This window comes from Lolium perenne, chromosome 4, assembly GCF_019359855.2.
Source record: "Lolium perenne isolate Kyuss_39 chromosome 4, Kyuss_2.0, whole genome shotgun sequence".
NCBI classification, from domain to species: Eukaryota; Viridiplantae; Streptophyta; class Magnoliopsida; order Poales; family Poaceae; genus Lolium; species Lolium perenne.
This window is the reverse complement of record NC_067247.2, coordinates 50,733,818-50,805,756: the sequence shown is the minus strand read 5'-3', so window position 1 is coordinate 50,805,756 and position 71,939 is coordinate 50,733,818. Positions and strand designations below refer to the sequence as shown.

At 43.0% G+C, this 71,939-nt stretch overlaps 4 protein-coding genes and 1 pseudogene across 4 annotated transcripts; 1 reads left to right on the top strand and 4 right to left on the bottom strand.

The window, feature by feature from the left end:
- The first annotated feature begins 25,217 nt into the window (after positions 1 to 25,217).
- Positions 25,218 to 26,149, top strand: LOC127348364 (acidic endochitinase-like). The gene has a single exon (XM_051374413.1). The coding sequence runs from the start codon at positions 25,244 to 25,246 to the stop codon at positions 26,138 to 26,140; it is 897 nt and encodes a 298-aa protein (XP_051230373.1). The 5' UTR covers positions 25,218 to 25,243; the 3' UTR covers positions 26,141 to 26,149.
- Positions 26,150 to 32,925: 6,776 nt separating this feature from the next.
- Positions 32,926 to 38,140, bottom strand: LOC127292486 (uncharacterized). Its single transcript, XM_051321897.2, has 4 exons — positions 37,752 to 38,140; positions 36,852 to 37,114; positions 36,012 to 36,717; positions 32,926 to 35,021 (listed from the first exon to the last, which is right to left on the bottom strand). Exons 2-4 carry the CDS (start codon positions 37,074 to 37,076, stop codon positions 33,223 to 33,225), a joined length of 2,730 nt encoding a protein of 909 aa, XP_051177857.1. The 5' UTR covers positions 37,077 to 37,114; positions 37,752 to 38,140; the 3' UTR covers positions 32,926 to 33,222.
- A 10,828-nt stretch (positions 38,141 to 48,968) lies between these two features.
- LOC127346771 (uncharacterized) lies at positions 48,969 to 50,102 on the bottom strand (annotated as a pseudogene).
- A 202-nt stretch (positions 50,103 to 50,304) lies between these two features.
- On the bottom strand, positions 50,305 to 56,445 carry LOC127292485 (calcium-dependent protein kinase 11). The gene is made up of 8 exons (XM_051321896.1): positions 55,444 to 56,445; positions 53,865 to 54,008; positions 53,611 to 53,763; positions 53,390 to 53,505; positions 53,140 to 53,307; positions 52,059 to 52,283; positions 51,859 to 51,986; positions 50,305 to 50,895 (listed from the first exon to the last, which is right to left on the bottom strand). The coding sequence occupies exons 1-7, from the start codon at positions 56,261 to 56,263 to the stop codon at positions 51,864 to 51,866; spliced, it is 1,749 nt and encodes a 582-aa protein (XP_051177856.1). The 5' UTR covers positions 56,264 to 56,445; the 3' UTR covers positions 50,305 to 50,895; positions 51,859 to 51,863.
- Positions 56,446 to 67,689: 11,244 nt separating this feature from the next.
- On the bottom strand, positions 67,690 to 71,756 carry LOC127292484 (uncharacterized). The gene is made up of 6 exons (XM_051321894.2): positions 71,424 to 71,756; positions 70,825 to 70,908; positions 70,137 to 70,705; positions 68,935 to 69,888; positions 68,110 to 68,865; positions 67,690 to 68,002 (listed from the first exon to the last, which is right to left on the bottom strand). Exons 1-6 carry the CDS (start codon positions 71,524 to 71,526, stop codon positions 67,991 to 67,993), a joined length of 2,478 nt encoding a protein of 825 aa, XP_051177854.1. The 5' UTR covers positions 71,527 to 71,756; the 3' UTR covers positions 67,690 to 67,990.
- Positions 71,757 to 71,939: the final 183 nt, after the last annotated feature.

Genomic DNA, 71,939 nt, shown 5'->3' with positions numbered 1-71,939 from the left:
AATATGTATGGTTAAGCGTGCGGACTCGCTGGTAAAAATAACGGCGATGGCAGGAATCGAACCTCGAACCTCCAGATCGAGCACACGTAGCGTGTGGTGACCCGGCATACCACTGCATGGTGTAGTATGCAAGTCTGATATAACACCAATGAAACACCGTTCCACTAGTATTATATCGCTCAGAGTGGTACAACAGAAACATATGCGGGTCCAAGGCATGTCTATAGAATTACAACATTGACTCTGTTACATAAGATCATCACAGCCTCCTACTTTACAATGAGGTAAAACTGCAGATAATTCCAGAAGAACGACTCGTAGTCTAATCCTATCACGAACTCTATTTGTAGAGTATTTAACTAGCTATAGAGGCTAAGAATAGATTCTAGCTAAATAGGAGCTAGGTTTAGGAAGCTAGTTCCCTCCTATGGCTAAACTAGGTTTTCTCCTTGTTGGATGTGGTATCTGACTCCTCTGATAGGGTCCTGTCTCTTGAAGTAGTTGTTGACTCCTCGGCAGTTGAGTTGCACTGTAGATCCTCATTCGCTGCCTCCATACCTAAGCAGGGGATTTAAGAGTGGGATGAGTACGAGCGTACTCAACAAGTTCATTATAGGAAAGAGGTGTTTAATGCACTAGCTACAGCATTAGACCAGAAAGTCTAATACCAATGCAAGTTTTCATAATCATTTCTTCAAAAGGTTGCTTTTATTCAGAAGAACTATGTCCGTCAGCCTTCACCAGTTTACTAGAACTTCATGGAGCTCCTTTCCGGCCGCGTTCGCAGTTCCATATCCCGGAACAGGGAGTGACAGGTCACAGTTCTTTACACTCTGCAGAGGGGTGTTGCTTTACCCATAAGAGATCTTAACCTTGGTGCCAACCGGGCAGCTTTCCCGTCCACACTTCCTTCGGTGTGAGGCCCGGTATAAGGTCTAGCCAATCATGTTCCTCCGCTACCTCGAACACCCACCCTTTGTTGCATGCCCCGACCCTGGATCCTCGCCGGTCCCATTATTCCCATATATTTCAGGGTGGACCCCGACCACGACGACAGTCTGGGATCGAACCAAACTCCTTCGCCGGTAGCTGCAACCCATCATAGACCGCAATACCGTGGGGACTTAGGACTCCCCAGCCTCACCATCTTGCTCCTTCGGGCGACAAGTGTACTACGGACTATGCCGTGGGGACTTAGGACTCCCCAGCCTCACCAGCTTGCCCCCTTGGATTACAAGTGTACTACGGTAAAGCGCATCCGTTGATGAACGAGAGGTGGAAACACTTTTGACTACTCCGTCCCACTCCGGATCTTATGGTTAACACGGGTATTACGGCACAAGAATCACTGGCGACATTTGTTGTTTAATCCTAGATGGATATAAACCCGTGCAATGGAACCTCCACCATATCAACACATTCCATGGTTCCATTGCCCACCACATAGTCATATTCATAGTTATGAAAGTAGTGGTTTTGATTTTTATGCAATAGTGATAACCATAATACTTTGCAAGTAATTTGATAGAAATACTCAAATGACATGAGCAAGTGATGAACTTGCCTTTCTTGACTGCAAGATTATGCAGACAAGGTCTTCGTTACGCAATAACTCCAAATTCTGAAATAGCATCATCGTCCGGTAAGGACGATGTTAAAAAGATTGGCAAGGATGCAATAGTGCATAAGTATGAGATGCAATCGCTCTAAGCGTGGCCTAACCCCGATGATTTAGGATTAGTGAGTTGTAATGATTAGTTCAGGGTGTGTTGCACTTTTAGAGTGATTCACAACAAGGTTCTTATTCAGGGTTGTTTTGTTTTCGTATCATAAACAGGTGATGTAAGAAATCATAATAATAACACAAATAGCACATAACAATATCATTTGGTATAATCCTAACATTTAATGAATATTGGTTGGTTTTAGCACTATATGGCATGTTTAATGATTAATTATCATATACTTCAAAAGAATAACTTTTGAAGAACATGTTCTTTGATAAAGAACAAGTATGATAATTAGGGTTGTGGAGTTCTATGGCTTTCTATGGTTTTAATTGGTTTCTGGAGTAAGTAGTAGATGGATCACAACAATGTTGGATTCATCAATACCTAGGGCTGGTAAGGCTGAGTTAAGCCTAGGCATCTTAAGCAAGTATTTATACATGGTTGCTATCAAGGTTGATTCATCTGGCTGGTGATTGCTAGCTAGGGTTTATAGGTTCTTATAAGCAGGGTTGGTGATGATTCCTTATTTCTTCAAAGGAATAACTTTTGAAGAACATACTTCTTAGGTAATAAGAAGTATATCAATTAGGTTGAGGTTGTTTAGGTTTGCTATTTATTTCCCTAAGTAAAATAGTTGGTTTCTAAATAGGATGGTTCATAAGTATCCAACACTAGTAGGGTTTAGTGAAACAAGGGTATGTAGTGCAAAATAATAGGTATGGTTACTATTAGGGTTCATTACCATGGTGTGATGTTAAGCATGGATAATGAAGGATGATGGTTTTGACAGTAGAGGCTAGGGTTTAAACTTGGTTGATCCTACTTGATCAACTAGATTTAGTGATATGCATACATGGAATACTAAATTGCTAGTGATAGGGTTCTACATTTTATGTGGACATATGTATGTCTTTTAGTTGCTAATGATGGCTCTATGATTTGAAATAAAGTACCATGATCACCTGTTCTAACCTTGGGTTTAGGTTAGAGGCAAACTAGGGTTCACATGTAATAATGGAATTAGGTTCTAAATGAATTCAGGGTTTAGGGTTTCACATGAAATGATAAGGTTGTATTATCATTCCATGTGGAATTTAGGGTTTGCTATTTATCATTTAATTCTATGATTAATAACTTCATGTTAAAGATGAAGTTATGAATAGCTTGGAAAATAAAATAATATGGAATTTGGTATTTTATTATTTTTTTATTTTAGGACAATTAATAATTAAGACAATTAGGGTTTAAATCCTTTTAATAAGGATTTAATAAAATAACAATTAAAGAAAATTATTTTTAATGTTTTCTTTATTTATTTACTGGTTTTTATTTAATTTGGATAATTCTCCTAATTATAGAATTTTAATTGAATTTAGAATTATAATTAAAGGCTTAAATAACAAGTATTAAATAATTGAATTTTTATTAAAAATAAAAATTTTGTTTTAGATTTTTATTGGATAGAGTTTTCCTTTCTAAGAATTTTAATATCTCATTTATATTTTTCTGACTTAATTTGGATTTTCTATAATTATTCGAAGTTGCAGTAATTATCCAATTTAAATTTAAAACTAAATCTACTAAATGTACCCGGTACAGACCTAGCTATAGTGACTGACTAATGGGACCAGGTTCCACGTCAGTGGCCACGCGGGCGTGGACCAAGTCCAAATCGAAGAAGTGGCTCAGGGCTCACTGCCGGCGGGAATCCACGACGGCGCCGCCGTTCCCGGGCTCGCGCGGCCTAACTAAGCACTCTAATCGAATCAGCACATCATCGTGAGCATCTAGGTACCAGCGCCGCCCGCTAATGACCACCGGAGTGTGGCCGGCGACGAGGTAACGCGGCGGCGGACAGAGGCCAAGGTTCTACAGCTCGATCCGGGGCTCAATAGATGGCTCATGAGATGCGGAATCTCACCCTGATGATGATGGGCTTGAAGGGGAGGTCGATGGAGCTCGGACGGCGAAGAATTCATCCATGGACATGGCGGCAGTGGTCGGAGAAAATGGCGGAATTCGCCAGTCCAGGGGCTTCCCAGCTTGCACGCTTCGAGGAGAAGAACGAGGAGAGGATGGTGGTGCTGGGAGTATCCTCGGCGAGGCTTAGGGATGTCTTAATCGCCGGTGATGAACGGGGCCGGCGAGTTAGGGTTTCGTCGTTGGGGAGGAATAGAGCAGAGAGAGGGAAAATGGAGGGCGTCTGGGCGTTTTATATCTTCTCCGCCGTGCGCTGGCGGTCAATATCGGCGGCGGGGACGCGGGACGTGGCGACGTCGGCTCGGTGGCGAGCTCCTGTGCGCCCAGAGGAGAAGACGAAGACGACGACCCCCCACCTCGTCTTTATCCACAACGAAGGGGTACGGGCTGGTGTTGGGCTGTGTTTTGAGCTGGGCCAGGCTGCTTACTGGGCTGTGTCGTTGGGCTTAAGCTGGGCTGCCGAGGTGGGCTGTGGCGGCCAGGTAAGGTTCAGGTGGTTTTTCTTCTCTCTTCTTTTCTTCTTTATTTTCTGTTTTGTATTTCTACTTTGAATTTACATCTGAATTAATTTTTCTATCTTGCAGGTATTGCAAATTAATTCATACAAGGGTTACTCCAGGGTACTATAATGTCTTGAGGGGTGTATTTGTAATTTTAATATGGCACCATAACATTGATTTAATTATTATTATTGGTATTTGAATTTCAATACCCCTATGGACATGAATTTGAATATTATCTTTGGGAATATTCAAATTGTTTTCCAATTGGTAGTTTTCTTACTTAATGATATATCTTGTTTTATTTGGTATTGCTTTGCAAGAAACAAGTTACTAAGTTTTGTTTGTTTGTGGAGTTCTATTAAATAAGGGACTTAATGACATGATCTCATGTGCATAAGTCTTTCTAAGTATTTAATCTCTTTTCTGAGGATTTGATCCCTTGCATAATATTTTATGTGAGCAACTTTTTGTTAAGGTCTTGTAAGCATTATTATAATCTTATTTCAAAGTTAGCACTAGTGTTATATTTTAATAACACCATGAAGTACCTAAGGTAGATACTACTCTTATTATGGGTTGGTATTAATTATAAAGCTAAGTGGTTGACCACCACCATGGTTTTAATCATATGATTTAGATAGTGAGAAATTCTAGGTTTCTAATTATATTCACCTAATGGCAATTGGTTTGAATCTCAATTATGGCCTGGTTTATATTATGATCACCATGGTGATACATAAACTAGGGTTGAGGTTTAATTCTAGGTTATAGAGATGAAATGACACCATATTGCATGTGCTAGGGTTAATCTCCCCTATCCATGATAAGCTGGTGGCTTAATTAACATTTTATGTTCTCCTTTAGTTTCTAAGATATTGAGAATTAGTTTTATCTTCTACCAATTAACTTCTATTATTATCCTCAATTTATCATTAAAGTAACTACATTGGTTATAGTTCTTTTTATAGTTAACTTTGGTCATATGGATGTATGGTTTCTCACCATATTAAGTATGTGGTTTTACTCTAAGGTTTTCTTATGTTTCTTAGGTGAAGAATAAGTGGAATGTAGAGGTGGTAGGGTTCTACTTATGATCACAAAGTGGTTCACAAGTTAAGGTTAGGATATAAGCCTGGATTTAATTACTAGTGATCTCCCTATAGTCTCATATGGGAATGAGATCTACTTCTCCTAGTAGGGTTTAACTTATCCTCACATACCTCAAGAGCATGATCATGGATTAGGCATGATCAACTTGTTCTTAACATCTCTACCTCAAGTTCTTAGGGTTAGGATCATCACTCAATTTATAATGATTCAGGTTTGGCTTCCTTAGGTATCTCTCATTAACTAAGTTTCTCACTTCCATGATCAAGTGTTGTCTTGATCAACTAAATATAGACTTTCTTTTATAGTTTCTTGAATGGGCATGGTTATGGTTGTCTCAATTATCTTGAGTATAACACCATAGGTTAAGCTTTCTCATTTAGGAATGGTTATTCTAGGGTTTATGGTGTACTCCTAATATCTCCTTAGGTATCTAGGCTAAGGTTTCATTTGTCTAATTTAATTGGGTTAGTCTCTTCCTCACCTTATCAATTCAGGGGTATGGTATTATTCCATGTGATATTAGGTTATCTCACCACTCCAAGGAAAATGGTTTTAACTCCCAATACTTTAGTTCAATGGTATCCTTGATTCTTAAGTAGGTAAGGCTAAAGTTAGTATGAATGGTCTCTCTCATTTGGGGAAGGGATTCAATGATAACCTAAGGTTAGGCTCCCTAGAGGTTGATGTGATCATCAATATCTAGGTTTAAATATAAATGGTTTATCTCTCTAGGAATTGTCTTGGATAATATCCTAGGGTTTCTCTTAGAGATGATGATTTGAATACTTGGATGTATATCCAAGGTTTAGCTCAAGGTTTGTTATTGCTTCTCTAATAATTATAACAGAACTCTCACATCTCTAGGTTGGATGCTTAATAATTTGGAATAGAGAAGAATATATATTTCTAGAGTTAATCCCCATGTCATGTTTCCAAGAATGAAGTGAATTAATTACCATGAGGTTCATGTTAGGATCAAGGATTAGTTTAAGACATGGAAAAGATAAGTTAGGAACAGTTACTCCAATTATTGTTACTGGATTTCCAATTAAATGGATGTTCATATGTTGTGGCAAGGATTACCATATTATAATCTTTTATAAGATCAAGCAATTGATCATTGAGTAAAGTGTTGTTGTGTTGATTATTAGTTCCATTTGATCTAAACCCTTAGATCAAATCATCTCTACCCAAAACAATGTTTTAACCAAAGTCACATTGAGGTTTATAGCGCTTGACTTGATGAGCTACTTCAATTCCACCAAGGTCAAGTGAAACTTCTGTTACTGTGACTGTTTTACTTTAAAGCGCAAAAATTCCCCAGATTTTCTATGCATGAATGCAATGCACACATCTGATTCCTCTATTTTTGTAACCCCATTACCTGGGATATTACAGTCTCTACCCCTTAAACTAAACTTCGTCCTCGAAGTTTTGATCTCTCTCACGTTTCCGGAGTGTGGTTCTGACTTGTGCAGACTTAAACTTTTCTCGAACTCCGTATTGATCCTGTTGGATATATTTGAATATATCCCTTGTCCAGATTCTTCCTGGAATCCATTAGGGTTTATCTCTGAACCATGGTTCTTACTTTGATTCTTTGATTTCTTCCAACTCTATAAGCTTGTTTCCTTTCTCATTGAAGAATCAATGATTGAGACTTCTTCTGATGCTGCTAGTCTTAACTGAAGACTAGTTTGATAACATACTCCTAATTGGTAAATAGGTCTTTGTTATCCCTTACTACCAAAACTGCAATAATGGTACTAAGTAAGGTACTCAACATGGAAATGATCATGATGGTTTATTCCTCTAAGAATAGATTAGGCTCATTTAGTTCATCCAATCCTGGTTTATGGTTGATACTTATAACTATTTTGGTTTCTTTAGGTTCCATGAAAGGAATCATTCTATTAGTCTTTGGTATTGGTATATTCAATCTTCTTCGGTATTTGGCCTTTTTGAGCTGTATTTTGTCTATGGTATTTCCTTCGTCCAACTTCTTTATGCTTGACTTACTTGAGCTTTCGTACTTCTGAGTAAATACTACTCACTTTCTAAAGTTATAGTCCACTTCTTACTTCCTCGAGGTATAAACCTCGGCTTCTGGTCTGACATCCTTCTGAAAGTAGTGTTCCACAATCTTATGAAAATAAGATCGAACTTCCTCTCAGTTCAGACTTTCTGCTTCTATCTAGCTTAAAGTATTGAGTTATTGTACATCCAACTCAATCTTTACTCTACCCCTTAGAGTTTTCTTATGGTCTTCAACTCCTTTTCTTCCAACCATTGGACTTATGGTTAGAATATGGGTTTTGGTGTAGCTTATGGTTTATATTCTTCAAAGGTCTTGTGAAGAATCCTTGTGGTGTATCCACTCAATTGTGGACATCCAATGTGAATCCTTCACTGAATGATTATAAGTTATTGTTATTTGGCTGGCAAAATTTTATTTATTTACAACTTCTTGGTACAAATAATCCAATGGTGGACTACTTGATATCAATTGTAGCTATTTGTTATCTAAAAATGGATTCTATTATAGGTTCTGATTAACTAGACGAGACATCTACTACTTTATCTCGCAGTATTGATACTATACCAATTGTGGTCTTCTGATATCAACTATGGTCTTCTTATATCTGCTATGGTTTCATAGGTCATCTTCCTTTCTTCAGGGTTTATTTTGCAGAAAAACCACTAGTTGATACTATGATTATAGTATCCTAAGTGATTTCCCATGCATTCCCTCTTTTATGTTGACTATGGATCTGCTTCAGCTTTACCATAATCATCATATTTCTCACCTTCATGCCTCTTATGTACTAAAGTACTCCTCTATTGAGGTAAAGCATGAGTTTTGATTGGTACTACCTTCTGAATATTGTGGTTACTTCCCACAACTTTGCTTCCTTTCTCTGATGAACCTTCATCTTGTCTTCGGAATCTTCCAGAATTCGTCGCTTCCTCACACGTTTACCATTACCATCTAGATCTATAGCATCAAGTAAGAACTTGATATTGCAACATGCATTTGCATATCAAAGTCAAACTTCATGTATGGATCTAGTCAAACAATGAAAATCCAATAAAATTCAAGAAGATTCAGCTTTGTGCTTATAATACACATCATCATAAGCCTGAATAAGATTATTGAGTAAGACATCTCTAAACATCAGGCTCTGATGTATAGTATATAACACCACATAAGATAGGTTTATATCGTGATACTTAGCACGAATATGGGGATTTCTACTATTTATCTCAACATTTACCGTAATTGCACATTTGCAATGTGATAAACTTGAAACAAAGTGGTTTGGGATGGTTAAGGTTAACCTAATTTTCTTTGGAAGTACTAACTTAGCTTCCATTATGTTGAGGACTACTTCATATGGTATATCTAGATTCTAACATCACTACTCTAAATACATAACTATTGCAATATAGCTCCTATACTTCCAAGTGTTTGTACTTATCATGAGACTATGGTCATGATGTGCTTGGCACACCTCCCATGGTTTTGGGAACACAATTCTTGCACTTTTGTTGAACACCTGACTTCTTATGGTACTTCTTCTAAGTATTTATGAAGTTCTAGTCCATCACATAACGATTCTCAGGTGAATCATATATGATTTCTATCTCTACCATGCAAGTATGCATATTTTATTCCTATCTTTCTTCCTTATTTCCCATGATTGACTTATCATGGTCTATACTACTTCATATAACTCATATTTATCACTTACTATCAGTTGTTTTATAAGTTTGAATAATTTACTTACCCATTACTTGTATCAGTTTACACCTTCTAATAGGATATCTTTCTTATACACATATCTTCATTACTTGATATTACTCTATTATGAGTTTGAATAACTCTTACTTAATCATAACATTTGTTGGTACACATCTTCCAATAGGATATCTACCTTATGGTTGTATCCTCTCTTTGGACTACCAAGTATTGTATACCAACTGTGATCTAATCATCTATTGTTTAGGAACTTAATTGTGCACTACATGTTTGGGATTAGCTGACTATCTTTACTTAAAAAAATAGATTGAAAAGGTTGACTCAAGTGTGTCAGGAGTATTCTCAAGTGAATATCCATCTCCAGTCATATGTAGTATTTGGTTTGACTAAGACAACTTCCTATAGACACTACCAATCCTATAGGTCTCATTTAAAGGGTTTTAATCCTAGGGTCAAAGCATTTGCTCTGATACCAACTGTGGTGACCCGGCATACCACTGCATGGTGTAGTATGCAAGTCTGATATAACACCAATGAAACACCGTTCCACTAGTATTATATCGCTCAGAGTGGTACAACAGAAACATATGCGGGTCCAAGGCATGTCTATAGAATTACAACATTGACTCTGTTACATAAGATCATCACAGCCTCCTACTTTACAATGAGGTAAAACTGCAGATAATTCCAGAAGAACGACTCGTAGTCTAATCCTATCACGAACTCTATTTGTAGAGTATTTAACTAGCTATAGAGGCTAAGAATAGATTCTAGCTAAATAGGAGCTAGGTTTAGGAAGCTAGTTCCCTCCTATGGCTAAACTAGGTTTTCTCCTTGTTGGATGTGGTATCTGACTCCTCTGATAGGGTCCTGTCTCTTGAAGTAGTTGTTGACTCCTCGGCAGTTGAGTTGCACTGTAGATCCTCATTCGCTGCCTCCATACCTAAGCAGGGGATTTAAGAGTGGGATGAGTACGAGCGTACTCAACAAGTTCATTATAGGAAAGAGGTGTTTAATGCACTAGCTACAGCATTAGACCAGAAAGTCTAATACCAATGCAAGTTTTCATAACCATTTCTTCAAAAGGTTGCTTTTATTCAGAAGAACTATGTCCGTCAGCCTTCACCGGTTTACTAGAACTTCATGGAGCTCCTTTCCGGCCGCGTTCGCAGTTCCATATCCCGAACGAGGAGTGACAGGTCACGCTTCTTTACACTCTGCAGAGGGGTGTTGCTTTACCCATAAGAGATCTTAACCTTGGTGCCAACCGGGCAGCTTTCCCGTCCACACTTCCTTCGGTGTGAGGCCCGGTATAAGGTCTAGCCAATCATGTTCCTCCGCTACCTCGAACACCCACCCTTTGTTGCATGCCCCGACCCTGGGTCCTCGCCGGTCCCATTATTCCCATATATTTCAGGGTGGACCCCGACCACGACGACAGTCTGGGATCGAACCAAACTCCTTCGCCGGTAGCTGCAACCCATCATAGACCGCAATACCGTGGGGACTTAGGACTCCCCAGCCTCACCATCTTGCTCCTTCGGGCGACAAGTGTACTACGGACTATGCCGTGGGGACTTAGGACTCCCCAGCCTCACCAGCTTGCCCCCTTGGATTACAAGTGTACTACGGTAAAGCGCATCCGTTGATGAACGAGAGGTGGAAACACTTTTGACTACTCCGTCCCACTCCGGATCTTATGGTTAACACGGGTATTACGGCACAAGAATCACTGGCGACATTTGTTGTTTAATCCTAGATGGATATAAACCCGTGCAATGGAACCTCCACCATATCAACACATTCCATGGTTCCATTGCCCACCACATAGTCATATTCATAGTTATGAAAGTAGTGGTTTTGATTTTTATGCAATAGTGATAACCATAATACTTTGCAAGTAATTTGATAGAAATACTCAAATGACATGAGCAAGTGATGAACTTGCCTTTCTTGACTGCAAGATTATGCAGACAAGGTCTTCGTTACGCAATAACTCCAAATTCTGAAATAGCATCATCGTCCGGTAAGGACGATGTTAAAAAGATTGGCAAGGATGCAATAATGCATAAGTATGAGATGCAATCGCTCTAAGCGTGGCCTAACCCCGATGATTTAGGATTAGTGAGTTGTAATGATTAGTTCAGGGTGTGTTGCACTTTTAGAGTGATTCACAACAAGGTTCTTATTCAGGGTTGTTTTGTTTTCGTATCATAAATAGGTGATGTAAGAAATCATAATAATAACACAAATAGCACATAACAATATCATTTGGTATAATCCTAACATTTAATGAATATTGGTTGGTTTTAGCACTATATGGCATGTTTAATGATTAATTATCATATACTTCAAAAGAATAACTTTTGAAGAACATGTTCTTTGATAAAGAACAAGTATGATAATTAGGGTTGTGGAGTTCTATGGCTTTCTATGGTTTTAATTGGTTTCTGGAGTAAGTAGTAGATGGATCACAACAATGTTGGATTCATCAATACCTAGGGCTGGTAAGGCTGAGTTAAGCCTAGGCATCTTAAGCAAGTATTTATACATGGTTGCTATCAAGGTTGATTCATCTGGCTGGTGATTGCTAGCTAGGGTTTATAGGTTCTTATAAGCAGGGTTGGTGATGATTCCTTATTTCTTCAAAGGAATAACTTTTGAAGAACATACTTCTTAGGTAATAAGAAGTATATCAATTAGGTTGAGGTTGTTTAGGTTTGCTATTTATTTCCCTAAGTAAAATAGTTGGTTTCTAAATAGGATGGTTCATAAGTATCCAACACTAGTAGGGTTTAGTGAAACAAGGGTATGTAGTGCAAAATAATAGGTATGGTTACTATTAGGGTTCATTACCATGGTGTGATGTTAAGCATGGATAATGAAGGATGATGGTTTTGACAGTAGAGGCTAGGGTTTAAACTTGGTTGATCCTACTTGATCAACTAGATTTAGTGATATGCATACATGGAATACTAAATTGCTAGTGATAGGGTTCTACATTTTATGTGGACATATGTATGTCTTTTAGTTGCTAATGATGGCTCTATGATTTGAAATAAAGTACCATGATCACCTGTTCTAACCTTGGGTTTAGGTTAGAGGCAAACTAGGGTTCACATGTAATAATGGAATTAGGTTCTAAATGAATTCAGGGTTTAGGGTTTCACATGAAATGATAAGGTTGTATTATCATTCCATGTGGAATTTAGGGTTTGCTATTTATCATTTAATTCTATGATTAATAACTTCATGTTAAAGATGAAGTTATGAATAGCTTGGAAAATAAAATAATATGGAATTTGGTATTTTATTATTTTTTTATTTTAGGACAATTAATAATTAAGACAATTAGGGTTTAAATCCTTTTAATAAGGATTTAATAAAATAACAATTAAAGAAAATTATTTTTAATGTTTTCTTTATTTATTTACTGGTTTTTATTTAATTTGGATAATTCTCTTAATTATAGAATTTTAATTGAATTTAGAATTATAATTAAAGGCTTAAATAACAAGTATTAAATAATTGAATTTTTATTAAAAATAAAAATTTCGTTTTAGATTTTTATTGGATAGAGTTTTCCTTTCTAAGAATTTTAATATCTCATTTATATTTTTCTGACTTAATTTGGATTTTCTATAATTATTCGAAGTTGCAGTAATTATCCAATTTAAATTTAAAACTAAATCTACTAAATGTACCCGGTACAGACCTAGCTATAGTGACTGACTAATGGGACCAGGTTCCACGTCAGTGGCCACGCGGGCGTGGACCAAGTCCAAATCGAAGAAGTGGCTCAGGGCTCACTGCCGGCGGGAATCCACGACGGCGCCGCCGTTCCCGGGCTCGCGCGGCCTAACTAAGCACTCTAATCGAATCAGCACATCATCGTGAGCATCTAGGTACCAGCGCCGTGATACGTCTCCGACGTATCGATAATTTCTTATGTTCCATGCCACATTATTGATGTTATCTACATGTTTTATGCACACTTTATGTCATATTCGTGCATTTTCTGGAACTAACCTATTAACAAGATGCCGAAGTGAGTTTTGCTGTTTTGTGCTGTTTTTGGTTTCAGAAATCCTAGTAACGAAATATTCTCGAATTGGACGAAATCAACGCCCAGGGTCCTATTTTGCCACGAAGCTTCCAGAAGTCCGAAGAGGAGACGAAGTGGGGCCACGAGGTGCCCAGACCCTAGGGCGGCGCGGCCCCCCCTTGGCCGCGCGACCCTGTGGTGTGGGGCCCTCGTGCCGCCTCCTGACCTGCCCTTCCGCCTACTTAAAGCCTCCGTTGCGAAACCCCCAGTACCGAGAGCCACGATACGGAAAACCTTCCAGAGACGCCGCCGCCGCCGATCCCATCTCGGGGGATCCAGGAGATCGCCTCCGGCACCCTGCCGGAGAGGGGAATCATCTCCCGGAGGACTCTACGCCGCCATGGTCGCCTCCGGAGTGATGTGTGAGTAGTCTACCCCTGGACTATGGGTCCATAGCAGTAGCTAGATGGTTGTCTTCTCCCCATTGTGCTTCATTGTCGGATCTTGTGAGCTGCCTAACATGATCAAGATCATCTATCTGTAATTCTATATGTTGCGTTTGTTGGGATCCGATGAATAGAGAATACTTGTTATGTTGATTATCAAAGTTATGTCTATGTGTTGTTTATGATCTTGCATGCTCTCCGTTACTAGTAGATGATCTGGCCAAGTAGATGCTTGTAACTCCAAGAGGGAGTATTTATGCTCGATAGTGGGTTCATGCCTGCATTGACACCTGGGACAGTGACAGAAAGTTCTAAGGTTGTGTTGTGCTGTTGCCACTAGGGATAAAACATTGATGCTATATCTAAGGATGTAGTTGTTGATTACATTACGCACCATACTTAATGCAATTGTCTGTTGCTTTGCAACTTAATACTGGAGGGGGTTCGGATGATAACCTGAAGGTGGACTTTTTAGGCATAGATGCAGTTGGATGGCGGTCTATGTACTTTGTCGTAATGCCCAATTAAATCTCACTATACTCATCATAATATGTATGTGCATGGTCATGCCCTCTTTATTTGTCAATTGCCCAACTGTAATTTGTTCACCCAACATGCTGTTTATCTTATGGGAGAGACACCTCTAGTGAACTATGGACCCCGGTCCAATTCTCTATACTGAAATACAATCTACGTAATCTCGTTCTCTTGTTTTTACGCAAACAATCATCTTCCACACAATACGGTTAATCCTTTGTTACAGCAAGCCGGTGAGATTGACAACCTCACTGTTTCGTTGGGGCAAAGTACTTTGGTTGTGTTGTGCAGGTTCCACGTTGGCGCCGGAATCTCTGGTGTTGCGCCGCACTACATCCCGCCGCCATCAACCTTCAACGTGCTTCTTGACTCCTACTGGTTCGATTAAACCTTGGTTTCTTACTGAGGGAAACTTGCCGCTGTGCGCATCACACCTTCCTCTTGGGGTTCCCAACGGACGTGTCAACCACACGCATCAAGCAAATTTCTGGTGCCGTTGCCGGGGACCTGAAGAAAAGCTACACCACAAAGATTTCTATCTCCCACGCCAACTTCACGCCAAAGAAATTTCGGCGCCGTTGCGGGGAGATCAAGACACGCTGCAAGGGGAGTCTCCACTTCTCAATCTCTTTACTTTGTTTTTGTCTTGCTTATTTTTATTTACTACTTTGTTTGCTGCACTAAATCAAAATACAAAAAAATTAGTTGCTAGTTTTACTTTATTTGCTATCTTGTTTGCTATATCAAAAACACAAAAAAAAAATTAGTTACTTGCATTTACCTTATTTGATTCATCATGTTTCCTTTTAATTTTACCACGAAAGATATACCGGTAGGACGTGGGTCTATAATTGGGAGAAATAATATAGAGGAATTTTTCAACCATGTCAGTACCGTTGACGATTTTGAGGATAGACACTTGGTAGACCTTGCCCCTACCTATGAAATTGCTGCTGCTGCTTTAGTTCGCATGTTGAAAACTAAATTTGTTAATCTCAATCCTATAATCCAACACATGTTTCTCACACTTGGTGATATGGAAGAAGGGGAAAAGAAAGATTTTGTTTTAGAAACCCTTCTTAGAGAATTTGGTGGTATAGCGAGAGAGGCTAGAAAGGTCTTTGCTAAATTTAATATGCTTGGTTCTTACACCAATTTTGTTAGTCTCTTTGAAAAGATGGATATGGATAGAATAAAGTACACTAATAATATTAATGATGGAGGGGAGATCAAAGCACCAATACCATGTAAACTCTTAGCTATGAATGATGCACTAAAAAATAACTATGCTTGGCTTGTTCCTGAAAATTTGTTTGATGAGAGTAGCACGCCTAAGACTAATGAAAAGGGAGATGCTAAAACTTATGTATCTAATATACTATGCCTGGTTGAGAAAACTCCACACCCCGCTGAGAATGCACCACCCTTTGATAATACTTGATACACACTTTCTGCGCCTAGCTGAAAGGCGTTAAAGAAAAGCGCTTATGGGAGACAACCCATGTTTTTACCTACAGTACTTTGTTTTTATTTTGTGTCTTGGAAGTTGTTTACTACTGTAGCAACCTCTCCTTATCTTAGTTTAGTGTTTTATTGTGCCAAGTAAAGTCGTTGATAGAAAAGTTCATACTAGATTTGGATTACTGCGCAGTTTCAGATTTCTTTGCTGTCACGAATCTGGGTCTACCTCCCTGTAGGTAACTCAGAAAATTAAGCCAATTTACGTGCATGATCCTCAGATATGTACGCAACTTTCATTCAATTTGAGCATTTTCATTTGAGCAAGTCTGGTGGCCTAATAAAATTCGTCAATACGAACTGTTCTGTTTTGACAGATTCTGCCTTTTATTTCGCATTGCCTCTTTTGCTATGTTGGATGAATTTCTTTGATCCATTAATGTCCAGTAGCTTTATGCAATGTCCAGAAGTGTTAAGAATGATTGTGTCACCTCTGAATATGTTAATTTTTATTGTCGCTAACCCTCTAATGAGTTGTTCTAAGTTTGGTGTGGAGGAAGTTTTCAAGGATCAAGAGAGGAGTATGATGCAACATGATCAAGGAGAGTGAAAGCTCTAAGCTTGGGGATGCCCCGGTGGTTCACCCCTGCATATTCTAAGAAGACTCAAGCGTCTAAGCTTGGGGATGCCCAAGGCATCCCCTTCTTCATTGACAACATTATCAGGTTCCTCCCCTGAAACTATATTTTTATTCCATCACATCTTATGTGCTTTGCTTGGAGCGTCGGTTTGTTTTTGTTTTTTGTTTTGTTTGAATAAAATGGATCCTAGCATTCACTTTATGGGAGAGAGACACGCTCCGCTGTAGCATATGGACAAGTATGTCCTTAGTTTCTACTCATAGTATTCATGGCGAAGTTTCTTCTTCGTTAAATTGTTATATGGTTGGAATTGGAAAATGATACATGTAGTAATTGCTATAATTTCTTGAGTAATGTGATACTTGGCAATTGTTGTGCTCATGTTTAAGCTCTTGCATCATATAATTTGCACCCATTAATGAAGAAATACATAGAGCATGCTAAAATTTGGTTTGCATATTTGGTTTCTCTAAGGTCTAGATAATTTCTAGTATTGAGTTTGAACAACAAGGAAGACGGTGTAGAGTCTTATAATGTTTTCAATATGTCTTTTATGTGAGTTTTGTTGCACCGGTTCATCCTTGTGTTTGTTTCAAATAAGCCTTACTAGCCTAAACCTTGTATCGACAGGGAATACTTCTCATGCATCCAAAATACTTGAGCCAACCACTATGCCATTTGTGTCCACCATACCTACCTACTACATGGTATTTTCCGCCATTCCAAAGTAAATTGCTTGAGTGCTACCTTTAAAATTCCATCATTCACCTTTGCAATATATAGCTCATGGGACAAATAGCTTAAAAACTATTGTGGTATTGAATATGTAATTATGCACTTTATCTCTTATTAAGTTGCTTGTTGTGCGATAACCATGTTTACTGGGGACGCCATCAACTATTCTTTGTTGAATTTCATGTGAGTTGCTATGCATGTTCGTCTTGTCTGAAGTAAGAGAGATCTACCACCCTATGGTTAAGCATGCATATTGTTAGAGAAGAACATTGGGCCGCTAACTAAAGCCATGATCCATGGTGGAAGTTTCAGTTTTGGACAAATATCCTCAATCTCATATGAGAAAATTATTAATTGTTGTTACATGCTTATGCATAAAAGAGGAGTCCATTATTTGTTGTCTATGTTGTCCCGGTATGGATGTCTAAGCTGAGAATAATCAATAGCGAGAAATCCAATGCGAGCTTTCTCCTTAGACCTTTGTACAGGCGGCATAGAGGTACCCCTTTGTGACACTTGGTTAAAACATGTGCATTGTGATGATCCGGTAGTCCAAGCTAATTAGGACAAGGTGCGGGCACTATTAGTACACTATGCATGAGGCTTGCAACTTGTAAGATATAATTTACATGATACATATGCTTTATTACTACCGTTGACAAAATTGTTTCATGTTTTCAAAATCAAAGCTCTAGCACAAATATAGCAATCGATGCTTTTCCTCTATGGAGGACCATTCTTTTACTTTCAATGTTGAGTCAGTTCACCTATTTCTCTCCACCTCAAGAAGCAAACACTTGTGTGAACTGTGCATTGATTCCTACATATTTGCTTATTGCACTTATTATATTACTCTATGTTGACAATATCCATGAGATATATATGTTACAAGTTGAAAGCAACCGCTGAAACTTAATCTTCCTTTGTGTTGCTTCAATGCTTTTACTTTGAATTATTGCTTTATGAGTTAACTCTTATGCAAGACTTATTGATGCTTGTCTTGAAGTGCTATTCATGAAAAGTCTTTGCTTTATGATTCACTTGTTTACTCATGTCATATACATTGTTTTGATCGCTGCATTCACTACATATGCTTTACAAATAGTATGATCAAGGTTATGATGGCATGTCACTCCAGAAATTATCTGTGTTATCGTTTTACCTCGCCGACGAGAAGAACTAAGCTTGGGGATGCTGATACGTCTCCGACGTATCGATAATTTCTTATGTTCCATGCCACATTATTGATGTTATCTACATGTTTTATGCACACTTAATGTCATAATCGTGCATTTTACGGAACTAACCTATTAACAAGATGCCGAAGTGCCGCTGTCTTGTTTTCTGCTGTTTTTGGTTTCAGAAATCCTAGTAACGAAATATTCTCGGAATTGGACGAAATCAATGCCCAGGGTCCTATTTTGCCACGAAGCTTCCAGAAGTCCGAAGAGGAGACGAAGTGGGGCCACGAGGTGCCCAGACCCTAGGGCGGCGCGGCCCCCCCCCCTTGGCCGCGCGGCCCGGTGGTGTGGGGCCCTCGTGCCGCCTCCTGACCTGCCCTTCCGCCTACTTAAAGCCTCCGTTGCGAAACCCCCAGTACCGAGAGCCACGATACGGAAAACCTTCCAGAGACACCGCCGCCGCCGATCCCATCTCGGGGGATCCAGGAGATCGCCTCCGGCACCCTGCCGGAGAGGGGAATCATCTCCCGGAGGACTCTACGCCGCCATGGTCGCCTCCGGAGTGATGTGTGAGTAGTCTACCCCTGGACTATGGGTCCATAGCAGTAGCTAGATGGTTGTCTTCTCCCCATTGTGCTTCATTGTCGGATCTTGTGAGCTGCCTAACATGATCAAGATCATCTATCTGTAATTCTATATGTTGCGTTTGTTGGGATCCGATGAATAGAGAATACTTGTTATGTTGATTATCAAAGTTATGTCTATGTGTTGTTTATGATCTTGCATGCTCTCCGTTACTAGTAGATGCTCTGGCCAAGTAGATGCTTGTAACTCCAAGAGGGAGTATTTATGCTCGATAGTGGGTTCATGCCTGCATTGACACCGGGACAAAGGATGAAAAGTTCTAAGGTTGTGTTGTGCTGTTGCCACTAGGGATAAAACATTGATGCTATGTCTAAGGATGTAGTTGTTGATTACATTACGCACCATACTTAATGCAATTGTCTGTTGCTTTGCAACTTAATACTGGAGGGGGTTCGGATGATAACCTGAAGGTGGACTTTTTAGGCATAGATGCAGTTGGATGGCGGTCTATGTACTTTGTCGTAATGCCCAATTAAATCTCACTATACTCATCATAATATGTATGTGCATGGTCATGCCCTCTTTATTTGTCAATTGCCCAACTGTAATTTGTTCACCCAACATGCTGTTTATCTTATGGGAGAGACACCTCTAGTGAACTGTGGACCCCGGTCCAATTCTCTATACTGAAATACAATCATCGCAATATCTTGTTCTACTGTTTTCTGCAAACAATCATCTTCCACACAATACGGTTAATCCTTTGTTACAGCAAGCCGGTGAGATTGACAACCTCACTGTTTCGTTGGGGCAAAGTACTTTGGTTGTGTTGTGCAGGTTCCACGTTGGCGCCGGAATCTCTGGTGTTGCGCCGCACTACATCCCGCCGCCATCAACCTTCAACGTGCTTCTTGACTCCTACTGGTTCGATTAAACCTTGGTTTCTTACTGAGGGAAACTTGCCGCTGTGCGCATCACACCTTCCTCTTGGGGTTCCCAACGGACGTGTCAACCACACGCATCACGCCGCCCGCTAATGACCACCGGAGTGTGGCCGGCGACGAGGTAACGCGGCGGCGGACAGAGGCCGACGGTGACAAGGTTCTACAGCTCGATCCGGGGCTCAATAGATGGCTCATGAGATGCGGAATCTCACCCTGATGATGATGGGCTTGAAGGGGAGGTCGATGGAGCTCGGACGGCGACGAATTCATCCATGGACCTGGCGGCAGTGGTCGGAGAAAATGGCGGAATTCGCCAGTCCAGGGGCTTCCCAGCTTGCACGCTTCGAGGAGAAGAACGAGGAGAGGATGGTGGTGCTGGGAGTATCCTCGGCGAGGCTTAGGGATGTCTTAATCGCCGGTGATGAACGGGGCCGGCGAGTTAGGGTTTCGTCGTTGGGGAGGAATAGAGCAGAGAGAGGGAAAATGGAGGGCGTCTGGGCGTTTTATATCTTCTCCGCCGTGCGCTGGCGGTCAATATCGGCGGCGGGGACGCGGGACGTGGCGACGTCGGCTCGGTGGCGAGCTCCTGTGCGCCCTGAGGAGAAGACGAAGACGACGACCCCCCCACCTCGTCTTTATCCACAACGAAGGGGTACGGGCTGGTGTTGGGCTGTGTTTTGAGCTGGGCCAGGCTGCTTACTGGGCTGTGTCGTTGGGCTTAAGCTGGGCTGCCGAGGTGGGCTGTGGCGGCCAGGTAAGGTTCAGGTGGTTTTTCTTCTCTCTTCTTTTTCTTCTTTATTTTCTGTTTTGTATTTCTACTTTGAATTTAGATCTGAATTAATTTTTCTATCTTGCAGGTATTGCAAATTAATTCATACAAGGGTTACTCCAGGGTACTATAATGTCTTGAGGGGTGTATTTGTAATTTTAATATGGCACCATAACATTGATTTAATTATTATTATTGGTATTTGAATTTCAATACCCCTATGGACATGAATTTGAATATTATCTTTGGGAATATTCAAATTGTTTTCCAATTGGTAGTTTTCTTACTTAATGATATATCTTGTTTTATTTGGTATTGCTTTGCAAGAAATAAGTTACTAAGTTTTGTTTGTTTGTGGAGTTCTATTAAATAAGGGACTTAATGACATGATCTCATGTGCATAAGTCTTTCTAAGTATTTAATCTCTTATCTGAGGATTTGATCCCTTGCATAATATTTTATGTGAGCAACTTTTTGTTAAGGTCTTGTAAGCATTATTATAATCTTATTTCAAAGTTAGCACTAGTGTTATATTTTAATAACACCATGAAATACCTAAGGTAGATACTACTCTTATTATGGGTTGGTATTAATTATAAAGCTAAGTGGTTGACCACCACCATGGTTTTAATCATATGATTTAGCTAGTGAGAAATTCTAGGTTTCTAATTATATTCACCTAATGGCAATTGGTTTGAATCTCAATTATGGCCTGGTTTATATTATGATCACCATGGTGATACATAAACTAGGGTTGAGGTTTAATTCTAGGTTATAGAGATGAAATGACACCATATTGCATGTGCTAGGGTTAATCTCCCCTATCCATGATAAGATGGTGGCTTAATTAACATTTTATGTTCTCCTTTAGTTTCTAAGATATTGAGAATTAGTTTTATCTTCTACCAATTAACTTCTATTATTATCCTCAATTTATCATTAAAGTAACTACATTGGTTATAGTTCTTTTTATAGTTAACTTTGGTCATATGGATGTATGGTTTCTCACCATATTAAGTATGTGGTTTTACTCTAAGGTTTTCTTATGTTTCTTAGGTGAAGAATAAGTGGAATGTAGAGGTGGTAGGGTTCTACTTATGATCACAAAGTGGTTCACAAGTTAAGGTTAGGATATAAGCCTGGATTTAATTACTAGTGATCTCCCTATAGTCTCATATGGGAATGAGATCTACTTCTCCTAGTAGGGTTTAACTTATCCTCACATACCTCAAGAGCATGATCATGGATTAGGCATGATCAACTTGTTCTTAACATCTCTACCTCAAGTTCTTAGGGTTTAGGATCATCACTCAATTTATAATGATTCAGGTTTGGCTTCCTTAGGTATCTCTCATTAACTAAGTTTCTCACTTCCATGATCAAGTGTTGTCTTGATCAACTAAATATAGACTTTCTTTTATAGTTTCTTGAATGGGCATGGTTATGGTTGTCTCAATTATCTTGAGTATAACACCATAGGTTAAGCTTTCTCATTTAGGAATGGTTATTCTAGGGTTTATGGTGTACTCCTAATATCTCCTTAGGTATCTAGGCTAAGGTTTCATTTGTCTAATTTAATTGGGTTAGTCTCTTCCTCACCTTATCAATTCAGGGGTATGGTATTATTCCATGTGATATTAGGTTATCTCACCACTCCAAGGAAAATGGTTTTAACTCCCAATACTTTAGTTCAATGGTATCCTTGATTCTTAAGTAGGTAAGGCTAAAGTTAGTATGAATGGTCTCTCTCATTTGGGGAAGGGATTCAATGATAACCTAAGGTTAGGCTCCCTAGAGGTTGATGTGATCATCAATATCTAGGTTTAAATATAAATGGTTTATCTCTCTAGGAATTGTCTTGGATAATATCCTAGGGTTTCTCTTAGAGATGATGATTTGAATACTTGGATGTATATCCAAGGTTTAGCTCAAGGTTTATTATTGCTTCTCTAATAATTATAACAGAACTCTCACATCTCTAGGTTGGATGCTTAATAATTTGGAATAGAGAAGAATATATATTTCTAGAGTTAATCCCCATGTCATGTTTCCAAGAATGAAGTGAATTAATTACCATAAGGTTCATGTTAGGATCAAGGATTAGTTTAAGACATGGAAAAGATAAGTTAGGAACAGTTACTCCAATTATTGTTACTGGATTTCCAATTAAATGGATGTTCATATGTTATGGCAAGGATTACCATATTATAATCTTTTATAAGATCAAGCAATTGATCATTGAGTAAAGTGTTGTTGTGTTGATTATTAGTTCCATTTGATCTAAACCCTTAGATCAAATCATCTCTACCCAAAACAATGTTTTAACCAAAGTCACATTGAGGTTTATAGCGCTTGACTTGATGAGCTACTTCAATTCCACCAAGGTCAAGTGAAACTTCTGTTACTGTGACTGTTTTACTTTAAAGCGCGAAAATTCCCCAGATTTTCTATGCATGAATGCAATGCACACATCTAATTCCTCTATTTTTGTAACCCCATTACCTGGGATATTACACAGCGCAGTCGAGAGTATGCCAGCTGAACTAGTAGTACTTCATGCTAAAGGAAAGAGACGCACTTATTTTGTACTATCAGATTCTACACGGTAGAGGTACAAAAAGGAAATTTGGCTGTACACTAAGACCAGCAAAAATACCGGACGAATAGTAGACCTCGAGCCTCCTAGTCCGGTTCTTAAACTACACTATTTAGTAATTTTTTTAGCTCATAATCTATCAACACTCTACCCGTTATCTATAAATTATCAACCCTCTACCCCATTATTTATGAATGGTAAGTGCTAGAATTTACCGACCCAAAAAGCCAAAATTTATTTTAAATGTTTTGGTAACAGTTTTAGCTCACAATTTATCAACGTATCTGCCCATTATTTATCAACGGTAAATGTGGAAAGTTATCGACCCATAAAGCTAACTTTATTTAGAATATTTTTGGGAACATTATTAGCTCACAAATTATCAAACCCTTTGCCCGTTATTTATCAATGCTAAATGTCAAAAGTTATCTATCCGAAAGCTAATTTTATTTAGAATTGGGAATATTTATAGGTTATAATTTATGAACCTCTCTGCCTATTATTTATCAACGGTAAATGTGAAAAATTATCGACCAAAAAGCTAATTTTATTTTAAATATTTTTGGGAACATTATAAGCTCACAAATTATCAACCCCTCCGCCCGTTATTTATCAATGGTAAATGTTAAAAGTTGTCGACCCGAAAACCTAATTTTATTTAGAATATTTGAAGACATATTTAGCTTATAGTTTATCAAACCCTCTGTTAGTTATTTATCAGCAGTAAATATAAAAATTTATCGACCCGAAAAGCTAGTTATATTTAGAATATTTTTTAACTCTCAAAGTTTATCAACCCCTTTGCCCGTTACTTATCAATGGTAAATGAAAAATATCGATTTAAAAAGTAGTAGTTTATTTAAGTTGCAAGTGGTAGTTTATTTAAGTTGCAAGTGGTTACCCCACCCGTTTTTTTCCCTAGAAAAGACCACTATCCCAAAAAGGGAATAAAAAAATTAGTCCAAAATAACATAATTTGTTGTACAGAAATAAGAACAAAAAAGAAAAGGAGGTAAAAAGGGAATTGAAAAAAGGAATTGATAAAAGAGAATTGAAAAAATAGGGCATCACGGAGAAAAATAGAGGGTAAAAAACGTAACAAAAAAGGGAACGGAAAATTGACCGGACGAAATTAGTTATATCACTTAAATGCGCGAAATTATCGGATCGGAATTAAAGCGCGCGGGATTAAAAGCGACCAAAGAAAGGAATAGAATTAGTCCAGCGAATTAAATGCGCGAAATTAACTGCCGTAATTAACTCGAACTAATGGGCAGTCTAACATAGTATAAATCACAGAAAAGGAAACTGGAATTGATTGCGCAGGATTAGTTGACCCGTAATTAAATGGCACGCGGTAACACAAAACGACAAAATAGGAAACCGAAACTGACCCGCGCTTCAGGCGGACTAACCGCGGGCGCGGTCGAACGCCAGCCAGTGATTTCGCCAAGTAGGCACATTTCGTTAGAGCTCAATACCACCTCCAGTACAGAGCTGGATACACTATTTTTTAATATTTTTATACTAGCGCCTTGCACGCTATTCTGTTCAAGTAGAACAAAATCAGGAACTCCCTCGCCGTTAATTCAAAGCTACAGAAGAATACATTCACATTTGCCCGTTCATCCATGTGCCCAACACGAAAAGTATATTTGGCTCCCGAGCTCCAGTGCTCTCGCCATTCTAAAAAAAATTAAAAATATTTATTAGTTACCAAAAAATCTGAAAAATAATTCTGTAGATTGTTAGTGATACATCTCACAATCATGGAAAATCTCAACCCAAAATTCTTTTTAATTTGAGCTAGACAAAAATAACAAATCTGACATATTTTTGTAGATTTGAAAATGACTACTCAGATCTGCATTTTTGTCTTTTTTGTGTAGCTTAAAATATGAAGTATTTGAAATTGATATTTTACACGTTTGTTGGATACATTATTGGCTATATGCATATATTTTTTCCAGAATTTTTTGAAACTCAAAAATATGATTTTTTATTTATTTTAAAAACGAGATCACTGGTGCCCATGTGCACCAAATCTCTGTCCCAACACGAAAAGTATATTTGGCTCCCGAGCTCCAGTGATCTCCCACGCAGAAGCATAAACAATTCACACTCAGAATCCTGTTTGTATATAAGCCAACCCACAAGCCAAAAACTGATCACAGGCAGCAGCCACAAACAACATACTACCATTTGAAAACACCAACGCAGGGAATGGGTAGCAACAGATCATCTCTGCTGGTACTGCTGGCTGTGGCATTAGCCGCTGCTCAGTTTCTGGGGTCGGAAGCCGGAGGCATTTCCATCTACTGGGGCCAAAATGGTGGTGAGGGCACACTTGCGGAGACCTGCGCCACCGGTAACTACAAGTTCGTCAACATCGCCTTCCTTTCTGCCTTCGGCAATGGACAACCGCCAGTCCTCAATCTGGCAGGCCACTGTGACCCGACCAACAACGGTTGCGCCAACCAGAGTTCTGACATCAAGTGGTGCCAGAGCCGAGGTGTCAAGGTCATGCTATCTATCGGAGGTGGAGCAGGCGGCTACTACCTTTCCTCATCCGAAGACGCCAAGAATGTCGCGACGTACCTGTGGAACAACTTCTTGGGAGGTAAGTCATCTTCGCGGCCTCTCGGTGACGCGGTCCTTGATGGCATCGACTTCGACATTGAGGGGGGCACACCGCTGCACTGGGATGATCTTGCGAGGTACCTAAAAGGGTATAGCAACTCCGGCAGGAGAGTATACCTAACTGCCGCACCACAATGCCCTTTCCCTGATGCCTGGGTAGGCGGCGCTCTCAACACCGGCCTCTTTGACTACGTGTGGGTGCAGTTCTACAACAACGCTCCCTGCCAGTATACTTCAGGTAGCACCTCCAATCTTGCGGACTCATGGAAGCAGTGGTTGACAGTTCCAGCAAAGCAAATCTTCCTCGGCCTCCCGGCCTCTCCTCAGGCAGCCGGTAGCGGGTTCATCCCATCTGATGATCTCAAGTCAGATGTTCTCCCACTTATCAAGAGTGCCGGGAAGTATGGAGGGATCATGTTGTGGTCTAAGTACTATGATGATCAGGATGGCTACAGTTCTTCAGTGAAGAGTGATGTTTGAGAGGGTTTCTTTACCAACCTACTTCTTCTTTGTGTTGTGCGAGTATTTTTATATTTTTCTTGTGGCTTGTTGGTACTTTTGTTATTAAATTGTTGTATATAATATGAATAACAGCATGTGCCGCCTATTTCCTTTTAGTTTGACTGTCAATATCTTGTGCTACTTTCCTTCTGTTACGTGAGACACAACATTCATGAGCAGGAAACATATGGCTGAAATGCCATGCATGGGAAATGCCCCTAGGTTTTTTTTTTTTGTGAAGAACCGAAACATTATTGTTGACTCAGTGGAATTTGGTTCTTATTTAAGGTAATCAAGCTAGTAGGAAATAGTATTTACTATATTTTGCTAATTTTTAGTTTAATATGATATCGCTTAAGTGCTTAACAATTTTTTTTCAAACATCTCGCAATCAGCCCACCCGGGTTCAAATCCCAAGGGGGTCGATTTAAATGGGGTGTTATCTAGCACATATAAATCCACTGCTGGAGATGTCTTATCATCTGTCTAACAACGTATAGCCAAAAAAGGAAATCTTCATCCGTTGATATTATCATGGTCTAAGGATTTGTACATAAGTTCACGATAATACTAACAACATCTAACGGTACTATCTCGTAGTATATCATAGAATTGAATTGGTTCAGCATCCTTGTTCTTCCAACAATGTACTATATATCATTGTTGTTGGTATTCTTGTTACTTTAGGAATACCCATGATTAAAAAAAGCATGATCATCGCACATATTAGCTAATCCTAGAGGCGGGAATAGGAACAACACATGAGGTGTTTAAATATCTTCACGTCCTTGTGATTTTTTCCATCGAAACTCTAATCACAATAGTTATACTATTATACAGAAATAAACATAAATCAAGAACTTGTGAATATATAATGGCAAATGTTATTGCCTCTAGGATACATTGCTTTCGTAGAATGCTACTCCTCCACCTAGAATGTTACTCCTCCTAGCTATGGAGAGATACACTCTGGGATCTCTGGGATATGCCTCGTCGGGAGGAATGGGTTTACCCCCTTCGTCTGCCGCTGGTGCGACGAATGGGTGCATGTCACCTATTTCAGATGCCAGGTCGTGTTGCTGAACAACTCGTAGGAGATTGTCAACAAGTACAAGTTAGAGTACAATGACATGGTGAGTTAAAGATTTGGGTCTTTGGCCTAAAGATGATAATTTACAAGGCTGCCAGCCATTACATCTTCTTTAACCACGGTTAGGTGGTGAGTGACTACTTCTAATCAAACACATCCTTTAAGTTTTGCGCGAGCATGACCCATGAGCTCATATGGGCATCCAATCGAGAATTTGCATCGCCAATACCTGGTTGGGCAACTGGGAAATACCTAGTGACCCGGCACTTCAAAGGCTATCATGACGATACCACTCTTCGAAATTCAAACTTGTGTCTATAATGTTCCTAAAAATAGTGTGAGTGTTCATAAGATGTGTATTTACAATTCCTAAAATTTTCATAACCAAATTCAAAATAGACAAAGAGAAAAAAAGGATAAATCTAACAAGAATAGTGTCATAAAAACACAAAGTACAAATGACACTATTCATTTATCAATTTATATTTTTTTGTTTCTCTATAAGGAGCATTATTTAGGAATCGTAAAGACACACGTTGCAAACACTCACAATGTTTTCTTTTAATCTTTTAGACGCTAGCAATTTTGAGTTTTAAAGAGTGGTATCATGTTACCATTTGAAGTGTGGGTTTATTAAATATGTTCCCCTTAGCCAACCTACAAATGTGTCTGGTTTACCGTGTATAATTACTGTACTGTCCAAGAGGCCATACCTCCCTGCCCTGATCCTGTACAAGCTGGACACGTACACAAACTGATTAAGAGCATCTCCACTCGTTTGCCCTCCCCAAGCCGAAATCCGGGGAAATTTACGTCCGGATTGGACGTAAATTTGGCGTGGGGAGAAGTAGTTTCCCAGCCGCGATCTCAGGCGAAGACGCCGACCTAAATTTGAAAAACGGAAACTTGACAAACTACGGCATAAAACGGTCGAATTTAGACTAAATTTAATGGTATTTACTATATAGAGGACGAAGTTCATACATAGAGACCGAATTCGACTATATTTCGAATTCAGCTAGGGGAATACAACTGTAAATATTAAAACACGGCGCTCTACATGCCGAAATGGCGGTAGAACACCGTGTAGTCGCCGTCGCCGCCATCGTCGTCGGAGCCGTCGTCGTCGAACTGCGGCGGCGCCGAAGCCGCCTAACTGCTGCCTTGACCGGCGTCTCCCCACCGGCCACTGGTGCGAGGCGGGGACGGCGATGGCTTGTACAGGTCGTCGTCGGAGGCTTCGAGGTCGACGACGGGGACGGCGATGCCGGATGGAGGAGTCGCAGGCCGGCGGTAGCGAGCGACGTCCTGGAGGAGCCTCGCCTGCCGCTCCGCCTCCTCCTTCTCCCACTGCTCCCTCGACCAGGCGCAGGCCTGGTCGAGCGGCATGGCGTTCTCAGCGGGGACGAGGTCCTGGAGGGACCTCGCGATGACGGCCTCGAGGATGGCGGCGTCCTCGGCGCTTTCGGCCTCCTCCACCTTCACCTTCGCTGGCTTGCGCTTCCGCTCGCCGGAGGTGTCCTGTTCGCGCTTCGGTCGGAGCCGTCCTTGTGCCGTTGAGGGCTCGCGGATGACGATGCCGCCGCCGCCGCGCGTGCGGTGGCTCGGCGGGGAAGCCGGCTCCTTTTTCACCGGCGCTAAGGATGGCGCCGACCTGGAGAGCGACCTCGACGCCGTATCGGAAGACGATGAGCTGGCAGCCATGCGCCGTGGCTGCCAGCTGTTTCCCCGGCGGCGGCTGGTCGATGCCCTCGATGGAGGGGGCATCGTGAGCACCGGGGAGTTGCCACCCTCGATGTGCTTGAGGACGTTATGGAGCGTCCTATTCGGCGCGCTCCACCAACGCCGGCGACCCGCGGCGTTGTTGCGCGAAGGCGGAGGCGGCGGGCCGTCGTAGGACGCCAGTTCCCGCTCCCACCACCGGAGGAAGGAGTTCCACCTCGTGTAGTTCTCGGGGTGGTGGCGCGGGTCGGCGCGTTCTTCCTCCGTCATCGCCATCCGAGCCTCCTCGATGGCGGCATCGAGGGCGTGGCCCTTGGGCGGCGGCGGGATTGGCACGCCACCAGCACTTAGCCGCCACCCGCCGCCGGGAGGCCTCGTGTCCGGCGGGCAGGGGTATCCCGCCTGGTGGAGGAGGTGCCCCTCCCACGCGTGGAGCGACCGGCGGGGGAAGCCGTTGTTCGCTGCGCCGTCATCGTCGTAGAATGCCATCGGGACGCGTCGCGGCGAGCGGAGCGGCGTATATAGGCGTGGCTGGCACCGGCAATTAATGCCGCGTGGAATGCGACGCGTCCGCGGCGAACTGACCGGCGGTAGCCTTTACTGCGCGCGGAAGACGATGCGTGCGCGGAAGACGATGCGCGTGTCGCTGACCGGTCGGGGGCCACCTCCGCGGCGAAGACGAAACGAAAGTGCGGGAGAGATTTCTCGGCGTTTCGCGCGCTTTCGCTTCGTCCGGAGTCCACGAGCGCTCCCCGGTAGGCCGGGGTTGGCGTGGGCTCGCCAGATGGATGAAAGCCCAAATCCGGCGAAAAACGAGGAACCGAGGGCGCGGCTGGGCCATTTTTTGCCGTCCGGATAAAAAAATGGCACGCCGGGGGCCTGTTCGGGGAGACGAGTGGAGATGCTCTAAGGGCATCTCCAACGGGGCGACCCAAACCGCGCCCGCGCGTCCGGATGGGTCAAGCCGGACAAAAACGCGGCCCAACGCGGGGACGCACCGCAAAAGCGGACGATACTGTAGGGGAGGTCCTGCGGCAAAATAGCTCGATGCCAGAATGATAAAAAGCTTAACACCTCGGCGTCCGGAACGACGCAAACCCGGCCCAAATCTTGGCTAGGTTTGTGTGGCCGCGGATGGCACGCGCCGTCCGCTCGCGTCCGGGCGCTGGTCGCCTCGTTTCCCTTGGGCCCACCTGTCGGTGACCAGGGAGGCTATTAAATGGGGACTGGAGGGGATCTGGCCCTCCACTCCAGTCCCCACTCCACTCCCGCAGCGAAACCGCCGCCATGGCCAAGCGACGGTTCGCTTCCGCCAACGACGACGAGGCGAGCAGCAGCCGCCGTCGTCCGGCGCCGCTGCGGCCAGCGGGAGGAACGCGAGGCGGCCTCCACATCGAGAGGCCGCCGCGGCGGCGCGGCATTGCCGCAACCGCCGCCTCTGCTGAGGCGGCCCGAGTCCTCGGAGGAGGACCCGGGACCTCGCGCCGCGCCGATGATCTCGGCGGAGGAGGAGGCGAAATGGCCGCACCTCCATGCGGCCATTCGCACCTCCGAGATGGAGGAGGCGGCCGACGGGAGGTCGAGGAGGCGGAGGGCTGGGAGCTCTACGCCTGTGCCCGCTGTGCGCGACGGGAGGAGGAGGAGGCGGCGCGGCGGGAGGAGGCTGTGCGCCGCGCCGACGAGAGCGCCGCGAGGAGCAATGGCGGCGCCGGGAGGCCGGGCGCCGCGCCCGGCAGAGAGGCGGCAGCGCCTCGGGGAGGAAGCGCCGCTCCGTGCGCCTCCGCCGGCCTCGGGTGGCTCCGGACCCCCACTCGGCACAGGAGGAGGCCTTGTGGTCTCCGTGGCGGAGGAGTCCCCCGGCGCGGTCGAGCCACAACGGCGCCTCGCCGCTTTCGGGGACGTCGTCCACGACGACGACGTCGCCGACGACGCCCACAGGGGCTAGGCGGCGCACCGGCGGCCACCGCGCCGCCGACCAAACCCTAATAGAGGGTTTTTATTAGTTTAAATTTAAAAACCCATATAGGGGCTTCTTTTGTTAGTTATTTGCCCAAAATAGGGCTATGTACAAATTTGCCCAAAATAGGGCATATGTTGAATGAAATTTCGTTTCAATTTGCCACTTTTCTCTTTGTTTCGTGTTTATCCGATTATGCGCTGCGTCCGCGCGTTGAACGCAGCGCGCGACCCAAACGAACACGCGGACGCGGGCGGCCACCCAAACGCGTCCGTTTGCGTGGTTGGAGATGCCCTAATAGCAGCAGTAGTAGCGCACACTGTACATACTGGCCGACCAGAAAGGATTGGTCATCGCAGGAGAAAGGATCCGGTATGGTAGTATGGTCACTAGTGCAGGCAGGACAGGCGAGTCCTGATCCTCCACGGGCCCACCAGCAGTGTCATGTATCTGTCCAAGCAAGTATGTCTGAAATGATATGATATCCACTCGTATCTACACTGCTGCACCCTTCCTGCGAGTGAAAGCAACCTGCGCTTTTGGAACCCTGGGTGCGCCCCACCCACCCAGATGTGCCGACGACCGTGGGATCTGCGTTGGCGTTGCTTTGCGCACTAGGATCCATGGGATTTATGCTTTTTAGTATTGGGTAGCGTTGGCGCTGGATTGGGATTGCTGCTGGGATTGGGTAAAGGGAATTTTCCACACTCCTGCTGGGATTGGGAGGGGGAATTTTGTTCAGACTGTTTATTCGAAATTTAATATTTTTGTTTAAGGTAAATTTTTAAATTTAGGTATAAAGAATGACATGCATATTTGCGGTATTCTCTACATGCAAAAAAATCTTGTTTGAAATTTTTGTAGGCATACAGATACCCATTTTTTGGCCTTCTATGGCAATTTTCGGGAATTGGACCAAGCTAGCTATAGTATTGAACTTAAGGTCTATTTGATTCAAAGGATTTCGAAGTAAAACTTGTAGGATTCTCACTCATAAGATTTCTTTTTCTATATAGCTTTATTTTATTAAAAGGATTGAAACATGCACATCTTTTATGGATTGCTTTCCTATACTACACTTTTATAGGATTTCTAGCAAAAGGTTAGACCGGTTAGAAAATTTCCTATATATCTATGACAAACTTTTTTGTGGTGCAATAAAACGACTTGTGCAACTAAGTCCTATTTTTTCTAGGATAATTCGCATGCCACCATGACATACTATTCCTACGTTTTCCTTTTTTTTAGAAACATAGCACAAACGCAGACGCTCACATACATGCGTATATACTCACCCCTATGAACGCACACACGCACACCCTACCCCTATGAGCACCTCCGGAAGACCGAGCCGGCGGATTGAATCTTGAAATTGACGAAGTCACCACAGGTGTCTCGCTGTCGACGGGAACATCGCCTCCCACTGAATGAATATTCCGCCTTTATGAGACACACAGATGTTAAACCTGAGGTTTAAACTCTGGTGGGTTCGGGATACAACCATCCTCCTAACCACCCAAGCTCAGGTTGATTCTCATTCCTACGTTTTCATATTTCTATGCTTTTTAAAATCCTTTCAATCAAATAGGCCCTCAAATAAATAAACCTACCCACATGATGCTGAAAAAACTCTTTTATTCAATTTAAATAACAATATGGTCACCGAATGGTATAGAAAAATTATCCAGGGCATCAGGCAGCGGACCATGGAAATATTAATGTCTTGTAGTCAATGCAGGCAACGACATTGTCGCGCAGGACATCAGGTAGCCCCACCGCCCCATTATCTCCAACCTATAACGAGTACAACTCATAACTAAATCTGCTTTCTTCAAATTCACAGAACACTACTCGTGAGCTACTACTGATCATGTCTGGGGTAGTAAAACGTATAGGAAAACCTCACAGGAAAGAAGAAGATCAACCAACATTTATCCATGCATGACCATGATTATGCTCTATGGCATATCGTCAGGGTACGAAAGAACAGTCGAATCAGTCTGAATGCTAGTTGACCGGGATTAATATAACTCTTCCATTGTCTGAAAAAATCTTAATGCTGGTACTTTTAAGCAAGAGCACAACATGCTAAACGTAGAAGAATTCTCACCTATACCCCTTCAAGATGAATAAGGTTACCGCTCTTATGAACTACAGTAGAGTTAACAATTTTCCATAAAGGCCAGATTGACAAGCCAAGTATGTACACTCCTGACTGCGACAAAATCACACCCAGTCACAGATCAATATCACCGAATACCCCAGCGCAATTGCGCTTGCCCACGACATTTCTCAGGATGCAGCAGAGACGGTAATACCTGACGGGCATCTCGGCCTGCGACACCGCCTTGTTGTTCTTCCCCACCCAATCATACTCCTGTCTTCAGCTTCTAAGCCCACACCGTCAGGTTTTGTGGGTGGACTGATCTGGACCTCTTCTTCTATAGGATCTGGCAAACTTTTCTTGGACTTTTTACCCCTTGTCCGGCGCCGCCTAGTTAAACTCGATTCCCAGGATCCACCAGTCATCTGAACTAACCCCTCGAGCAGCTCAATGTCCTCGATGATTTCAGGACGACAAAGTGATGACATGCTAGGCAAGATATCTTTCTGGAAGTCGCGCTTCTGCCGACGCTTCCTTTGCTGACTTCTCTTTGGCTTGGTCAGGAGATTCACGGGTGAAATGGTTTGTTCATCATTCGTTATTGCCGGTGTCAGTGGCCAGCTGGAGAACTCAACACCCTTGGTCTCTTCCAGCTTCAGTGTCAACGACTCAAATGAATCTAAATCATCACCGTCACTGGAATCGCCGACCTCCACTTGCTTGGCATGGCCGTCAATCCTTGATACAGCAAGCTCTGCAAACCACTGCAGGATATTATCGGGTGTGGCTGGCACATCCATTGACAAAGCAAGAATGTCCTCTGCCGCAGCTGTAGCAGCAGCATCTTCACAAGCTGGCACTTCTAAATCGATCACAAACCCACGCTTAGCATGGTTGTTCTGCAAGGAGGTCACATGGCATTCATGTGACACTATGGATGACTCTGAATTATCCTCATTTCGTACATCATCATTCAGATCAAAGAAATTCAGGATGGTTGCACCAGTTTTACTGGTGACACCTTCAGCAGCTTTCTGGCATGAAGAAGGTAAACATGCAGCACTCTCCTGAGTTTTATTCTTCTTAACTTCGCAACCTACAGATGTCAACGCAGAATCTGGCAAATTGCAAAGAGCCTGAGCTGCTCCCGATATGTCTTTATTCATTTTCATCTCCATTGCAGTTTCATATGAATGTTCAAACACCTTCCTTGGTTCTTCCAAACCTGTGGAATCAGCAAACGGAGCTTTCTTACTGAGCCAAGGGATCCCAGATACTGATCCCTCGCCTACAATACATTGTAAACTGCCAACACAAACCCCGCCTTGCTCTACAGGAATATCTTCCTGACCATCTGACAGTGCTTCATTTAAATTGAAGTTATTTCTGCCCTTACCATTTGCAATATCAGGATCTTCATGGCAGTCCCGTGCTGGGTGTTCAAACCTCAGTCTATTATTTTGCTCCAAGTCACTTGAAATTGCAACCTCATGCCGTGCTCGTGAGGCAAACAATGAATCAAGTGGAACACCAGAATAGCTGCCATCTGAATTACTGATTTTTTTGAGATTATGTGTGAAGCTTCTAATGCTTTTGTTCGCAGCACCAAGGCATACATATGGATTTACCGTTGAAGATCCATTAAAACTTGGAAATGATTGTACATCGGCATTGCTCTTATAGCTCCTTGGGTCTACCATGCAAGAACCGACACGAGACGCAACAGAAGAATGTCCTATGTGCGGAGGAGGGACTGGAGCAACAAGTGTATTAACACTTGAACCATGTACATTGTCATGTCTAGAAAAATTATTGAGAGCAGAGGCTTCCAGAGGACTTCTTGAAAACCATCCGTTTGCACTATTCGGATATTGGTAAATTAACTGGTTAATGTTTGCAGGTCTCTCGTCAGTAACATTGAAAGTTTTCCGTGGATCTGTGTTGCTGTATCTAGGCGCGAGAAAACTTATGTTGCTGGCATGTTTCCCTGAAGAATTAGAACAAGATAGAATGATTATCACATTGGATTAAGTATGTGTGATTGCTAGCATTTATAAAGAACATCAAAAGATGCTTCTTTTGCTCTAATAATGCTTTACCAAGTAACCACATGCACCATAAGAGCAAACAGTATGGCACACACACCACCCAAAGAAAACATAGACTGCGCTAAAAACCGGGACATAGGCATCTGGCAGTATGATCCGGGAAGAAAACATCATTATTTTATCATTCAGATTTTACTAAAGAACTACAGATTGGTTCTGTAATAAGTACTAACAAATCAATCTGCAAGAAAACATTAATCTAGAATGTAATAGTATGCCACACCTTACAAGATACACTACTAAGAAACACTCAAAGCTTATGAAGGCATCCATGGATTCACGTCACAATTATGTGCAATACAAATAAGATAACTCAAAGAATGCACAGAACCAGATAATCAAACAGACATAATGAAGGAAATGTAGTTCTACATGTAACAAATAAAATCAGGAGATACTATTCTTTTTTAGAAAATGGACTATTATCATCCCGGTCTGTGCATCATGTGATGTACATAGCCATAATGTTATTCAAGCAACACCAAACGGCTTACCAAAAGGGGCAGCAAAATGCTAGCACCAGCAGAAAACCCATCTGCAGGGAGCGCTGACAAGTAACCAGGATACACTACAAACTATTTGGCTAATTCAAATAGGTTTGTGATCATACCAGTTCAAAAAAAAGGTTAGTAATTATAGTTTCATAAATATTGTACATTCGATTCAACCGATGGGGTCACATAATGTAGTGTGGTTGGCAAATTTCAGTGAAAACGGTAACCCCATATTGTGGGATTGACTTGTGGTTTCCAAATATGGTAAATATGTATTTTAATGATATTCACAAATCACAATGCAAACATAAAAAGAGCTAGCATAACGACAAAAAGGAGAGCAAAAGAGATGCTTTAAATAGAGCGTAGCGTTACCTTTATTGACCAATGATCTCTCGTCCTGTTCTATCCTGGAACTTGCATCGAAGAAATTAGAGCTTGTTCCTTCATTAGCACACTTGTCTTTGGAAAATTCTTTATTGTAACTGTAGTTAGTTGTGGTTGATCTCCATACAGAATGCTGCCAAGGGTTCTCCTGGGAGTATGAAAGACCTCCGGATACTGACCCATTTGCTCTGCCAGTATATGTGCCCAAAACCGGCTCATTCGGACCTCCAAGCTTACTTGTAGTTGGCAAAAAAGAGGTTTGGCAATTATGACCTAACCTCCTGAAACCTTCCACCCTATCTAATGCGACGCCAACATCACTCTGATGCCTTGTATCCGATGATACACCAAGGAAATCTATAGGCTTATTATCTGATGGGTTGTCATTTTCAATAGTATCAGATCTGAGCTCAAGGTCAAAAATGCCTTGTTTGGTGTGTAAAGCAGCATCACTTGAGAGAAATCCATTTGGCGAGGACTGGACACTGCCTTCCCTTAGGAACTTCAAGGAGTGACTTATTTCATTGTTCACAGCAGCAGCAGCAGAAATTGTCATCGCACCATGCAGTGGAACCTGCGATGGTGAGTTTCTCTGTGAGGCATATTCCAGTCTTGAGCATGCATGCACTTCTTTGTTTTGATACTGTTGCGCCAGGTCTCTCTGTATTCTGTAAACCCGATGCAGTTCATACACCTGGGTAGGGAGGGAGTTTTCAAGTCAGAGATGCAAAAGAGCAAGGGAAAACTAAAATTATCTGTTGTTTTGCTGCAACTTATAATTTTTCTAGCAGGTGGTGAGTTTAAGGTGTTAACTTAATCGAAAGGTACCTGCTGTCTGAATGCAGCTTCATGTGCCAGCATTGTGCGCTTGAACATTTCTTTATCATAATCTGAATAGCCAACTGCATCCGCTGTCATGAAGCCATTGCAGAATTCCCCATTTGATGTCCTCTCCTCCTCGTACGACGACCTCCAACCATTTGCGCCCGCCTGGAGATTGCCTACGGCGTAATATCCAAGTTTGTAGCCCTCAGCTTCTACTTTTGCTCCCATTGTTGTTACAATCTGTCCGACAGACCATTCAAGCAACCCTGAATAGCACAAAACAGAGCAAGAAATGAGCCTCAGTTATGCGAAATTACGAACACGCATTGTTTATTGCTTTCTCAACCAACAGAGAAACAAGTTGACGGCTTCTGAATTACTAGTTTTTTTCCCCTGGTAAAGTAAGTAATGATGGTCGAGCCTACATGCAGAGAAAGGTGAAAACTTGAAGGCAATTGATGACCTTGCAGCTTTACTTCATGGCTTGCGCATTAGCAACAGTTGGTAATTTGGGGATAGTGATATAATCATATATATTGGCCAATTTTAAGCAGATATTCTCCCAACAAACCCTGGCTGTTTGGATGTCAACTCCTAGGGAATGGGAAAAAACTAAAGGAGACAAGACAAGTCCAAGCTCCAGCCGAACTGATACTAAATCCAAGAACCAGTTCATTCAAGAGAAGTAGTATGAGCAGCAGCAAACGTGGATACTACTCAACTGTGGATGTACTAATTACTCAACTGCTCGCACTTGATCCAACCGAAAAATCTCAGGCAAGACCAAATCCAACACCAACTCAATTACCAAAACAGGAAAGAACGACAAAGACACCAAGAAACCCAATAAAAGATGAGAGCAGCCGAGCTACGAAAAAAAAAAGCAACTTAAAAGAGAATTACCTCAGCGGTTCTTGGCACTGAACTGCGGCAGATGGGAAGCGACGACCCGCAGCGTCAGCCTCACGACGCCCATGACCCCCGGGGAAAGCGAACGACGCGGCTCTCCCGGTCTCTCACCTCGCAAGCACCCAAGACGGAGGATTTCTCCGGCGAAAAGGAGCAGATCTCGCCGCGGGAAGGAGGACAGGAGGAATTGCGTGGGGAGGGAGCTGGATTCGATCGATGGGCCAGGGAGATGGAGAGGGGGAGGACTGGAGGAGGGTCTGAACTGGTGGGTTCTTGTTCTCTCTCGCTCTGTCCTTTCTTCGCCTTTTTATTTTTTCTCCCCGTCTTTCCTTTTGGATGGTCTGGTCATGTGCTGCTGTGGACCCTTTCTCTCTCCTCCATGAGAGGGAATGGAACGAACGACCTTCTAAACTGCACCAGGACAGCAGATCTGTTGACATGTATTATTCTGTCGCTCCTTTCTCTCTCCCTCTTCATGGCTGTCCCTTCCCAACTCACCTAATCTCTTTCTCTCTCTCTACCCGTCCATGTCTCTGAAATAAAATCTTCTATATTTTCCCGTGCCAGAAGCTGCTGTCCCTCTCAGATTCGTGTGCGAGATCTTGGTTGTTAACCGGTTGTTTACTCTCTTAAATATTAAGAATCCTGTTAAGGGTATGGCTTCTCTCTCCGTGAGTGACACAAGAATGATGATTAATGTAATGTGTTGAGTGTTGTATTGAGCGTCTCGAATGGGCGAAGAGTGAGACAAGTGTGGAAAAAAGAATCGAGAATTGTGCAGCTAAATTGCAACTCATATACAGGAATCACAATGTAATTAAATTGTGTAGAACTAGCAACTGAAAAATAGTCGGTTACAACTCAACTTGCAACTCATATATACGATTCACAATGCAATTAAATGGTATAAGACTTGACTGAGCACGAAGAACGAGCAAATCCTAATAATTGCTTGTTGACATGAAAAAGTTGAATACGGATGGAAGTTATATAAGGCTACAAATATGAAGTAGACCAACACTTCAATCTGGACTATGGTGCGACGGTTCTGCCGCTTGACCTTTGTCCCCCCTTTTGCATTCCTCACCCTCTTCCTCCTTAGTATGTTTCTACCTCCTACCAGTGTTGTTCATTGCCTCTCCACTCCCAAACCATCTACCTCCTCTCAAAGATCTATGACTTAGCTGCAAGTGGTGTCAAATCAGTGCATTGGCACCTTGACGAGACACAAAACATTGTATTGTGCACTTGATTGCCAATTAAACTCTAGGACCAAGGGCAACCCGCCCAAAGTTACGATTAAGCCAGGGTTGTTGATCGGGCTCGATACCCTGGATCCCTATTCCACTTACCATGCCCCCTCTTTTGACGCTCAGAATAGGGTTAGAGACTATAAACGGATTGAGTTTACGCCAGTGTCAGCGGTGTGATGGGCATTTACCGATTTTGTTTGGTTCCATTTCCATAAAAGGGAGGGATTTGATACCATGATCGTAAGGCCAGAAATCCAAGATCGAGGCCATGGAAGTCAAGTAGGTAGAGGAGAACGTCGGAGTGGAGATCCGTAAAGCTTCGACTCTACAGAAGCGATGACGAAGATTGGGGGCGAAGCTGCTTCTTGCAGGCGTCGTTAGTCGTGATATTGTACCGCGTCGACGGTGGCACCGTATTTTGCGGGGCATGATGGGCGCCAAACTTGGCATAACCGCAGAGGGGCGTCGGTCTGGGAGTGGATTGTTGGGAGTGAGGTGCCTGGCACCTCGCCTCTCGTAAAGTGATTTGTTTCCGGTTGGGGGAGGGTGGTATAGAGGTTACATTGCGGCGCACTTGGTTACGGGATACATGTTTGCAGGGCAAGGTGAAAGAAACACGGTTTAACGGTACGGGAGCAAAACGTGAGGATCAAATACAGTTCTCATTGGCGTCTTTGAAGGATTGTGCATCTTATAGTCATCGGTTAAAAACAAAATGCCCAATCTGATTTGACGCTGCTACAGTATGAGCATTGTACTCGTGTACTATTCATGGGTACGCTTTGCAATAGCCATCTCATGCTTAGTAACTGAGTATAGGGAGATTAAACAAACCGGGCGCAGGCAACAAATCGAAATGGTACCCTCCTCAGGAAAGGAGAAAAAAGTAGAGTAGCTCACGGTAAAGCGTGACGCAAGAAGAAAAAAATAGAGTACAATAATTAGCGCTTTAACAGGCGAGGTCATCCGGCCGATCCAACAAATTCCCCAAAAGCCTGATCGTAGGGCCCACGTCAGCTAGCCCAGCCGAAGAAAAGACACATCCCGAGCAGATGTGCCAGTCCTGGCTGCCAGATGGAGCCCACGCCAGTAGTACTACACAGACGCAGATTCTCCCACAACCGATCGATCGGACCGCCGGCCAGCCCGCACGCGACGACGCCGCTACAGTGCTGCTGCAGATCGGTTGCGCGGCAGCGACCGGTGGCTTCGGTTTTGGCGACGAGAGGATTCAGCCTCGGATTCCATCCTCCGTGTGCCATCACATTCCGGTCCCGTCCGCCTGCGGCCTCGGAACGGCGCGAGCGATGTGCTTCCATCCTTGCAAGTAATGGCTCGCGGTCCCCCGTGTAGCAATGGCGCTGGAACTGAACGTGAACTTTGCTTCCATCACAAGGGATTTTATCACATTGATTGATTGATTTCACTGAATTTATTTTCTACTATTTTTTCGAGAGAAAGGAATCACGATTCGATAACTATTTGAGTATCGAACCTACAAGAAGCTGAAGGTAAACTATACTATTCCATCTAGCTCGATTTAACAGACAAACTTTACCATTAATTTGATCAATAGAATACATATTTTAAGTCTACAAAGTATCTACCATTAGATTAAAATTCGATGATATAATTTTTGTGACATATATTTTCATATTTTATTGACCAAATAATGGTGAAAGCAAAATTTTAAATTATGTGTGCGTCTGTTTAACTGATCTGGAGGGAGTAAAACCCACTTATATAGCCATTCGTGCTTGTATTAAATTAAAACATGCAAAGTTCTAATTTATTAATACTATTAACGAAAAGCAGAAGATACAAAGAAAGCTGAAGCAGTGGTGCTTATGCAAGGTGCAGTTGGACAAGATAACTCAAGGGAGCAATCCTTCTCGGCATATAGTTGTTTCGTTTGTTTTGGTTGTCACAATATTAGTCAAGCACACATTTTTATACCAGCTATAGATGCAGAAATTTAATTCGGCACATAAGAGCATATGCTCCCAACGTATGTGTGCACTCATAGATCAGTACAACGGCAACCAACTGGAGATAATTTATATTGTCTCCAGTCATCCCAAACTCTAGATACACGCAACGGCAACCATCTTATACATTCTCCCAACATATGTGTGCACTCATAGATCAGTACATATGACCATCATAGAACATACAAACTTGTATGCAACCATAAACAAACTATTTCACCTTAACCATGAATAAGTCACTACTCAAATCTAGACACAAAGATCCAATACACAATGGGATATACAGCCTCTTATATTATGTTTGACAAGAGATTACACTGGGTAGATGGAGGGCATGAATGCGGTACTGTTGTAGATGTTGATGATGACCATGGTGGAGCCACCCGGAGGCGATTGCGGCATCCATTCCGCTCTCCATTCTCGGACGACGATGGACTGTGGACTCTATGTTTATGTGTTTTTATCTCCTCCATACTTCATGAGATAGCGATTGGGTCCCTTTTTATAGATGGTTTTAGGTCAAGAAGAAGAGATTGGTGCGAAGATGGATGACGACGGAGCCACTAGGGAGAGATGGGTCCAGTGGTGCATCAAGGGTATCTAGCCACGCTGATTGCTCGGCCCTCTGGCCAGCCCAGGCGAGGTCCAGATGCTCCATGACTTCTTTCTTCGTAAAATAATTGCCTAGAAAAATCCTAGGTAAATTTGAGTTTGTGAAGGTCCGAGAAAGTTAAAAATACGAAAACATGGTTTTTTTTGCCATGTGGGGTTATAATACAAACAAAGGGGATCTTATACGAAAAATCCCAAAAATCATTCTAAATTATGATTATAACACTTTATATTTATCAATAATAATGGAATATGGAACAATAAACTACAAAGAACATGTATGCATTCTAGCATCAGCGTGTCGCCAGTGTTCGTCATTAATTACGGCGTCGCTGGTGACAGGGCGAGGTGGATGCTCTGGAGCGAGGATGTTGGTCCGGAGGTGGTGGATTTATGTTCCCCTACTTCGTCGATGGGATGCGATGGATCTCAGTCCAAGATAACACAAGGACGTTCTTGGTCGACGTGACACAGCGACATGCGTCTCGTTGCTTGTAGCGGGCCTATTCATCGACTCACAAAGCCTCGTTAGGGATGGTGCTTCTTCGCATATTGCAATGGTGGAGGGTTGGTGTCTCTCCAATGTGCGTCTAGGTGACATTGGATTTTTGCGGCGGTCGCTGACTTCGGCGAGTGCAGAGAACCATCGGGATCGCTCTATATCCATTAGTGTTCTATTTGCAAAGTTCTTTAGGACTGTTTTCTTCTGGTCTGTCTTTTTGTTTCCATGTTTCTTTGTTCATGTAACTTTATTTTTTCTTTGTTCATGTAACATTAGTATTTTGTAGTTATAAGGAGTGAAAATAGGAGAATACCGACATGGCGTTTTTCTCCTAGGTTCAGATGCTCACTTTATTTAAAATGCATTTTTAAACATATATTAACAAATATTATAATATTTCAAAAAAGATGCCACCTGTATCCTCCTACATGCTCACAAAGTTGTTTCAAGAAAGACAATAGATAAGTCCAAATTGTTTGATATTTTAAAATTTATTTTTTGGGTGAAAGAAGCATATACAGCTGAGATGATCAAAAAATACATTTCCAAGAATAATGGTGCAATGAAGGAAGACTTATCAATTAATGTGTGCAGGTGACACGGCTTTATGATGTTTCTTTGGCATGGTGTGGCAAGGGAGCACTCCATGTGGAATCTTTGTTGGTGCCGTGCCCGTGGGTGGAAAATTGATTGTAGTGATTCTGTGACCATGTCAAACCTCTAAGTACTTATTTTCTATCCCAGATTATGGTTTCGAAGGCGATAACCATCTTTATGCATCAGCATCATCACAAACACAAAAAATAAGTATGGGGGATCGATATCTGCAGTGCCTTGAATTTTGTATCGGAGCTCACAGGGTGTGAATTGCATTTCATGCTCAATCCGGTGACATCAATTTCAAGTGTTTGATTTACCTAGATGGTCAAAGTTAGGAACCTTGACCGGCAAAATCTTAAAAAGATCGAGGTGCTCTGGTGACCTTCACAAAGAAAAAGAGGTACACTACTAACCTGTTGATTTTAAAAAAACAAGTACACAAATTAGCATCAAATAATGTTTGAAACACCCTATGAAAATAAACGAATTGTAGAAGATGTGAAGAGATGGACACATATCCTCCAAAATAAAATGATGAGGAACCTGTAGGGAAAATTCGTAAGTTCTGATCTTGCAAAAGAAACGGCATACACATGAAGACTTCCTAGGGGGTTAAAATCCTAGAGTTTACTATCAAACTTGAGAGGAAGCACGAGTGCATGTTATTTCCTTTGAGCCCTCAACATCATATAAGAACTCCTTTTCTATTTTCTTCCATTTAGTATTGCTTTGGTTATTGTTCTGCCACCATGGCTAATGACACGTGCAACGGTGTGAAAACAATTATCATCCGAGCAAGATCCATATGGTTCTGTTAAACGTTGTTCCGTTACATGCAGTTATAAAGACAAAGTTCGGGCCGGCGGAGAATCAAGCTACGTGACGTGGATGATTAAGATGGAATTTTGCCCCTCCAACTGGAGAGATATTCTCTAGCCCCTCTCGAGTGATACAATTCGAAAACATGGCCATGCGTGAGTCGGCTAAATGTTAACCAAAACGGTCAACTAAGATTTAATCACATGAATGACATGTCATGGGTTGAGAAAGAGAGTTGAGATGTTAAAAGAATGATATTAATTTGCCTATATCTTGAAAAGGTATATCATGATGCAAAAAAGACTTGGAAGAAACTAAAATTGGAAAGGTTTTAGCGTCATGACTCTATGATACTTGGGAGTGTTGTGGATACGTTAACTAGGTATATCACATCAGGGTTTCAATTCAGGAAGCCCGGGTGGCCCACAGATGGTGGTGAGGACTATAGCCTAACCGGGCAGCCTAGTTGCTGAAGAACCAAGATGGAGGAGTCGAGCCCAAAGAGAAGTAGCCAGATCCGGTCGGATGTCAGTCGTGAACATAGGATCCAACCGACATCCGACCTATAGGATCCTATGAATTAGTGCAAAATGGACCTATAGGAAAATTACCTTTGATTCTAACCCTAAAAATCAAACAATATTCGTAGGAAAAAATATTAAAATATAAATCCTACTAAAATCCATTGGAACTTAAGTGAATTGTACTCTCCATTAGGTAATATCTTGTTCACAAGATTAGCGTAAAAAAAGTTCACTAGATTGTTTTTACCAGTTTTTAGGATTGGGAAGATTAAAAAAATTCCATGTTCAATCTATGCACAATTGACCGTAAATTGTCTTAACTTCATGCATGATTTGTTGATTTGAACCAATCCTAGTAGCAAACAAATGAAGGGCGATGAATTATCTTTTGCAATTAACGGAAACCATCTCTAAGGTGTTTTTTTTATACAAAAGGGAAGCTTTCATTGCCTGAACATACATCTTAGAGAATGTTTTTATTGATACCAAGCAATATATAATATGTATTGCGGAATTTAAAAATAGTTGTATTTATAAATATTTCTTACAAGGGGCTCATAAATTCTACGTAGAGATTCGAGAAAGTCAAGGCAAGCCAACTTAAGTCCACATCACTTATCATAGTCAACAAGTCAAAGTAGAAGAGGATAAAAGAGAAAGTTAATGAGAAGGTCCAATATGAAAGAAGTCAATCATGGGGTAATAATGCTTGGTCGACCAAACAATATAGATTCTCTCACCTCCTAGTCCACCATGAACCCTATAGACCAATAAAGACCTTAGTACCCATCATGTCTCACCCCTTCGAGGGTAACCTCAGTGTTTTGTCGAGGATCCTAGCCTATAGTTGCCCTTTCCCCATGGGCATGTAACTAAGTCACTCTCACCTAAAAGGATCCATGTGGAGGGGACTAGAGTTTCAAGCCACTAACCAAGGAGCTCTAGGGTTGACTCACAGGAGCCTAGCCCGACTTAGATCGACATCAAGAAAATCACAATTTTACAATAAATTTGTTTATGTGTCCAGATTGATGTAGAGGTTGGGATAGCTATTGTACGAATGAAAAAAAAATATCAGTAAGACGTCCTTTCCCGTAAATGAAAGCAAGCTACGCTTCTCAAAATATGGGCGGAGCTTGCCTGCCCCTAACTCACATGTGTAAGTTGTTAGTGGGATCACACCAGAGCCCCTCTTACAATTTATTAATTTAGTTTAAATTTTGATGCCAAACTTTGTAATCCATCTGTTTCAAAATAAGTGACTCAACTTTTATTTTAGATACGTTATATCTCGACGCAGTACTTATACCCTATCTGTTGCCATCGTGACTCATGCTTGGGTTCAAAGAGGATCGAGCTAAATTTGTCATTACTGTTCAGCAAAAACCACAATGAAACTCTTCGTACATGTTCGAGTCTCGGGTAGTATCGAAGATAAATAACCACCTTGATTGTGACTGCGAGTACCGCACATTACTTTGACACCCTTGAAGCATCTCTAACAGATGCCCTATAATAGAGAACAACGTTTTTTAGGGAGCAAAAAAAAAGTCTACAACAGGTGTCCTAAAAGGTGCCCTAAAATAAAGGGTGTCCCAAATTTTGCTCCTCTCTGCGCGCGGACCAGTGCCCTATCCAGGTAACATCGTGCGGGAGGGCCAACCGCCACTCCCATCCCCATGCCGTGTCGCCTCCTCGCTCGATTCGCCTCCCGCCGGCGACCTCCGCGCCATGGACGGCGACGAGGCAACTCCGCCGACCTTCTCCACCGCTCCGACCGCCAATCCCCGCCCATCCCCAACTCCGCCCGCCGACGAAGGCGTCTCCGCCGCGTCCATCATCGTGGGAAACCCTAAGGCGCCACCGAGCCGGCACCCCGCCTTCGCGCCTCCCCATCTAAACGCCGGTGTCGGCGCTTCGACCGGAGCTGGAGGGCACGTGAAAAGCACCAGCGGCAAGCGAGGGCCAGCCACGACCACCGTGGCGGAGAAGCCGAAGAAGAAGAAGAAGAAGAAGAAGAAGAAGAAGAAGAAGAAGAAGAAGAAGAAGAAGAAGAAGGGGAGGGCACGCGGGCCCCATCCAAATTCCAAAGTCGGTGGCCGACGGTGTCACCTCTGCCGTTGCTGCTTCCGTGGCGCAGGAGGAGGAAGTTGTTCCTCCGCAGGTGTCGACCCTAAAACCGGCCGCCTCCAACGTGCTCGATGAAAAGACACAAGGGTAATTTTTCCTTTTCAATTTTTTTTCATTGTTTCTTTGCAAGGTTGTTTAAGTATTGTGATCCTATGCATTGTAGACGCAATGACGAGGAGATCCAAGTGAGCAATGCCGAGGATGCCAACAATGGCAACCATTTATGAACTATGTTCTATTGTAGTTGGAACTAATTTGATGCTTTGAACCATGTCTTCGTGTTGAACTATGTGTCGTTTGTGTGAACCTATGCTATCATTTGCACTATGGTATGCTATGGATTGAAGTTAATTTGTATGTGATCTGTTTGCAGTGTTTTAGTTCATACTTTAGTTCATATACATGTGTTTTATCTCTCAATTATGCAATGTTTTGCAGCAGCGGTGCCCTAAAATAAGGCAGCTGTTGGAGACGAGTCAAAAATAGTTTAAAGCACCTAAAAGGCAAAAACAGGTGCCCTAAACGTGTTTTTTGCTGCCCTAAGATAGGGCATCCGTTAGAGATGCTCTTATCGAAGAAAAAAAAAACTACTTTAACGCCCGCGCATGGCGCAGAATGGAAGCGAAGCATCTCTTCCTGTGCCAGGCCTGATCCTCGACGCTCGTCCAGGCCGGGCTGGACTGCAATTTAGGGGTTACTTATGGAGGAAGTTTGGGCCGAAATACTGCAGCCCAAAGTATAGCGCCACGGCACCAGGGTTTCGAAATTTCCGTTTTGCTTTACGTTTTAGTACCACATCGCTCGCATATGACAGACGAGACGTGCTTTTAAGCTAGCTCGGCAGGGAGGTTAGCACCGGGCGGCAGGCCTGGTCAGCAATCTCAAACATTGATATATCTTGATTATGCTTTCATAGATTGTAGGTCTGTTTGAACACCACACGACATGTGTGGTTTGCTTTTTTTATTATCTCAACATTTTCAATGCAACATTGCCCCGGTTAAAACACCAACCACAACATATGGCACCGAAAACACGCCAAAAATGCCGGGAAAAACAACATGACTAATACCGAGCATGAGACACAATGCCACGCCACGGCCTAGTACTCCCTCCATCCATAAAGGAATATCATAGATTGGTCGAAATTTAAATTTAAAATATATCTACATACATCTAAATTTCGATAAACTTGCGACATCATTTTATGGATAGAGGTAGTACTGTATATTGTCATCTTTCTTTAAGCTAAGAATAAAGGTTGCTAGCACCGCGATTCTACCGTGCTACTGTATGGTTTTACTTTCTAAATTTATCAGTACGAGTTAGGATTTTGCCCATTCCATCCAATTTTAGTTACGATCAGATCACAACCATACACCAGATGCCCCCCCAAAAAATGCAGAGAGCCATGAAAATATTTAATATCGGAGCTGTAATGCAGGCAGCCACATCGCCGTGCAGGTGCAGCATCATCATCTTGAGCCTACGAAGAATACTCCTCATAAATAAACGGAATTGCTAGTTCTAAGTTGCGTGAGATTTAATAAATCTCAGTCACCTGTTTAGCCGTCTGATTCGGTGTGTCAAGATTCGTGTAAGCAGCTGGTTGTGTCGGCGTGTGCCTTCCTTTCTTCTTCCCCGTGTCGTCAGGTTTCGTGGGCCGCCTGATCTCCACCTTTTCTTTTAGGAAAAGACTTCATATCCGCTACGACGCGATCGTGCCTCCTGCTCCACCGCGCGCCACGCGTCCAAGGAACGAACAAGATTATGCGGCTAGGTCCCACCACTCCTTTATCCCATTGACGAGGGTTCTCCTCCACTAGTTTTTTCTTCTCTTCTTCTCTCTCTCCTCGTACTTTTCTCACGCCGCCGTACCGCGGTTGTTTCCTCGCTCACACGGCCTCCTTACCACGTGGGTCGTCGCCTTACCGTGAGATGCAGCCGCGTGCCATGGGTCTCTGGCAACGGTCTGCGCCACCACGCCCTTGGTTGGTTGCCGCCCCCCCGAGATTCGATCATGGCTGGTTGCGATGGCGGCACCACCCGCCCCGCCCGCCCCGCCACAGAGCTCCATGAGACACATCCTCCGGTCGAACGACGACAATGCTCGTCGAGGCGCCCCTTGCGATGCGTGCTGCAGGCGGCGTTGAGGATGACGGGGCGTGCTCGCTATCTGTGCTGCAGGTCGGCGTCGAGACTCCCTAGACCTTCTCCGATCTCCTTTGCTGCTACGAAGTTAGTGTGACGATGTTGCGAATTTAGACGGGAGGTGCTGCAAATGCTCAGCGACGATCCTGCAAATTATGAGTGGCGGCGGACTGTCACCAATAATGCTACAAACAGTCATCAGCGGTAGTGCAAACGGTCAGCAGCGGTGCTTCAAATGGTTAGCAGGGATGCTTCAGACAGTCAGTGGAGGAAGCAACTGATGGTGCTGCTTGCCGGAGTTAGGATGCGGCTTCCGGCGGTGCGCCATCGAGTAGTTGACGAAGCTACGATAGTATAGTTTTTTTGCTGCGAATATTCTGTTGTTTTGATACTTTACTACAAAATTATTGCTACAAGGTCCCCGGCAAGGTTCTGGTGAGTCTCAGGCGAGGTCTTTGGGCAACTGGTATTTTCTATTTTATCTATGGGCAAACCGGTTTTTAGTAAAAATGGGGTTTTTTTTTGCTGCGACGAAGCAAACCCGAATTTTGGCAGAAATTAGACACGTATCACTGTGAACTAGGAGGCTGGGAGGAAAATATCCTCCGGAGGATTACTAACGCTTCCCTTTCTTATACGGTATCTGGCAGCCTTTTCTTGGGTTTTTGGCTTTTTGCCCTTACCCGCTGTCGCCTAGTTAAACTCGACTGCCAGTCGTCTTTTTTTAGAAATGGGGGAAATCCCCGGCCTCACTCCCAGTCGTCTGAACTAACCCCTCAAGTAACTGGATGTCATCGATGATTTCAGGCCGACGAAGTGACGAGATGCTAGGCAAGCTATTTTTCTGAAAGTCACGCTTCTGCCGACGCTTCCTTTGCTGGCCTCTCTTTGGCTTGTTCAGGAGATTCAAGGGTGAAAAGGTTTGTTCATCATATGTTACTGCGGGTTCCATTGGCCTGCTGCAGAATCCAACAGTCTTGGTCTCTTCAAGCTTCAGTGTCAATGATTCAAATAAATCTAAATCATCATCGTCACTGGAATTGCCGATGCAAACTTGGACCTCCACTTGCCATGATCATCAATGCCCGAGACAGCAAGCTCTGCAAACCACTCCAGAAAATTATTACCGGGTTTATCTGTGGTTGGCACATCCATTGACAAAGCAAGAATGTCCTCTGCTGCAACTTGTATCGGCAGCATCTTCACAAGCTGGCACTTCTAAATCGATCACAAACGCACGCTTAGCATGGTTGTTCTGTAAGGAGGTCACATGGCATTCATCTAACACTACGTATGGCTCTGAATTATCTTCATTTGGTATATCATCATTCAGATCAAAGAAGTTCAGGATGGCTGCGCCAATTTTATGCATGATGACACCTTCGGCAGCTTGCCCATCTATAGGTAGTTTTTTTTTTTCGATATGGGAGCGATGCCCCGGCCTCTGCATCAATCGATAGGTAGTTAGGCACAAGTTGCTGGATGAAGGATGTAAACATGCAACACTCTCCTGAGTTTTATCCTTCTTAGTTCTGCAACCTTCAGATGTAGACGCAGAATCTGGCAAATTGCAAAAATGCGAGCTGCTCCAGGTCTATCATTATTGATTTTCATCTCCAATACAGTTCCATATGAATGTTCAAACAACTTTATTGGTTCTTCCAAACCTGTGGAATCACCAAATGAAGCTTTCTTACTGAGCCAAGAGATCCCAGATACTGAGCCCTCACCTTGAATATGCTGTCAACTGTCAGCACAAACCCCATCTTGCTCTACAAGAACATCCTCTTGGCAATCTGGCGAGTGCTGCGTTCAAATTAAATTTATTTCTGACATTACCATTTGCAAAATCAGGATCTTTACGGCAGTGCCGTGCTGCTGTGTGTTCAACCATCAGCCTATTATTCTGCTCCAAGTCACTTGAAGTTGCTACCAGATGCGGTGGTTGTGAGGCAGACACTGAATCAAGTGGAACACCAGAATAGGAGGAGAATCATTTTCGTTAGTCAGATATTTTTTCCTATAGTACAAAGAGACACACACACAACCTGCCGTTACAAAAATGCCAAGACAGACTAAACCGCTATCCAGTAGAGAATCACAGATGAAGAGGATCAAACGTAGCAGCTGGAGTCCCACTTACATCGATAGGGTCTCCCTGCCGCTGGTTTCAGAACGGGTGCAAAAAATTGAAGGGACGGAAGAAAAAGGACCTCTCCTACTCAACTCTCATGCTTACTTACAATGCATGTACATGGCGGTTTCACCAAGAATTTGTTACCGCTGAAAACGAACTACAATGCGGTCCATGCTCCATGGTGGTAAATCAAATGATGCCATGTTAAGCTCCCTAATCAATGTCAATTTTCAGAGTGGTTCGTGGCACTGCCGCACGCATTAGCTTGGCTTCAGAGACCCCCAAGAACTTGGAATAAGCTGCAATGGAATATTGAGATCTGATAATCTGAATGCCGGCCTGCATGCGACAAGCTGTGGGAGCTATTCTGCTGCTGTGCTAACTTTTGCGAGTCACTGTATGGTAATTTTGGTTAACTGCACCTGTATAAAAACAAGAAAAAACATAAGCATACACACTGTATCTGCCAAGCTATTCTGGTGTTGGGTTAACTTGGCTGATCCAGCATTAACGAGTTCCATTTTAATATCTGACCCAGAATGCTGTAAGAGTATGGGGAATTTATATTTATGAACGAGAATGCTGTAAGAAAGTACTCCCTCCAATCCTACTTGCTGCAGATTCTGCGACAAGTAATTTAGATCGGAGGGAGTAACTTTGCACAAAAATGCACACACTATTTTAGCCTAGTATGAAAATATCACATAGTTACCGAAACTGCACATTTATCAAGCAAACCAAATCTCGAAATTATTGTTGAAAGTGATCAAGGACAAGTGGACAACTGACGGTCCGTAGTAACTAAATCGAGCTTATCATAGCTATTGTACGCGTCTTTTTTTTGCGTGTCCAACACACTCCATAGTTTAGTCCTCGCCACGTATCTGTGGATCTGTTTCCTCCACAGATACATACTCCTTCAGGTGGCCACCTTTTCCTTATGGAAAAGTCTACCTTAATTTATTTATCAGTATATATGTGTGTGGCTGTGAATGTGATGGCCTGCAAGCATTAATAGCCTATCTGAATCTGCGCTTTTTGTATAACAGAAATCCTGAACTTCTTTCCTGGGATAATTTCTCAAATCGAGATAACTTGCACATGTAGTATAGCAAAACCATCAAACCATCAAAAGTACTTCACTGAAAATTTTCTCATGGTTAGTATTTGAAGTGTGGTCACTTGACACACCAGCAGAATCCAAATAACTAGATGGATGTTATAATACTATCAGTTATATGATTGCATCCAGTCATACAGTAACTGATTATGGACTGAAACAAATCTTCCAGAGCTGGTAAACAAATGATAACCATACAATTTCAACTTGGAGTATATCTAATATTATCAATCAGTAGGGAAAACGCCCATAGGTAATAGATTACCTCTTTTACCGAAGCTTCAGTGCATCTCCAAGACCAAAGTTCACATTGCTTTGATGTCCTTTTCTACCCAGTGGATTATTTCCTTTCTGCATCATTTCAACGAACTCATTGTAGTCGATCCGTCCATCCTGCAGAAGATGGTGGGCAATTAGACAAAACTGCTGTTGGAAATTTACAGCCTGAACAGGGAATCTACTTACATTGTCCTTATCAACATCGCCAATAATATCTTCAAGACGGGTGTCTCCAATACCAAACTCCTCACATGCCTTTTGGAGCTCATCTTGAGTAATATAACCACTGCCGTCTTTATCAAAGTATGAGAAAGCTGTAAAGAGCTTATCCTCCTTGTCAACTTTGTTTATGTGCATAGTTGCAGCAATAAACTCCCCATAATCGATTGTACCACTATTGTCAATATCTGCCTGACATTTTCATGAAATGAGCTTGAACCTCATTGGGAGAAAAGTCAAAAACCCAAAGGCTATCATCATAAGAGTAATCATTACTACTAATAGACTTTACGAACTATTCTGTATTTGAAGATATAGTTGGGCCTCCTAAGTACTAAATACTAACAATATTATTTCTGCCAACACAAATTAATAAATGCAGTATAAGATAAATCATAGTTCAAATGAAGCAGGTTTAACAAAGGAAAACGTTTTGCAAATGAGATCAAGATGACGTTTGCGCAGGTGGGCACCAGCCAGAGTAGCCTCCCGGTAGGATTAAGGCACACTATTCCTGGGAAAATATTGTTTGCCCAGGGTACAAAGTATTCCTTTCTCCACCTCGGAAAACAAAAGGGGGTATGTAGGCAGCACTCACAAAAATACAAATTAATTTCCAACTTACGTATAAAGGTATTACCTCCTTTCCAAACTAATCGAAGTTTTAGGTTTCTCCCAAGTAAAACTGTTTTAAGTTCGACTCAGTTTGTTGAAAAAATACAGCAACATCTACAACACCAATTTAGTTTACTACAGTAGATTCCATCATATGATATATTTTTGTACTATATAGATTTGGCGTCGTAGATATTGACGCATTTTTCTAAAAGTTTAGTCAAACCTAGAGAAGTTTGAGTTAGCATATACCTAGAAATTCAATTATTTAGAACGGAGGAAGTAGAAATTTAGTTAACCTCTTAACTTTAGAGTAAGGGTCTTCCTAAATTTGCAAATTGCAATCCACAATAACAGAAAGGAGACCAAATTATGTTCAGTAACTTCTATAAAGTTGAGGAACAAATGTGCAGGGATAATTTGGAATACTTACTGCTTCCATTAAAGCATCAATTTCGGAGTCCATCAAAGTAGCACCAACTCGCCGCAAGCCAGATTTTAACTCCTCCAATGTGATATGACCACTATTATCAGAGTCTAGCATTTTAAACATTTCCTTCAATCCTGCAATTTCTTCTTCTGACAAACTCTCGGCAATAACCTGCAAGCGTACGCCAGGTAAAAATCAAACATCACTATACATGTCTTATAACACGAACTGGAAAGTTAATGTCAATGCTCACCCTAAGGGCCATTTTCTTTAGTTTGTTCATTGCAGAAAATTGTTTCAATCGACTCAGGACAGCAGAATCAAGAGGCTTATCAGGAGCAACTCCATCAACACAAACCCAAGGGTGACCTGGCAGAAGATGGGCGATTAGAGAAGATTTGGTTGAAAATTAAGAAGATGCTGAGTAATTATTAATTTAGTACTAACTTATAGCTACAGTGCGATACTACTCACATAGGGCTTCATGGGCAGTCAATCTCTTCTTTGGATCACGGATAAGCATTTTCCTGACCAAATCCTTCGCACTATCTGAGATACTAGGCCAGGGTTCAGTTGAAAAGTCCAGTTCACCTTTCAAAACTTGTTCAAATATCCCTTGTTCACTTTCTGCTCGAGAAAGCAGAAGCAAAATCAACCTAAAGCAACTTATATACATTATGCAAAATGGTAATGCAACATTTTACTGAAAAAGCTACACATAACCTCACCATCCCAGAATGGTGGAACCCCACTCAACAGGATATAGATTATTACACCAGCACTCCAGACGTCAACCTCACGCCCATAGTTTTTTAAAAGAACCTCAGGTGCAACATAGTATGGACTTCCAACAACATCTGTAAACATCTGACCTGCACAATCATTTAAGTTATGACATATGGCATCATCATAAAATAGCATCTGAAATGAGTTGGTGGAGAGGGACAGAGGGTATAAGAGCATAATTTCACATCGATATTCTTGGTTCTCTATAGCTAGTTTAAGATTGTAATTCATGGAAAAACACAGATAGCATCTATCACACTTTTTCATATCGTTAGTGTTTAAGAAGAGTGGTATTCCCGGTTAGCTCCATGTACAAAGCTTTGTGCATCCCAACACAACCGGTTTTAAATAATAAATCCATCTGGAAGATGAAGATACCTCTTAAAACAAAGTTCTTTGCATGGTATCTTCGTCGAGGTGTGATTCTTACTAAAGATAACCTTGTAAAACGTAACTGGCATGGTTGTACGAAATGTGTGTTTTGTCACGAAGATGAGACAATAAAACACCTTTTCTTCAGTTGTCGGATTGCTAGATCTATATGGTCAATTAGGGTCTACCTTACATCCACCTCGTAGAATTGCAAACATCTATGGCAATTGGCTAAATGGGGCTGATCCTAGGTACAAAAATATTATCAGAGTGGGAGCGATTGCGGTAGCATGGTCGCTTTGGCTATGTAGAAATGACAAGGTTTTTAATGACAAAAATTCCTCTATCATGCAGGTTATTTACCGGTGCACAGCTTTGCTCCGTTCATGGTCGTCACTTCAGCGTTTGGAAGATCGAGACCTCTTTACGGAGGTGTCTACACGGTTGGAGAACATGGCCAGGGAGTTTATTTCCCAACATGGGTGGCTGCATAGTCGGAGGATTGAAGCCAATGGAGCTTTATAGTAGTTGGCTTTTTACATCGTTCCTTTTATTTCCTTTTGTTTAATACTGAACTTCTAAACGACTGTGTGCATCCTAGTTATGCATAGGCTAGGTGTAATGCTTAAAATCATTTTAAGTAATAAAATGTCCCTTATCGAAAAGAACAGTGGTATAAATCTGCAGGTGCATATCTACTTCTAGTTGCTACATCACATCTTAGAAACATCTATGGCAGAACTGGCAACAAAAATAAAGAAAACAAGCTTACGACTGTGCAAGAGAAGGTGCTGCTTTTGCAACAAAGATGAAAGGATGCATCACTTGTTTTTTAGATATCACTTGGCACGTTCAGGCGTGCACTGGAGGGGATGGGGCCGCCTTTTTTTTTACAGGGAAACACTTTTTTCATCCTAATCAGGTTGTCTTATGTGCAACTGGCTGTGGATGTGTTGTGTGCATCCAAGCTGCCATCCAGCCACGGGCTTCGCATAAACATAGAGCGGATGCTTGCGCAAGCAATTTTCACATAAACAATCACGGCTGAATCAGTAATTAATTTCACCACGCTCGAGACTCGCATCAGCAAAACATGCCACGAAATACACAAGATTGCACTGCATTGCATTGTTAGGGGCCCGGCCATACCTGGCGTGAAGAATATGGAGAGCCCGAAATCAATGGCCTTGAGCGGCGAGTCCTCCTTCTGGTTGACGAACAAGAAATTCTCGGGCTTGAGATCCCTATGCATGACCCCAAGCGAGTGGCACGCCTCCACGACGCCCACGATCACCCGCGTGAGCTGCGCCGCGGCCTTCTCGGAGTAATGCCCCCTCTGGATGATTCTGTCGAACAGCTCGCCCCCGGCGCAGAGCTCCATGACGAGCTGCACGGCGACGGCGTCCTCGTATGCGTCGACGATGGATACGACGTTCTGGTGTCCGGCGAGGTGGTGCATGATCTGGATCTCGCGGCGCACGTCCTCGACATCCTCATCGGTGAGCAGCTTCCGCTTGGCGATGGACTTGCAGGCAAACTCCTTGCCGGTGGCCTTCTCGACGCAGAGGTAGGTGGTGCCGAACTGGCCCTGCCCCAGCTTCTTGCCGATGGTGTAGAGGTCCTTGAGGCGGGCGGTGTTGACGTCGCGCTTGAGGACGCAGTCGGCGCGGAGGCCGGCGCTCTGGACGCGCTTGACCTTGGGCACGGGCTTCTTGGCCGGAGGGGCCTGGGCCTGCTGCGGCTCGGCGGACTTGGAGGGAGGCGGGTCGGAGGCGCGTGAGGCGTGATGGGAGGAGTGTTCGCCGGCGGGGATGGTGACGGGCTCTGGCGCCTTCTTGTCGGAGGTGGACGCCGGGAGGGCGGCTGGAGGCGCGGCCTCGTCGGCGGGCTTCGCGGGGCGCCAGATGGCGACGGAGGCCAAGAAGCCGTTGCGGCCGGCGGCGTTCGGGCCGTTGCAGCTGTTTCCCATCGCCGGGAGAGCCTACGCGCACGGCCGCGGCGGCGGCGGTGGTGGCATTGGAGACGAGCGGTGGAGGGGCCGCGAGGAGGCGGGAGGTTGCTCGCTTGGATCGGGGAGGGCGCGCGGTTCCAGAGGGAGGAGGCACAGCCAGAGCGAGCGAGAACCAAATGTGGTGGGCCCCGTGGGGCGGATTTGTGCCACTGCCGTGTGGGCCCCTTGGTGTACAGGACTGGTTGTCAGTGGGCGAGGCAGGATGGCGGGAGCTCGGATGGACGGCCGGGATGCGGATCCGCCTATTTCTAGTTTTCTACTAGCTCTCGGGGCGAATGAAAATGGTTTCCCGGAATTTTTTTTTGAAACACAGTGCAATCAAAGACGCTCACACATAGTGCCAAAAGAAGGCACATATCAACACATGGCTTTGGTCATGCATGTGCGGTTCGCACAACGTAGCAACTCCGTTGAAATCGTCAAAAAAAAGACGCTCACACATACGCGCATACACTATTCTTTATGAACGCACGCACGCACACCCTACCCATATTAGCACCTTCGAGAGACTGCGTAGAAGATCTGATCCGGTGGATCTTAAGATTGACGAAATTGACATCTAACGTCTAGGAGAAGTTGTAACACACTTTTGCATTTGAGCCTCCCGCTTTTGGAAAAGGCATTTTTGCCTTTTGTTGTTTCACCACTTCAACTGAAAGGGTATATCATTTGGTCCTGACCTTCCTGATATTTACAATAAAAAATGCCACCCTACTGCAACAAATTTGTGTCATAGCAAATATTGCAATAAAAACCCTCGATCTAGGTACACAAACTACTATTACAAACATTTTTTCCAAAAAAATCAATAAATAGTGTTACTAAATGTGATTAAATTACAATCTTTTCGCCACAGATTGATTTGCAACAAATAACGCTCAAACACTCTTAGGAGTTGGATCCTTCATGAAGCTATAGTAGGGATTACGTCCAACAATTTCAACAAATAATGCAAACTATTACAACTAAAAAATCACATGTTCGTGGGAATCAAAAAGTGTTTACGCAACGATTTTTTGTTGTAGATCATTTGCAACAAAAGTTATCATTTATTTAAATAAAATCCACAAATGAATAACCCAAAAAAAACCACGAGTTTGTTGCAATACTAGAAAAAATCGAGAAAACACATAAATTTTTGGCAAACAGCCAGAAATCCTTACATCATCCGGCATGCGAGTATGCAACAAAAGTCATACACATTTGCTACAATTTGGGACCTCATATGCAACATTGAAAAACCTGAGTGGAACACAAATTTGTAGCAAACGTCCATAATACCATGGAACTTTTCGTCTGTGCTTTCTCAACAAAACTCATAAAACGTGTTTGTTACAAAAAAAAACACTTATGCAACATTTGAAACATCCGAGAAAAGCACATTTGTAGCAGTGTAAGGGTATATTGCCCCTATGTGTGGTTTTGGTAATTAATGAAAACCCCTATGGACTAATGTTTTCATTGAGTTTATATGAAGGAATATTCCATAGGTACTACTTGTATTACATGTGTTGGATTTAAGTATGGACGACATGAAGATAAAGATATACCTTGTGTATTGGCATCAAGATCATCGATTTGAAGATATATATGTGATATGATCAAGAAGAAGAAATGAAGATAGAGTTCTTATGTGGAACTCAATATTAGTCATGCTCTAGCTTATGTGATAAGCAATGAATGATCAAGATCTTGAGAGCTTGATTCCAAGTGAAGAATTCTTTATACACCTCAACATAGTATGATAGAGCATGAGAAGATACAAGGTTGACCAATACAAAGAGTGAAGCATAGATTCAAGTTTAGTCAACACATGAAGCATGAAGAATGTGCCACGTGAAGTCACATGGTATGGTAAGCCTTGTCAATTATGCTTCATGAACTAACCCATCATGTATGTGCCCTTGTGTTGTCTATGTGGGTTAGGTATATTTCCATGGGCATGCTTCAGAAGTGATATCTCATATAGCCCATGAGAGGATGACGGCAAGTGGTGATCGTCATCAAGGTTGAGTTGGGCAAGTTCAAGTTGAGCATCTCGAGAGGATCATATGTTTGAAGCTTGCCGTCCATTTGGTGATAATGGACATGTGAAGATGTGCATCAATGGAGCTTTCCCATCATAGTGTATGGGGGAGCATTTGTGAGTCTTCACGAAGCAACAATGATCAAGTGAGACATTCCGGCTTGAGTGGAGCTTGAAGAGTTATCATCAAGATCAAGCGGGATGTGCAAGGAAAAGGTATGGCCTTGATAGGTTTTCCTTTTACCGGTCTCAAGGTGGTTGATGGGAGACCGAATTATAGGATAGATAGCCGCACTATCAAAAGAGGCTTTCGGTTGGGTAACTTGATCACATCGTCTTAGGGAGCTCAATCCTTTGCATACTTTGCATATCCCTATTGCTTCTTAGTGTTCCTCTGTGAGAGGTTCTTGAGCTTGTTGCTATCTTTACAACAAGCCCAAGTTCATCGAAAACGGAATCCGCATGCATCTTCTATTGCGTTTTCGAGTTTGGACGTCTTCACCGTTTCTTGACGGTGGGAGACTCCCTCTCTAAAACATCTAAAAATATCCTGTGAGGAGTCTCAACAAAACAGGCACAAGATTGCTCAACTACAGGCGCAGAAAAGTAAATTAGGCCTTCACTTGAATCTTACTAGCACTTCACTTTTTCTTTTTGGACTTTCTTTTTGTAACACACGCAGCTATGTAGCTCTTTTTGCTTCTTTTCTATTTTCTCTTTCTTTCTTTTTGTTGGGGTTCTATTCGTCGTTATCTTTCCAACAAAATTGGTTTCATGTCAATCGGGGGTCCGGACACAAAAGTTATCATAGTTTTTGTATAACATGTTTTTCCTGCTGGCCCGGTTTCTTGCCCGGCGTGACCAGCCGTCCCACCGGATGGCCCCGTTCAAACCGGCCCGTGGACTGGTGCCAACCGAGGCCATGTACTGTAAGACACAGAACTGTCTCGGTCATGGCCCGGTCACAAGCCCGGTTTGGACCGGCCGGGTCCGGCCTGTGGCCCAGTCTGACTAGCACCTGGACCGGACGGCCCGGTCCCAGGCCCGGTTGACCGGCCTCCTCGAGTATGCTGTGCTGAAACTCACCCAACGGTTATATTTCTCCCTAGACTATAAATAGGCCTTCTTCCACCTGCTTGGGCTGGATAAGTTCTTCCATTCTCTCTCCTCCATTGTTGACTTTGAAGAACTTGCCCTATCTCTTGATTCCCCCATGATTTTAGCTCATTCTTGAGGGATCTAAGAGAGGAGATCTAGATCTACAATCCCCACCAATCCATCTCTCCTCTAAGTGAGGGGAACTCTTTAGATCTAGATCTTGGAGTCATTTGTTGATTTCCTCCTTGTTCTTCCTCTCTAATCTCATCCTAGCATTTGTTGCTTTGGTGGGATTTGAGTGTGAAGGATTTGAACACCTCTAATGTTCTTGCTTTGCATCATTGCATAGTGTTGAGCTCTCCACCACGATTAGTTCGAGTGAGAGACCGTGAGCTTGTTACTCTTGGAGGGAGACCTCCTAGTTGGCTTGGCGGTTGGTGCTCCGGTGATCTCTTCAAGGAAGATTGTGAAGAGGCCCGGGCTTCTCCTTCGTGGAGCTTGTGAAGTGGTTGTGGAGCTTGCCATCTCCGGAGTGGAGGAAAAGCTAACCATAAGGAAAGGGCCATTATCCTTCGTGGGTGTGGCTCGGAGAATAGGGTGAGCCTTCGTGGCGTTGGGGAATCCTTCGTGGGACCTCCACTCCTCCAAACGTGACGTACCTTCTTGCAAAGGAAGGGAACACGGGAAAACATCCTCGTCTCAGCGTGCCTCGGTTATTTCTATACCCGAGCTTACTTTCCTTGTGATAGCCATCGTGCTTGAAGTACATATATCTTGCTATCACTTGTGCTTCATATATCTTGTGCCTATCTTGCTTAGCTCTAGTTGTTATTGTTGCACTTAGTTGAGCCTAGCATATTTAGAAGTTGTGCTTGTAAACTAAATGTTAGTTTAATTCCGCATTCTTACAAGCCAAATCCGCAAGAGTTTTTAAACGCCTATTCACCCCCCTCTAGGAGACATCTCGTCCTTTCAAGCAGGCGCCACGAAAAACCAAGGAACATCTCGTGTGTGTGTTCACTACATACCGTGACTGTGTTCAAAATATATTAGGTGAACATATGCAACATGGTGGCTCCGCACTTTCCGGTTTTGCAACGGCGCCCACAAACTCGGCTTCCTAGAGGCCTGTCAACACTACATTCAGCGACCCCACGTCCGTTTCAACTTCCCATCATCTTTCACGGGATCATCGTATTCGAAGTCATAAGAGGGATTGGATTACATCACGGGTGCAGGCTTGGAGGTTTTTTATTTGAGTATGATACATGCCGACTTGATCGGAGTGGTTACTAAGGTGCCCAGATGATGGCATGATGAACTAAGGAAGGCTAGACAAGTTGCCGAGGTGATCAACCTACCAAAAGCTTGGCGTGCATGAGTGCAATTAGCTAGAAGAACCATCGAAGACTACATCATACACATGCTACCGGGTAGAGCAGCTATGCCGTAGCTAGCCTTATATGTGATTGTGTGCATGCATATCACCTTTTTAAAAGAAACGCGCATGCATATCACCTAACATCAACTTACCTCGGCGGGGGGGGGGGGGGGCTTCAACGTAGCTGGTATAGGTGTTGGTGGGCTTCAGTGCACGTGGAAGTTGGCCCAAAATGAGCGAGAGCCGACGCACGATCGAGGCGAGCGATCTCCCCGCACGGGATCGATCGCCGGATACTAAGTGTTTTCCTTATTATTTTCTAGAGCAAAATTAACTAAATGCATGGTTAGTCACCGAATTTGGATCGCTTACTTGCATGGGTCACTATACCATAGGATGGGTAATTTAGGGTTCTCGAATACGCCTTAGACTACTCATAGTGGGAGTAACATAGCTAGTAACATCACACATCTCAAGACATTTTGGTGACATGGCATGACAATAAATAAATAAATAAAGGGAGTGAGGTGGTAACTAACTATGTTACCATAACATCACAACCCCAAAACAAGATAAGTCTACAACATAATAAATGATACAATGCATGAACCACATATAAGTTGTGTTGGAGATAGTGCTCTAGAGGCAAATAGTAAGTAATATTTATTATTTTATCTCCTTTGTTCATAATAGTTTTGTGTCATTCTATGACTATATTAATAGAAAAAATTGATACATGTGTGTTATTGTAAACAAACCAGGGTTCATAGTGAGCATACACAAACTAGTTGATTGAGGCCAATCGATGATCGAGGTTTCCCGATCATGGAAACACTTCATTGACAATGAAGTCATATCATTAAGTGGTATCATAGCCAATCTATGCGTAGTTATTCTTGTACGGTTAGAAAACATGCGTAGCGTGTGGGCATCGATTATATAATTGTTACCCTCTCACGTGAACCTGCTCATACTAGGGCGTTGTTCGATAAATGGCCCCGACCGACCTCATGCGTACACTTAATTACGCGAGACTGGTTCCGCACTTGACATATTGCTTGTACCATATAAGCGGCTAGGGGTGTCTGTCTCTCTTACTTTAGCGGAATGGTATATTTGCAATCGAGGGCCCCAAAAGGGGTGTAATAGAAACAATTGTCTAATCGGCGTTGTGGTTTTATGTTTGTAGGTAAGAATGGTTCTTTGCGAAAGGCCTAACAGTCACGTAAAATTGCTATAAGATAAAGTAGAGGCGTCTAGTTTTATGTTGCAAGGGTATGTCTGTTGCCTCCTCTCTCACATATGATCTTGGTTACGCGTAAGATTTTTTTTGTTTTCTATACGTGTTACCCAACAATATTTTTAGTGGGTTATTCCCTAAATTGTGGATTCTTCTTTATATCTCCAAGTATCTTTTCGTAGTTTTAAGTTCCATGCATGAAAGGGATACTCTGGGTATCTATATGTTAGCATATACTTTTGATATGGTCAAACTATTCTAACTCCTTCAGTCTGCCTTATTGAGCTTTGGTTGATCTTTGACATCTTCTTCAAATATAATTCATCACCTTTGACTTAATTTAGTTCTGTTACTTCCGAGTAATTATTACTCACTTGCTCAAGTTAAAGTCTAACTCTTACTTCCTTGAGGTATGAACTCGACTTTTGGTCTGACATCCTTCTAAGAGTACTTTTATGGGTACTAGCTTCATAACAAAGTTATGAAAATAAGATTTGACTTCCTCTCAGTTCACACCATCTTCTTATATCTTACTCTAATTGGCAAATCTCAATATTCTAGTTCAGTCTTTACTCTCCCGCTTGGAGTTTTGTAATGGTCTTCAAACTCCTTTTCTTCCAATTATTGGACTCATGGTTAGAATATTGGTATTAGTCTGGCTTATGTTTTGTACTTTTCTGTAGTTCCACGAAGAACTTTGCGGTATATCCACGCAATTGTGGATAGCCGGTGTGAATTCTCCGACTAAATTCTCATATGTCATAGTTATTTAACTGGTAGGGTTTTCTTTGTTAACCACTTCTTGTTACCAATATACCAACTGCGGACTATGTAATACAAGTTATGGCTTATTTGATACCATGTGTGGACTCTTTTATAAGTTATATTCAATTGAACGTGACTTCTTGTACTTTCTCTTCCTATATCAGTTGCGGTATACCTTATCAGTTGTGGTTTCACTTTTCAATTTTTCTTCCTCCAGGTTTGTGTTCGCAACAAAAGCACTAGTTGACACTTTGAATGTGGTATCATAAGTGACTTCTCTTGCATTCCCTCTTCCATAATGACTATGGCCCTACTTATTCTCCCTACTGATTGATGCTCCATTCAAAGTATTGGTGTTGTTTTCTTCACCTTCGCTTCCTTCTTCTGCTAAACTTTCATCGTTTCTTTACAATCTTTAGAATTCGTATCTCCTCCACACGAACCACATTACCCCTAGATCTATAATATCAAGTAAGAACTTGATATTGCAACATGCACTTGCATATCAAAGTCAAACTTCATGTATGGATCTGTTTACTCAATAAAATCCAAGAAGATTCAGCTTTGTGCGTATGATACACATCATTATAAGCCTGAATACAATAGTTGAGTATGAAATCTCCAAACATCAGGCTCGGATGTATAGTATACAACAACTCATAATATAGGTGATCATCGTGATACTTACCACATATATGGCATAGTACTATTTGTCTCAACATTTACTTCTACCGTCAATTTGCAAATCGGATAAACTTGAACAAGGTGGTCTAAAAAATTTCGTGGCTGACCTATATGGACCTTCCTATTGAGTTTTGATTTACCTTTCGTTCTATTGACGATTAACTTAATATATTCTCTCCAGATACTTTGCGTACGTGGTATGGTTGCCACGGTTTGAGACATGTATTTCACCACTGTCTTCAAACATGTTTTCTCTCAGCGTACTCCTTCTTGGTTGTACCATACTTTGGTATCCATCGAATTTAATTAATCATTGGATATGTTCAATGGATTCTCTTTATTAGATAGCACCATTATATTCTACTTCAGATGAATCTAATATAATCCTAACTTGACTTGGTATTTCGAATAGGATACCTTCCTTATGGTTGGATCTTCTCTTTGGACTACCACTTATTGTATATCAATTGTGGTCTACTATCACCTACTATCTTAAGACTCCAATGGTGTTCTACTAATTGAGAATGAAGCAAGACAACTAACTAACTTTACTTAAGAAAGATAGGTTAGAAACATTGACTCAAGTGTGTCAGAATTATTCTCAAGTGCAAATTCCAAGTCTTAAAAAGATTTGGTTTAGATAAGGTAACTTCCTATAGACACTACCCAACCTAGTGTCTCCTTTAAAGGGTTTCAATCTTAAGATCAAATCATTTGCTCTGATACCAATTGTGGTGACCCAACATACCACTGCATGTTCTAGTACGCAAGTTGTTGACATAACACCAATGAAATAATATTCCACCAATATTACATCCCTGATAGTGGTACAACAGAAACATTGCGGTCCAAAGTATGTCTATAGAATTACAACTTTAACTCTTTACAAAAGATCATCACAGCCTCCTAATTGCAATGACATAAAACTACAAATAAAACTCCAGGAAAACAACTCGTAGACTAGAATTATCCCTAGCTCTACCTATAAAGATACTTGGCTTACTAAAGAAACTAGAACTAAACTCAAGCCATTTAGGTACTAGGATTAGGGAATTGGTTCCCTCCTATTTTTAGTCTAAGTTTCCACAATGATTGTTGTAGAAGTTGACTCCATTGACTTTGCTAATTGAGTTCTGCCTCTGGTAGTAGTTGACTCCTCAATTTTTGAGTTTCACATTAGATTCTTCTTTGCAACTCCCAATATAAGCAGGAGTTCAAGACAGAAAGGATGAGTACGAGCGTACTCAGAAATTGTCATAGTTAGTATCTTTACAAAAAAATGTAAATACTTAAATATATATTGCTCATAAGTTCTCAAAGTTAGTAGTCAAAATTGTATTTGAAGATCATGTAAATCCCCAAAAATGTTGGCATTGAAATAACCTTAGAGAGGGCAATTGTACATTCTTCGCCCTTGTATCAACTAAAAATCATTTGCTTACGCTTTCACATAGCACAAATGAGTTAATGCTAGTGAAAATTAGAAAAAATAAATGTACATCAACACCTATGATTGAACATTACTTATGTTGTACCAAAAACCCTAGATGTTCCATTTGTCCCAATGTCTCACATTCCCACAATTTCTCCTATCGCTTCTGATCCTCTCTCATCGTGTCGAGGTTGGACAACAAAACTTGCTGACTATTTAGGAAAATGGAGGATACTATATAGAGAGGACTCGGTGTTATTCACATAAGTGAAGGTTGGTAAAGCATTCATTTCAAACAATGAGATGAATGCCCATGAGTTCCCACAGCATTGGTGTGTCGGCAATTGATATTCACTACTACAAAACCTTATTCAATATAAGATATCATAGATGATTGTTAATAATTTCCTTTGTTATACCTGTATGAATGCACATAGATTGCCAAGATGTACTTGCAAAAAATTTGTATGGATTTTTTGACAATTAAAAATATATTTTTTGGGTGGAGTGAGCATATACACCCGGGAGCCAAATTAAATTCCTGAGCCGTTTCTAGAAAAGAGCCGTTCACAAATGCATCACAGATGGGGAGAATTCAAAGCGGCATACATCTTCGTAGTGAAGGATATCACAGAGGACTCTAGGGATGCCATGGAGTAACCCCGTCAATTAGCTTCGGATCCAATTGGTCAATAATCCTAGTAATATATTGCTTTGGTCGACTTAAGAATTTTCTTACATAGCAACTGAAATTAGTGTCACTAATGCAGGTCAGAGTGATTCATCTATAGTCAGATACAGTGCTTCAGACAATCCACATAGTCGCTTCTTTCAAGCCGCTTATAATACGGTGCTTCATATGTCTATATCCATGTTTCTACGGGCTACCAATTTTGCTTCCATCCACTAGCCAATATGTTAAGTCACTCATTTTCTTTCTTCAGTGTCACGGGCATGAAGCACTTCGTTGGCCATGGCCTGCTACGGCCTCACAGGCAACGGTGTCATCTAGGCTACAGCAGCTCCACCTCGTCTCGCGCGGAATTGAAGGTGAAGTTGAGGTCATGATCCATCTGATCCTCACTCGGGAGTTCGCCGGCTCGCCCGTCTGTATGCCACTTTCACTGCCAGATGCACAACACACCCGTTCGCTCCTTCACCTCTAGTCAGAAAACTGCCACATGCACAACACACCCGTTCGCTCCTTCACCTCTAGTCAGAAAAGATCGACGTGTAGCGAGGTAATGCGTGCATATAAGTAGGTACAACCCCATGTCAATTTCTTGTTTCAAAAAAAAACAACCCCATGTCAATTAAATCCGACTGGAAGTAGTACATGACAAGGCAAACTTAACAAAGTCGGGAGCTACACTAGCCAATCAACAGATCTAATTTTCAACAAGCGCGCTATAAATCGGCGCGCTAAAACACGCTGCCGCCGCGCTGTAAACCGATGGCGCGCGCCGGACCGAGTTTTCCCCCGCCGGATGCTCCATTTTGCAGCGTGCGTTGGCGCGCAAAAAAGCACCTCCGCCGGACGCTTTATTTTGCAGCGCGCGGGCGGCGCGAACGGCTAGTTCGACCGTTTCATTTCAAAATAAATCAAACAAAATATGAAAATTTAATCGAAAATACGAAATATATTAAAAGTTCAATGATACATCGCGACATAGTGGACGAAAATACGAAATTTGACAAATTTAAACTAGTCCTACTCCGAATCCCAGTCGTAGTCCGAGGAGTGGGTGCTCGGAGTCGTCTCCGACACCGGCGTCGTAGTCCACTCGAAGGAGGAGGAGGAGGAGAGGACGATGGTGGACGGCCCTGCGTCGTTCTTCTTTTCCTCCTCCTTCCGAGCCGCCTTCCTCGCCGCGGACTCGGCGCGGCGCTTCTCGCGGTTCGCTTTCTTCTTCGCTTTCGCCGCCGCCTTCTCCTCCTCCTTCCGCGCGTAGAAGGCTTCCGTGGCGGCGACGTCTTCGGGGAATCGGCGCGCCCACTCGAGGCGGGGGGCCTCGTCGCGCTCGGCGATGAGGAGGCGCTACTCTAGCTCCCGTTGTCGGCGCTGCTGCTCGCGCGTGATGACCGGCGGCGGCGGCGCGAGCATCTCCGCCTGCTCCCGCGTCCAGACATCATGAAAGTTCATGGTCCGGCGGGAGCGGCCGAGTCGCCAGGCGACGGCGTCGTACGCCCGCGCCGCCTCGTGCGCCGTATCGAACGTGCCGAGATGGATCCGCTTGTCGCCGGAGCGGATTTCCGCGTCGAACCGGCCGCTCGGCCGCGCCCGAACGCCGTGGTAGCCGGAGGTGGGGCGGCGGCGCGGAGGCGTAGCGTCGGCGGGAGAGGTGGGGAGAGAGACGGAGCGGCGCAAAGATGAAGTGGCGCGTGAAAAGTTCAGGTCGTTGACGCGTTCGCGTTTATAGCGCGCGCGACAGTGGACGCGGTAATTCTCCCGGCGCGCGGGGTAAAGATAGATTTTAGCGCGCGCGCTTTTTTCTTGCTGGAGCTTCGCGCGGGACACCCGCGGGCCAAACCGGCAGTTTTTTTCCGCGCGGCCGTTTTAGCGCGAGATGCTCTAATGATGCCATTGCCAACGACGGGAGCGAGTCCGGGGCGCTGATGGCTTGCAGGTGGGACTGCCTGTGGAAGGCCCGCACAGTCCCGCACTTGTTAAGTGGGCGTCCCGCAGGAGCCCACTTAGCATGTGTGGTCTTCCACCTGCCCATATATCACAGGAAATGGTACTAGCCACCAACAGGAATACAGAAAAGCGCATGTACAAAAATAGCACGGGACATAAATCTGCACAATACACAATAGCACAGAAATTTGTTCTTAGCAATTTCACTACAACTCGAGAAACTTAGTACTCAGAAATTGCAGGAAAAAAGAGAGAAAGAGTCTACATGAGAATCTGTAACATGAACATCGCTGCAACTTTCTCTCTATGAGCGAACAGAAACCTCTTGATTGTATCCATCCAAGAGCTTCTACATGGTTTTCTTCACTTCATCTGACCATGTGCTCGCCTCCCTGCCCCTCTTCACTTCCAAAGTGCAAGGCTAAGTAATCATCTGAAATAATCCGGAATAAAAAAACACCCAACATCAGAACCTGCTACGCTAACCAGTATGAACAAGAACTGAAGAATTAGGCAAAAGGCAAAGGAATGGGAAATCACCTTGCTCTTCATCTTCCTAGATTTCTTGGAACTTGGGGAGTCATTGCGGCCAGGGGTTGATTTATCTCTGTGGATTCCACCTCGAACCAGCCCGGATCTGGTAACATAGCTGACGGATGGGAGGGAGACCGGGACATCCTTCGAAACATCCTTGCTGGTAAACTTGCATGCTGCCCGGGGCACAAAATCATCATCGTCATCATCCCCAGTAACAACAACAGCCTTTGCCTTGTCAGCGTGTTGCTTCTTCATCTGCCTTTCTATGCTCACAGCTTCTCTTTCATACTCCCTGCATATCGCATCTTGTTTCATGCCTAGGTCCACAAAACCTTTGCGCAAATACGATACAGCAGTTGTGAAGCTATCAAGAACACTGGCTTCATGATCTGCCACTTGCTTTACAGCTTCAGTGCTAGGCCCATGCCCAGGAGGAAAAAGACCAGATATCCGGCTCAGACGATCATCAATGCTCGGGGCAGACCGCGAAAGGTCCTCAACTTTCTGCAGAAGCTGTACAATCTTGTTCATGACTGAAATAGGCCTGGACCCTCCGCTCTTCAAAGTTGATGGAGGTGTAGAACCAGAATCCAAAATTGGTGCCTGGGTGACCAAGAATTCAGGCTGAGACCTCGTGAGAGGTTCACGATCAGAATCAACATGTTCAGAAGAACGGGCTGAGCTTGGAACACTGCATCCAGTCCAAAGTTCTTCAACAGGCAGCCGGTAAGAGTACACGATGTCGTTACGACCCTTCCACTGCAAAAAAAAAAAAAAGATAACATAAGGAAAGGAGTTCAGTGTAGATATAAGTAGTAGATCACTCACCGCCAACTTTCCAAAAATGTATGCAGACAGATCACTTCCACCACTCCTGATCTGGTCTAGGTTGTAAATGTCTCTCAAAGGTTTCTGGTGCAAAAAACTTGCGCGAGGAGTCCGGCGATGCATGACAGAATGATTTACTGAGTAGCAGCTGTCCAGATACATCACTACAAGAATAACGCCACATCCTTCAAGACCAGCCTGGTAGACATCTGAATTCTGATACTTCTCAGCAGCTCGCTTCAAATCATCAACAACTAGCTGACAGAAGTCCATTGTAGCCATCTTCTTGTAGTTCATATCAACAAGCATTGCAGCCTCCCTTCCGAGACGAACTGTCGACCCAGGACAGATAAGTTTGTTATACAGTATTGAAAAGAAAACCTTCACTGCTAAATCAATTTTTGTCCCGTCCTTAACTAATTTAGCTAGCAGGCTGCGAAGATCTTTGGTCTCAATACTGCCAGTCCTCTCAAACCCAAGTTCTTCCTTCAGCTTCGCCAATGAAGCACCATGGCCGCTGTCCGAGGGCCTTGGAGCTGTATCACCTCCTATGGGGAATCCAAAAACGTGGTGAACTGCCTCTCTGTTAACATCCAGAATCTTACCAGACCCGCATTGGATCTTCATCGTAGAAGTATCAATCTTCGTCATGAGATGGCACATGAGGACACGGGATACATTACCCTCCAGAACCCAATCAAACACACATCCGAATCCAGCTTCTCGGACCTTCACTCTGTGACATTCCTGCAGCAGCTTGACCGCCTCACGAACTTCTCCAAGAGAACAGCGAACAGTTTGCTGGAAGCGATCTGTGGGGGCATCCGCTGCTTCAGCCTTGTTCTTCTGACCATGTTGCCTCTCCAACGCTCTTGCTTTCTTCTTGTTGCCAGGATTCTTCCCACCTGAAGCACTAGGAACTGCAGCAACTCTCTGCCTTTTATTGGTGATGAGCTGCAAACCAACAACAAAAAATAGGCAAAAGAAAAATGAACAAAAAGACTAAAAGTAAGCGGAAATGTATACTGACTGTAGAAACACACAATCAATATAGCAACATACAAAAGGTAGAAGTTCAAAGCAATCTAGTTCGAGGTTAATAATACTAAACACAGAAGTTCACTATATTCTCAGTTGCAAAAGTTCACATCAAAAAAGAAAAAAACATATAGAAATACCAAACAGAAAGGAAAGATTCTCACCTTGTCATCAACATGCTGACTAGCTGCACCAGCATCCTCCACCGCAACATCTGAATCAGCGTCGGGAACATACGTTTCGTCCAACGTATGGCGCCACTTAACAAGCCTCATTTCCCCAGGAGATGGAGAATGGTGAGAAGTCGTGGTAGCATAGCTGGTCGCGGCAACACGGAGGCTACGTCGAGGTGTCGCACCAGCAGGTGAAACACGTTGTGTCACAGCGGCAGGTGACTCCTGTGGTGAGTTCCATGGAGCCTTCCTTTTGGCCGCACATGGTTCATCAGGAAGATCATCTGGGTGAGCTGCAGCAGCAGCCTGTACATTCCCCACCTTCGATGCTTTCCTCCTGCTGTACCTACGAAACTTCTGCTGGTGTTGAGCAATGATGGTGCCATGTTCCTCCGCATACTTATCCAGCTGCGCTTGTGCGTTGTGTTTCTGCGTAACCTCCTCAGCACCATCAACTGTCTGCGATGGCGTGTCCTGCCACACAGGCTTCACATCAGGAGATTCGGCTTCATGAAAATTCGCCTTCAACATATCTAGCGACTCTCTGATGCTCTCACCAGCTACATAAAAGCAGAAAAGAAGTTCACTGATTCACAATATGTGTGTATGGTTTCGCTTGAACATTGAAATTAGGACCCAACAAAAAGATGTTAATGTGTTTTGGTTTTCTAATAACAACCTCCAATCCCAGCAGCAGCTACGAGATAAGCAAATCCTTCGCCCGCGTCACAATCCACATCATCAGTGATGCCGCCCAGATTTCCTGTACACAGAGAAAAATAGAAAGGAATCCATCAAAAAAGTGTGAGTATAGGATAGCACGTACAAAATCATTTTGCCACAAAAATGTAGAAGAATATGGAAAAAGAGGATACATATGAACACATATGTCTGAACTCCTATATGTTACAGAACAAAAGAAAAGGGGTATGAGTCGAGCGCTTAGCCAATGTTCCCCTGCACGATTTGCATTGACGAGCGGCGGGTGCTAGGGAAAACAGAATTGGAGACTCCTATGACTTCTTGCTCAATGGTTTAACCGAATCCTCGAATCCGGCTCAATCTCATTCTTTCCATAACAAAATCAATAAGCAGAACACATCTCAAAAGAATAAGCTTTCTCTGCCGTTATTGGAATCAAGCACCAACCACACACAGAATAATTAGATTTAAGTGCTTCCATGAGCAAGGGATCGATTTATATATATTCCAAGTAAAATATCCCAGGAAAATTAACAAAATCTGAATGACAGTGGAACTATACATGAAGAAGTATACCTGTGCTTGCTTGGAGGAAGCCAAGGCCTTGAGGTCGAGCCCCGACACCGGCTGTAGAACGGGGATCCCGGCGGCCCCTCCTTCCGGGCGCAGCCCTGCCCATCAGACCGCCGACCGCCGCGCTGCACGGCCCCGAACTGGTGACGGCGGCCTCGATGTGTGCTATCCACGGGGACACCCCGGTCTCCGGCGACCTGAAGCGGTCGGTCAGCGGGTTGGCCCCCGCTCCGGCCTGCGATTTGAGGGCAAAAGTTAGGGCGCGCGGGGGCTGAGTTAGCGGCAGTCGGAGGAGAGAGCGGACTGAGACCCAGCGAATGTGAAGCAACTTTTGTACTCCCCTCTCTTAAGCCCGAACCCTTCTTCGTGCTAGAGTTTTTTTCGGATCAGTGGGATAATCCCATCAAATTCCAAATCCTTACTTCTAAAACCAGTTTGGAGTATGGGGTGAGTTTAATTTTCACTTATTTTAAATTTTTAGTGTAATTTATTCAATTTTTTATACTCTACCTTTATCTA

Bases quoted from the DNA above. Each gene is read 5' to 3' on its own strand.
- LOC127348364 (XM_051374413.1), top strand. From the start codon at position 25,244: ATGGGTAGCAACAGATCATCTCTGCTGGTACTGCTGGCTGTGGCATTA.
- LOC127292486 (XM_051321897.2), bottom strand. From the start codon at position 37,076: ATGGGAGCAAAAGTAGAAGCTGAGGGCTACAAACTTGGATATTACGCC. The intron at 36,718-36,851 runs GTACCTTTCGAT...CTCCCTACCCAG, and splicing joins AAGCTGCATTCAGACAGCAG to GTGTATGAACTGCATCGGGT. The intron at 35,022-36,011 runs GTAACGCTACGC...CTAATTCTTCAG, and splicing joins GAGATCATTGGTCAATAAAG to GGAAACATGCCAGCAACATA.
- LOC127292485 (XM_051321896.1), bottom strand. From the start codon at position 56,263: ATGGGAAACAGCTGCAACGGCCCGAACGCCGCCGGCCGCAACGGCTTC. The intron at 54,009-55,443 runs GTATGGCCGGGC...ATGATTGTGCAG, and splicing joins CTCCATATTCTTCACGCCAG to GTCAGATGTTTACAGATGTT. The intron at 53,764-53,864 runs GTGAGGTTATGT...TTTCTCGAGCAG, and splicing joins GGTTCCACCATTCTGGGATG to AAAGTGAACAAGGGATATTT.
- LOC127292484 (XM_051321894.2), bottom strand. From the start codon at position 71,526: ATGGGCAGGGCTGCGCCCGGAAGGAGGGGCCGCCGGGATCCCCGTTCT. The intron at 70,706-70,824 runs GTTGTTATTAGA...GCTTTTATGTAG, and splicing joins AGCTGCTGCTGGGATTGGAG to CTGGTGAGAGCATCAGAGAG. The intron at 69,889-70,136 runs GTGAGAATCTTT...GTTGGTTTGCAG, and splicing joins GTCAGCATGTTGATGACAAG to CTCATCACCAATAAAAGGCA.